The sequence below is a fragment of the Salvia splendens genome, chromosome 13 (genome assembly GCF_004379255.2).
Source record: "Salvia splendens isolate huo1 chromosome 13, SspV2, whole genome shotgun sequence".
Lineage (NCBI taxonomy): Eukaryota > Viridiplantae > Streptophyta > Magnoliopsida > Lamiales > Lamiaceae > Salvia > Salvia splendens.
Genome location: NC_056044.1, coordinates 8,244,796 through 8,316,884, shown reverse-complemented (window position 1 = coordinate 8,316,884; position 72,089 = coordinate 8,244,796). Strand labels below are relative to the sequence as shown.

The 72,089-nt window shown below is 38.2% G+C and overlaps 2 protein-coding genes and 1 long non-coding RNA gene across 3 annotated transcripts; all 3 read left to right on the top strand.

The window, feature by feature from the left end:
- Positions 1–24,593: 24,593 nt before the first annotated feature.
- On the top strand, positions 24,594–28,734 carry LOC121762965 (NADH dehydrogenase [ubiquinone] flavoprotein 2, mitochondrial-like). Its single transcript, XM_042158990.1, has 10 exons — positions 24,594–24,719; positions 24,805–24,837; positions 24,962–25,027; positions 25,544–25,660; positions 26,713–26,790; positions 26,887–26,992; positions 27,122–27,168; positions 28,027–28,104; positions 28,184–28,249; positions 28,332–28,734. The coding sequence occupies exons 1-10, from the start codon at positions 24,657–24,659 to the stop codon at positions 28,437–28,439; spliced, it is 762 nt and encodes a 253-aa protein (XP_042014924.1). The 5' UTR covers positions 24,594–24,656; the 3' UTR covers positions 28,440–28,734.
- A 2,526-nt stretch (positions 28,735–31,260) lies between these two features.
- On the top strand, positions 31,261–36,668 carry LOC121762511 (tryptophan synthase alpha chain-like). The gene is made up of 9 exons (XM_042158405.1): positions 31,261–31,583; positions 32,421–32,567; positions 32,668–32,733; positions 33,062–33,170; positions 33,520–33,596; positions 35,591–35,668; positions 35,983–36,060; positions 36,235–36,294; positions 36,419–36,668. The coding sequence occupies exons 1-9, from the start codon at positions 31,392–31,394 to the stop codon at positions 36,551–36,553; spliced, it is 942 nt and encodes a 313-aa protein (XP_042014339.1). The 5' UTR covers positions 31,261–31,391; the 3' UTR covers positions 36,554–36,668.
- A 31,992-nt stretch (positions 36,669–68,660) lies between these two features.
- On the top strand, positions 68,661–71,177 carry LOC121761632. The gene is made up of 2 exons (XR_006042057.1): positions 68,661–68,906; positions 69,622–71,177. It is a non-coding gene; the product is annotated as an uncharacterized LOC121761632 (long non-coding RNA).
- The last annotated feature ends 912 nt before the right edge of the window (positions 71,178–72,089 follow it).

The following is a 72,089-nucleotide window of genomic DNA, read 5'->3' as shown; positions in this document are numbered from 1 at the left end:
GCCGAGAGGGGTACCAGCAACGCAGGGGACGCGGGGGGGGGGGGCGTCTATCGCCCCAGTTTTGATTTTTCGACTGCTTCTTCGCACACATCGACCCCAGCGGAGGCGCAGTTCACGCAATATGAGACTTTCTCCTTAGAAGAGTTGGGGTTTGATCTTCTCGGTGCGGAGGAAACTCCCGTTCAAACGGGGGAGTAGGACGGGGTCGGGGCCCCCAAAGAAGAAGGGCAAGAGGGTCTGCGAGTCATCGCAGCCGGTTGAGGACGACTGCTCGGTACGGAGGAGGTGGACGGATGCGGAGAACGTCGCGCTGTCCAAGGCGTGGGTGAGTGTTTGCGATGATCCCCTCACTTCGAACAATCAGAGGATCGTCAACATGTGGGACAAAATAGCAGCAGCCTACAAGGCATTTTGCCCGAAGGGGAGGCCACGCAACGGGGAGGAGTGCCGGAAGGCGTGGGACCGAATCAGGGTTGGGGTCTCCCGATTTTCGGGCTTGTACGCCAAGGCCCTCCGCATGCAGAGCAGTGGCCAAACGGAGGATGCCTGCAAGAGGATAGCGGAGAAAGCCTTCCCCCAGCCTGGGTTGTTTAAAGAGTTCACCTACTGGAACTGCTATGAGGTGCTGAATGACTCCGAGAAGTTCCGGGCAGGTGTCGACGCTGGCTGGCCGAAGAAGCAACGACTGAACTATACCGGTGATTACAGCGGCAGCAGCGGTGGTTCCCACAACCTCCCCGAGGGTGCTCAGGAGCTCCCGTCCCCTCCATCGTTCGCTCGTCGAACTCGCCCGGTTGGTCAAAGGCGGGCGCAACGGGAGGAGATGGGGGGTGCCCGGGGGTCCCAGGAGGTCCAGTCGGCATCCCCCCTTGGCCAGTCGACAGAGAATCTCAAATTCTTCGCGCCTCAACAAACGCGTGCTCAGATGGTCAAGATCTTAGCCGATTGGAAGACGGCAGAGGACCCCGAGGAGAAGAGCTTTCTTCACGCATTGCTCGTGAGCATGCGTGACGATTTGAAGACCGGAGGGGCACGGGGGGTACCGGCGGCGACGGGGGCGACGGAGACGAGGAGTGTGGCGGAGGTCGGTTTTTTTTTAAATAATGTATTTTTTGTTAATTAATGTAGTTTTTTAATGTACTTTTTTTTAAATTAATATATTTTTTTAATGTACTTTTTTAATTTAAATAATATTATTGAATTTTCCCGTATCTGTGTCGTAAATTTAATTCCGTATTTTGTGTGATTGTCAATTATTTGTTTTATATAATTAGGAGTGATGTGGCTAGGCTATTGCTGGGCTATTTGCTTGTCCTGATGATGTGGCAGGAGGATTTTTAGTTCTGATGATGTGGCAGGAGGAGTTTGTGGCTGGGCTATGGCCGGACGAAAGCCATTGTGGATGCTCTTACATTATCCAAATCAATACCACATTCATTTCAACCCCCAAACTCCCCATTTATCCGATTGTCCCAGAAATTTTTTCACATTTTTATATTTCCGTCCATTCCACAAATATATTTAATTTTTACCATTTCTAATAGCGGATCTCATATTTCACTAATTCAATATCACTCAAATTTTATTATAAAATTAATAAGAGTATATAAAAGTAAGACTCACATTCAACTAACTTTTTTAACCCACTTTCTATTACATTTCTTAAAACTCGTGCTCGGTCAAAGTGTAGCAAAATTTAAGGGATGGGTACATGCTATTTTTATATGAAAAGTTAGTTGGTCATAATAGTATCCACAATCCTGTCTCAGGGCCAGGCCCAAGTCCCTTCCACATTATCATCTCTCATTTTCTTCATTAGGCTACAACTCTCACAATCTTGCAGGACTCATCCAGACCTTGTTCAGGCCACAAACATTCAATTGCATTATTAATAACTACAAACTGTTTTACTTATAAAATTAAAAATGTTGAACAATTTCCTCTTGGATTGAAGGCATCACCTCGGTCAACAATCTAACAATGTTGTTGCGAATGGCTATCATCAGGTCGAGGGGGCATTTTGACAAATGTTTGGGTGTTTTGGTTTGAAAGGATAGGAATGAACTAGAGTAAAAGTGAAAATGTCGTGGAATGATATAATATTTATAGAAAAAATTTCGAATTGAAAAAAATTTCGAGTTGGGGTTCCGGCCTGAGTGCCAGCAACGATGGGACGGACCGCAACTGGGCACGGCCTCAGCCCTCTCCACCGGGCCCAGGGTCGTCCCAGACTCGTCCTCCCCCACCTCTAATTCCTGCAGGCCCGAGCCGAACTCCAGGTGCGGTCCGGCTCCATTTTTGTCCACCGCGCTATGTCTGTTCTAACCAGCCAAATTATAATCCACTTAGTATAGTTTCGATATAAATAATTAAATTTAATAATTAGAGTTAGTATTTAGTCCAATTTAATAAAGAATCTTCTGAACATTCTTGTTCATATAGAAAAAAAAATGTTTTATCGTCACTAATAATATAACCAAATTAACACTATTCTTTTTTTTTATAGTTCGTACGATGATAATTATTGGTTATGCAATCATAGCTGCGTAAATGATATCATGAAAAATAAGTACTAAAAGTCATTTAGATCGCAACGGTAGAATACATATTGAAAAAGTATCACGGTGTACTGAAACAAATTGGATCCATTCAAAATCTGAAAATCGAAAGAGGTCGTGGCTAGATAAACGAGCTCTTGGAAGTAGTTTGATTTACCATAAGAGCATCCACAATGGCGCCTAGCGCACCGCCTAGCCGAGCGCCGGCGCTAGGCGGTCGCTAGACGAACCATTGCAGGAGCCGAAAACCGCCGAGCGGTTTTTCGGAAATGAATTTCGCCTAGCGCTAGGCGGTCAAAATCCGCTGGGCGATCCGCTCGGCGCCATTGCAGCGCCCGGATCGCCCAGCGCATAGCCCAGCGGTTTTTTTTTATTTATTTTCGAAACACTATATATACGCGATTTGCACTTCATTTTCATTCGCACCACTTGTATTAGCGAGTACTCTCTCTATCTTAATTTCTGTACAAGATCAACACCGAGAAATGAGTAACGCGGGTGGTAGTAGTGGAGGTAGTGGGGGGGACGCTGAGGAGTACGAACGTCGAATGGCGGAAGCGTTTGAGTTTGAGGCATATACCAACCGCGGGATAGACCAATGGATGCAAAGAGCCTTGCAGCCGGCAGTACCTCGACCTCGGCCAGTTGTCCATCGCCGACAAGCGATTGATCGTGATCACGTAGCTGCACATCAGCGCCTATACGAAGACTACTTCGCAGAGGAGCCGCGGTTCAACGGCAACCTTTTCAGGCGACGTTTTAGGATGAGCAGAGCCCTGTTTATGCGTATTGTTAACGCCTTGGAGCAGCATATATGTATTTCCGCTTCAGGCACGATGCGGCTGGCAGACCCGGCCACACACCTATTCAAAAGTGCACTGCGGCAATCCGACAGTTGGCCTACGGAGGCGCAGCAGACATGTGGGACGAGTACCTCCACATCGGTGAGACGACTTCCCTGGAATGAATGAAGTATTTCTGTGAGGGTGTGATTGAAATATTTAGTGATCAGTACCTTCGAAGCCCTACCCCCCAAGACTGTCAGGATCTGATGCAGATACACGGGGAGAAGCATGGGTTCCCGGGAATGTTAGGCAGCATAGATTGTATGCATTGGGAGTGGAAGAACTGTCCCACTTCCTGGAAAGGGTTCTACACGGCCGGCTATAAGGGAAAGAATCCCACGATGATCCTCGAGGCCATAGCTGATTACCGGCTGTGGATTTGGCATGCGTATTTTGGGATAGCCGGGTCGAACAACGACCTCAACGTCCTCAACTCGTCGCCCCTTTTCAACGAGCAGTGCCAGGGCGTCGGGCCGGCCATCAGTTTTGTCGCCAACGGCAACCGGCATGATATTGGCTACTACTTGGCCGATGGGATATACCCTAGGTGGCCCGTGTTTGTGAAGACGATCCGATGCACATCAGATGATAGGAAGACCTACTTTGCGGCACGGCGGGAGTCGGCGCGCAAGGACGTGTAGCGCGCATTTGGTGTGCTCCAGTCTCGATGGGCGGCGGTTAGGGGTCCAACGCGTTTGTGGCATGTCGACTGCATTGCTGATATAATGTACGCTTGTATTATCATGCACAACATGATTGTCGAAGATGAAGGTGTACAACTGACGGATTGGGCCAACGACGATAATGAAGCAGGTCCAAGCCACGGCGTGGCCGTCCCCAACGCACGGAGTGGGGTACCTCACGATGAAGCCGGCCTCCTCCAAGCACATGCCGACATGCGCCAAACGGAAGCTCATATTCGACTCCAAAAGGATTTAATTGAAGAGTTATGGGCGCGGAGGACTACTCGGAGTTAGTTTTTTTTATTTATGTAATTTTTTAAAATGTAATTTATTTAAAATTTAAATAAAATTGTTGCATTTTCCCGTATCGGTGGCGTAAATTTAATTCCGTATTTTGTGTGATTGTTCATTATTTGTTTTATATAATTTTGAGTGATGTGGCTGGGCTATGGCTGCGCTATTTGCTTGTTTTGATGATGTGGCAGGAGGATTTTTAGTGCTGATGATGTGGCACGAGGAGTTTGTGGCTAGACTATGGCTGGGCTATGGCTGGGCGAAAACCATTGTGGATGCTCTAACATAAAATCCGATTTACTTTTGTAGATAGATATTATGGGTTCGTACACTTAGTTGATTCTAAACACATTATAACGCACATGTGTATTATATACATACATATGTTAATGGGTAAATTAATAATCACTCAGTGGATGAAGAAAAGGCCATAATTTCCAAATATAATTTAATCATTGTAAACCCCAAATAATTCAATTAGGGCTAGGGAAAAATTACCGGCCTTATCGTATAAAAAAAATACCAAACGTACTGAATTTTTGGGATACTGTGATTTTTGGTACGGTAAGGTAATGGTATGAATTTTCATATACCGTGGTATACCACGTCATACCGTAAAATAAAAATATAACTATTTATAAAATATATTTTATATATTTATAAATGATCACATCTATTGTGAAATTTAAATATAATTATATATGAAATATTTTTTAAATTATAAAATATAAATAATAACCTAAAAACTCAAATATTCTATTTTCATTGATTTTGAAAGTCAGGTATACCGCGAAAGTACGGTATACCGAATATCGTACAATATACCGAAAGTAAGGTGCGATATCAGTATTGAAATTCGTCATACCGAAAATAAGGTATAACAAAGTTTGGTATACCAAAAATTTTGGTAACGTATAGGTATGATTTTTCTCATACCGAATTTTCAGTAAGGTATATGATTTGATGATTCCAGTAAGATATACCGTACATACCCACCCCACCTCTATCTCTAATTTATGTACATACTGACATCCACCATTTGCTATCAGTTATGAAATATGTCTCTAATCTATGTACAGTTATGAAATATGTCTCTAATCTATGTACCTTGTTCAGTTATTCTGGATTTTTTGTAGGTGTTAGTATTCTTTTATATCTGTTCCTAGCAAACATTTTTACAACGAAACCAGCTGAATATCTATGCATGCAATTAAAAACTAAACTTATAATTTTAGAGTGAACAATTTTTAACTCCCTTTGTCCCATGGAAGTTGAGTCATTTCTTTTTTGCATTCGTTTCGAAAAAAGGTAGATAAATAGTTAAAGTGAATACTAAAGTAAAAGCGAGAATAATGTAAAGGAGTGTCTTAACTACATTATTCTCGATTTTACTTTACTATATATCCACTTTAATTATTTATTATTTTTTTCAAAATGAGTGGAAAAAAGAAGTGACTCAACTTTCTTGGGAGAGAGGGAGTACCTTTTTTTTGTTTTCCGAGAGGATTTTGGTTATCCATTAATAAATATTAATACACTTTTATTATTTAAAAAAAAAACTGAAAACCTATTTTACTGTTGATATAAAATGTTTGTTGCCATTTCTTTTTCCAAATCTAAAATGTGATCCCTCTCTACTTAATGTTTCTAAATATTAGAATTGCTCTTGGTATCAATACTCTATTAGCAAAACCATTAACAATGTCTAAATTCAACAATCTCTATAAGAAATTATTTAATGTCCTTTAAGTTTAAATATGACAGAAGAGAGAAATTGAGAATTAGAAACCATGTATAATTGAATTGAATGAGCTGTACATGGAGGTCCACAATAAGGATGAGGTTTGAATCTGAGGGATATGTATGAATGAGTGGTGTAGGAGGAAACAAGCATCCCAAAATATATTTGAATTCTTGATCTAAGTAGTTCTAACAAAGTAGGCCCTGTTTTGTCAGTGGCACTAAATGATCTGTCTGAAGAAATATTTGTTGGTTTGAATAGGTGAAAAATGCCAACAATTTAGTTTGGTCCAATCATCTTAATTGTATAAACCAATGTTTTAAAAATCAAACCGGTAAGCGAATCGATAAAGCTATCGGTTTACGGTTCAAGTGGTCGGATCGGTTCAACCACTGGTCGAGCCGAAATACTATAGCGTTTATATATATATATATATATATATATATATATATATATATATATATATATAGGAAAATGATCAATACAAAACTTGATCTCAATACAAAATCCAGACCAAATTCTGACCATGAGATTTGACAATCCAATGGTCAATAATTAAACAAAAACACGGAGGGTCATTGTAAAGCAGTTTTAGGTCATATTATAAACTTTGGGTTTGAGGTCATGTTAAGATCATTTCATGTCATCCTTACTATAATGACGTAAAAATAAGCTTACAATGACCTAAAAATGACTTTTGTATGCTTGGTTCTGCATTTTTGTATTAAGAATGGTTTTGCATGGATCAAAACCCTATAGAAAATGATCAATACAAAACTTATCTCAATACAAAATCCAGACCAAATCCTGACCATGAGATTTGACAATCCAATGGTCAATAATTAAACAAAAACACGGAGGGTCATTGTAAAGCAGTTTTAGGTCATATTATAAACTTTGGGTTTGAGGTCATGTTAAGATCATTTCATGTCATCCTTACTATAATGACGTAAAAATGGGTTTTGATCCATGCAAAACCATTCTTAATACAAAAATGCAGAACCAAGCATACAAAAGTCATTTTTAGGTCATTGTAAGCTTATTTTTACGTCATTATAGTAAGGATGACATGAAATGATCTTAACATGACCTCAAACCCAAAGTTTATAATATGACCTAAAACTGCTTTACAATGACCCTCCGTGTTTTTGTTTAATTATTGCCCATTGGATTGTCAAATCTCATGGTCAGGATTTGGTCTGGATTTTGTATTGAGATCAAGTTTTGTATTGATCATTTTCCTATATGGAGGGATATATATGAGTTTATAATTAAATAGTACATATTTAGTACTAATACTATCGAAATTTAAAACATGTAATTGAACAAGCATTAAAGTAATATATAATTTCATTTCAAATAATACAGAGTTATACAAATATAGATAAATGCATATATACCGATTCGTAATAAGTAAGTTATGTATAAATATACATATTCACATGTTTATTATGTATCAATTTCATGTTATAAACGTTTCTTCCATTGTTTATTATTGTTATTTTATTTTTAATTTAAGCATTAGTAACTAAAACTTTATTAAGATTTATTAATTTTTTAGTTATGATCTAAATTTATGAAATATATGTATATAGCTTTAAAATATATAGTTGTTGGTATAATATGATACATATTAAAAAAAAACTACGTACATCTCATATTGAAAAACCAAAGACAGAAGATTGTAAAACATGATTGTAAAACAAACTTTTCATCCCACATTAAAAAATAAAACAAGAATCTTGGGGTGGGGAATACCTCTATAAAGAGAGTCGCAAATAAATTTTCAAATATACTAGTAGTTTTTATCAATTCATAAGCCCAATACACATGGGTTAATATGAAATGAAAATTATAATTTTTTTAAAATTGATTTTTAATTCATTTTAAAAAAATCAAAAAAAATTTAAAAGCGGTTCAACCGGTTCCTAATTTCCAGTCCAACCGGCTGGCTCACCCGGTCCAAAACGGCTCAACTAATTATATATTAAAATGAACATTCTATATTGAATTTAGAAAATAGTTTTGACAATTAAGTGAATTTTGACTGGATTAATAACTGTTAATTAAAATGAACGTTCTATATTTTTATTTATAAAATATTAAATTTTTATCTGCAATTTATATATTTAATTTTATTTACTGATAAAAAACTTATGAAATTTTATCATTCACTAACTTTTATTATATGTACAACTAATTATATATTCCATCCGTCCTAAAAAAATAAACAATTTTGTAAATAACACGCATTTTTAATATATTGATAAAGTAAGTAAGAAATAGAAAAAAGTAAGAGAGAGAGATAAAAGATAGTGGAATGAGTGCTAGTGGATAGTGGGATCCGCATTATATATGATGTGTATGATTTCTATTTGTTGAAAATTTTCATATTTAGACTTGGTGGGCAACTCAAAATGGTAAAACTAATATATTTTTCTAGGGACGGAGAGTATAAAGTTAATGTTTTTTGATATGTTATTGATTATCGTATATTTAATATATTTTGTATATTATTTATACGTATTTTCAATAGTACAATTGTTTGATGAGTGGTTCAATCCGTTTGACTAATCAAACCATGAACCATACCTTTGCTGATTTTTAAAATATTGATATAGACACTTTGACTTCTTCACCCCAAGGATGAAGTATAAGGTTGTAGTATTGTATACATATAGCGTAAAATGTTGTACTTCATATTTATAAGCGTAAAATGTTGTACTTCATATTTATAATAATGCGAGAGGAATTTTTTCAGAAAACGAATGTTTCATATTTATAATAATGCGAGAGGATTTTTTTTCAGAAAATGAATGTAACATTTTTTATAGGACAAATTTAAAAGGAAAGTGTGACATTAATTATGAGACGGAGAGTAAATTTTTACTAGGCCACTAAAAGACCGACAATCTCTCTTAAAATTACCTCAACGAATTATACAAACCATTTATTTAAAGCATATGACTGATTTACGATAACATTTATAGCATAAAATGTTGGATATAGTTAGAAACTTAAGAGAGTTAAGAGAGTTGGAGTTGAACGGTTGGGTCATGCGTGTTTGTGAATACGATATATGTGGCATGACACATGTCACATGGGGCCCAACGCCCAACATCCCTGGGCCAATCCACATGCACACTATCAAATTATTTCATCCGTTCCACAAGAATATGCACTCTTTTCTTTTTAGTTCGTCCCATAAGAATATATACTTTCTAATTTTGGAACTCTTTTCTCTCTGATAAGGTGAGACTCATTCTCCACTAACAATAATTTAATTACTTTTTCTCCCTACCTCTCTCCTACTTTACCAATTTTGCATTAAAATCAGTGATGAACCTAAAATGCATATTTTTTGGGACGGGGGAGTACTATTTAAGTTAAACATCCCACAAATTAAAATATGATACTAGTATATTTAACCTAGAGATATTGGTCCCTAAAACTATGAACTTTAGTCAAATTTTGATATTTCCCACGAACTTTAAAATTGATTTAAAAAATCTCAAATTTTACATTTTGTTTGTTATTTCCTGTGGCAGCCCAAATAAGATATCTTTGGCAAAAATCTTATTATATGTGGGCAACCGTGAAATGTTTATGATAAATTAGATTACTTTTAAAATTCGTGATAAGTTGGATAAAAAGCCACATAGAAAATCACGTTGATTTAGTAGTGCCAAGTAGGATAAGAAATGCACGGAAGTTGGTTGGATATGGTGATTGACATGCCAAGGGAAAGACTAAAGGCCATTTGTGGTCCTAAACGTATGACGATTTTACGATTTTAGTATAAAACAATATCTTTTGAATTATTGCTTCCCGAACAAATGAAAACGGTCCGGATTTAGTCCATTTTGGATGAAGCCGTCAAATTTTTAACGATCAACTACAATTAAGTGAATTTTGACTTAATTTTGATTGAATTTTTTACTAATGATTTAAATTCAATATATATATATATATATATATATATATATATATATATATATATATATATATGGTTTTGATCCATGCAAAACCATTCTTAATACAAAAATGCAGAACCAAGCATACAAAAGTCATTTTTAGGTCATTGTAAGCTTATTTTTACGTCATTATAGTAAAGATGACATGAAATGATCTTAACATGACCTCAAATCCAAAGTTTATAATATGACCTAAAACTGCTTTACAATGACCCTCCGTGTTTTTGTTTAATTATTGACCATTGGATTGTCAAATCTCATGGTCAGGATTTGGTCTGGATTTTGTATTGAGATCAAGTTTTGTATTGATCATTTTCCTATATATATATATATATAGGGATGTATTCATTTCATTTTCCTATATTTCCTCCTTTTTCCTTCTTAATATCAGCCATTAGATTAGAGAAATGGACGGTCAAGATCAACATTGGGTAATTAATCTCGTGTTGCATTATTTGTCCTATTTTGTGCATTATGAGGGTACAATAGTAATCTAATAATGGCTGGAAACCGCTACGAATAATGCACCACATGGTCACGAGTAATGCATATAATTGACTATATAATGCACAATATGTGAACTGCAATGCATACGAATAAGATGTACCATGTTATGATGTTTGACACACGTTTCTTGTTTCCCCTAAGGGTTTAATAAGCTTAGGGGCTAGGGTATATGTTAGAAATCAGTGGAGTATTGGGCAAGACTATGCGAAGATTGTGGAAGTAATGGAGAATGATTCTTTCCTGATTAAGTGCTAGGGTAAATCATTTCACAATTATACCATATGTACATAATCTTACTGCCTATTTAGGCGTGTATCTTCACATTATTGTATAGACTGAAATGAATAAAAAACGAGGAGCCTTTCTCAACATGGTACCAGAGCATAATAAACTAAGGCTCAGAATATAGATTCATCATCGCCCCGATACCTGTCCCGACCAGAAGGCGGACAACCAGCGAGTACCTGAAATGGCAGAAGAAGACGATGTCAAAACCAAACTCAAGGCAAGCAAGAATGTAACAGTAGCATTCAAGCTGAACGGGAGAAATTATCCCCTATGGGCTCGATTGATGCGAGTAGCCATCGGGAGTAGAAGGGCACTACGACACATCACCGGAGTGCCGGACCCCCCGAAACCAACCGATAAAGAATATCTGGAGTGGGAGGAGACCGATTTAGTGGTCTTCTCCTAGATCGTAGATAACATGGAGATTGAGATCGTCGGAGACTTTGCACATCATCAAAGTGCGAAGGCAATCTGGGATGCCCTAGCCGTGACTTACCAAAGTACGTCGGACTCTTATATGATATACGACCTGGAGGACAAGGCCAGCCGAATCATCCAAGGCGACATGGATCTGGAGACGTACTGGAGAACCCTACATGGAGTGTGGATCGAAATCGATCGGTGTCAGACGAAAACCATCACCTGCTGTGACAAGGGAGTCGGTGAGTATCGAAGCATCATAAATCAGAAGAGATTATACAAATTCTTGGCGGGGTTGAACCCCCAATTCGAAGGAACGAGAAGAGATATCCTCAAGGAGAGCCCAACACCTCCAGTAGATGTCGCGTATGGCTGGGTGAAAAGGGAAGCCATACGGCTCAAAATAATGCCGTCGGCGAACCCCGATTCAACCACCGCAACAAATGGAGTGGGGCTCGGGTTCGGAGCCCGTAACACGCGATTCCAGACCCAGCAACCCCAGCAGCCGCCGGTCCGTCCCGGACAACACCACGCCGCCACCAACAACCGCCGCGGAGCAACCAAACCCGACAAAACCAAGCTATGGTGCTCAAACTGCGGTATGAACAAACATACCCGGGAAACTTGCTTCAAATTGGTTGGTTTCCCGGATTGGTGGGAGGAGAATCAAAGGGGAAAGGCCAAATTGGCCATCGGAGTTGAAGAATCTGGTGGAACAGAGAATACCGTCCGTGGACGGGCTGGCTCGGAGGATGGAACTCCAGGCGGCGGCAGGCGTGGAGACGAGGTGGGGCAGGCATCGTTCGCAGGACGCGTCGGAGGACATGGGAACGGCGCAGCAGGGGAAGGAGGTAATGGGTTAGGGTTCACCAAACCCTACCCATCTTATTTTTTTCCTAATAGTACCCAGTTTTTTGATAAATCACATAAAGAACCCCACTCTTTGCAGACAGCCCCCTACCCTTTGTTTGAATCGAAAATTGACCTACCAAGTTATGATAATGCCTTGATCGGTCCTAATAGTTTTGAAATATTACACGATCTGCCCATTGCATGTACGGTCAAACATAAATGTGGTGATAAAGATAAACGGTGGATTTTTGATTGTGGGGCCACTGACACGATGACTCATGATAGGAAGGATTTTGTAAATTTTTGTGGTTCTATGAAAAGTCAGATACAGACTGCAGATGGGGAATTAACGTCGGTAGAAGGGAATGGAACAATTGAGATTTCACCAACGTTAAGATTGTCAAATTGTCTATATGTTCCCAAATTGTCTCACAAGTTGATGTCTATTAGCCACGTGACGAAGGAATTAAATTGTACACTGTTAATGCATCCTAATTTCTGTGTATTACAGGATATCAGGACGAGGAGGATAATTGGGCGTGGCACTGAGCGTCAAGGCCTCTACTATGTTGATGAGATGACTCACCAAGGCAGTGCCGCGATGCTGGCTCACGGATCTGCGACTCGAGATGCTTGGTTGTGGCACAGACGTCTAGGTCATCCATCTCTTGGTTATTTTAAGTTGCTTTTTCCTAATTTTTCCCATCTCAAGGATTTTGAGTGTGAATCTTGTGTTTTGGCGAAAAGCCACAGACAGTCTTTTAAGTCCTCTGAAACTCGTGTCAAGAGCCTGTTTTCTTTAGTGCATGCTGATGTTTGGGGCCCTGCGCCCATTATTGGTGATCATGGTTTTCGATATTTTCTAATATTTGTGGATGATTGTTCAAGAATGACATGGGTATATTTTTTAAAAAATAAATCCGAAGTTTATGATAAATTTGTCCTTTTTTACAAACTAATTCAAACTCAATTTCAGTCGACCATTAAAGTCCTTAGGTCTGACAATGGGAGGGAATTCGTCAATAAGGAAATGGCAAATTTTTTCATGGAAAACGGGTTAGTTCATCAAACCTCATGCCCATACACCCCTGAACAAAATGGAGTAGCCGAGAGGAAAAATAGGATAATTATGGAAATAACTCGTGCCTTATTTTTTGATTCCAATGTTCCAAAATTTCTTTGGCCTGAGGCAGTTGCCACGGCTGTTTATTTGGTGAACTGTCTCCCTACAAAAATTTTGAAAATAAAACTCCATTACAACTTTTATCTTCCCTAGCCGACGTGCCTGAACCTCTTACCTTACCCCTTAAAATTTTTGGATGTTCTGTGTATGTCCATGTTCCTAAGCACGAGAGAACGAAATTTTCCGCATGCGCCATAAAATGTGTTTTTTTGGGGTATGGGATCAACCAAAAGGGTTATAGGTGCTTTGACCCATCGTCTAGAAAGATAATAACAACTATGAACTGTAATTTTTTGGAGTGTGAGTATTACTACACCAGTCTTAGTGGTCAGGGGGAGAGTAGCACTAGTAATATGGAGAGGACAAGTGGACCCCTAAACTGGTTTGTGCCATCACCAAGTGGCTCTGTTGTGGAACCAAACGAGACAGTTAGCACTGCCGCCGAGCCTGTCCCATCGGCGGTAGAGCCTCCTCAATATCCGCGTCCCAACAACCCTCCTCCAGTGATATCCGAGGTAATCCCTGAAACTGGAGTTAATAGTGCACATATTCCTAATGACTCCACTGCAGAGCAAATTGAAGATACAGAGTCAACCAAAAATGCTGTGATCGATGGAGATACCGGACAGTATACACTTCCGTATCGAAGCACGAGGGGCATCCCACCCAAGCGATACAGTCCAGAACGCATCTCGAAGAAAAGTAGATATTCAGTGGCAAATCTGGCTAAAGCAAATCTGACAGAAATGGCAGGGGCCTTTATGACGGCTCTGTATAAGGAAGAAGAGATTCCCAGATCGGCAGAGGAAGCAATGCAGATTCCACATTGGAGAGAGGCAATGCTTGTAGAAATGAATGCACTAATGAAGAGCAAAACGTGGGAAGTATGCGCAAGACCAGAAGGGTCTAGATTAGTGGGATGTCGATGGGTGTTCACAATCAAGAGGAAACCAGACGGGTCTATTGAACGCTACAAGGCAAGGTTAGTAGCAAAAGGCTATACTCAAACCTACGGAGTTGATTATGCAGAGACCTTCTCACCAGTGGCCAAAATGAACACCATTCGTGTACTGTTCTCTATTGCTGCAACAAAAGACTGGCCGCTACATCAGTTTGATGTAACCAACGCCTTCCTCCATGGTGAATTAACTAAGCCAATCTATATGGAAGCTCCGCCAGGCTTTGAGGGAGAATTCAAGATAGGAGAAGTGTGTAAGCTTAAGAAGACCCTCTATGGGTTGAAGCAGTCACCAAGAGCTTGGTTTGGAAGATTTACTGAAGTAATGAAGAAATATGGATACAAACAGAGTAACTCAGATCATACTCTGTTCCTAAAGAAGAAAGAGGGAAAAATCACCTGCCTGATTATCTACGTGGATGATATGATCCTGACTGGAGATGATGAGGAAGAAATGAGACAGCTAAGGAAGAACTTGTTTGCCGAGTTTGAGATGAAAGATTTGGGGCTCTTGAAATATTTTCTGGGTATTGAGGTGATGCGATCCAAGAAGGGAATATTCATAAGCCAACGGAAGTATGTTTTGGATCTCCTAACCGAAATAGGAATGCTAGATTGTAAGCCTACAGAAACACCGATGATGCAGAACCATGGTCTCCGACTGACTGAAGGGGCAGAGCTTACGCACCAAACAAGATATCAACGTCTGGTGGGTAAACTTATCTACCTTTCTCACACGAGGCCGGATATTGCATATGCCGTGGGAATAGTGAGTCAATTTATGCACAAACCTCAAGTCGATCATTGGGAAGCGGCATTAAGGATTGTGCGCTACTTGAAGGGAACTCCAGGACATGGGATATTGTTTGAGAACCATGGGAACTTAGCAATACATGGATTCACCGATGCAGATTGGGCAGGGAATCCAAATGATCGAAGATCTACCGCAGGATACTTTACATTCGTGGGAGGTAATCTTGTGACATGGCGAAGCAAGAAGCAAAAGGTGGTGGCCTTGTCAAGTGCAGAAGCAGAGTTCCGTGGGATCAAGAGTGGGTTGACAGAAATCCTATGGATAAAGAAGCTAATGACAGAACTTGGCTTGATGCCAAACGAGCCGTGTAGGCTCTTTTGTGACAACAAAGCAGCAATCAGCATATCTGAGAATCCAGTACAACATGATCGGACAAAACACGTTGAGGTAGACCGTCATTTCATCAAGGAAAATATAGAGGCGAAAGTGATAGACCTTCCATTTGTCCGCTCAAGAGATCAACTAGCGGATATTCTTACAAAGGCAGTGGATGCAAGAAGCTTCAGTGAAGTATTGGGCAAGTTGAAAATAGGAGATCCCATTGTTCAACTTGAGGGGGAGTGTTAGAAATCAGTGGAGTATTGGGCAAGACTATGCGAAGATTGTGGAAGTAATGGAGAATGATTCTTTCCTGATTAAGTGCTAGGGTAAATCATTTCACAATTATACCATATGTACATAATCTTACTGCCTATTTAGGCGTGTATCTTCACATTATTGTATAGACTGAAATGAATAAAAAACGAGGAGCCTTTCTCAACAGTATAGTACGTAGACATTACTAAATGCACGTATGTAATCTTCAATCCGTTGATTAACCCATATACACAATACCTCTAATAATGCATAATATACTGAGATAATGACAATTAACAGCTACATAATGCACTCCCTAAACAAAATAATGCACATACGTATATTCCAATAACAACAATTTATTAGTAATGTCTACGTACTATACCCTAGCCCCTAAGCTTATTAAACCCTTAGGGGAAACAAGAAACGTGTGTCAAACATCATAACATGGTACATCTTATTCGTATGCATTGCAATTCACATATTGTGCATTATATAGTTAATAACATCCATTACTCGTGACAATTTGGTGAATTATTCGTATCGTTTTATAATTTGTTATTAATGCGTACGTACTATACCCTAGCCCCTAAGCTTATTAAACCCTTAGGGGAAACAAGAAACGTGTGTCAAACATTATAACACAGCACATCTTGTTCGTATGCATTGCAGTTCACAAATTGTGCATTATATAGTCAATTATATCCATTACTCGTTACCATGTGAAGATTACATACGTGTCTACGTACTATAGGGGAAACAAGAAACGTGTGTCCAAACATCATAACATGGTACATCTTATTTGTATGCATTGCAGTTCACATATTGTGCATTATATAGTCAATTATATGCATTACTCGTGACCATGTGGTGCATTATTCGCAGATACCAAAATGTGGCAGTTACTTTTCCGTCAAATGACAATAATAACCCTGTAATGCATACAACCACCTTCTATAATGCAACACGGAACCAGTTTTATAGAATCAATCTGATCCGTTGATGCCTTAGATCTAACGCGTAATATTAAGAAGGAAAAAGGATCTAAGATGTGAAAAGGAGAATAACGGTCCCCTATATATATATATATATATATATATATATATATATATATATATATATATATCAAAATACAGACTAAATACACCCTTAAGTCCAAAAATACAGACTAAATCTGGAGCGTTGGATCTGCCTATGGGCGGCCACGATTTAGGCTTGACAATCATAAACTTATGTCATAATAAGGTTTAGTAGAGTCATAAAAGGGTAAAAATGGAAACAAAAAAATATGCCCAGACGTTCGGTTTTTCTTCGCGGAAATCATGGAATCATCACTCCACACGCCATTAACCTGATTGTTCGGTTCCAACCTATTCACTTCGTCTCTCTCTCACCCCCCACAATATATCTAACGCCACCCAAAAACACTAATCACCAAAATCAAACATTACTTCTGTAATTTCTGAAGCGGCACAACATTTACGAGCTCCTACCACTCTTTGTTCAGTCGAAGAGGCGTCCGATAGTTCACCTACATCAGCCATCCACAATACGCCCTCCAGCCCAGACAATCTTTCCCGATCCACCAAGCACCGAACCGGAAAATCAAACAATCGACCACGGCAATGGTGAATACTCGAGCTTCTGGATCTACAACGACCGACGGAAAAGGTTAGATGTTTGTAGTATCCCATAGCCTATACCGCTTTCAAATACATCAAAACTAAAAGGGTTTTTTTTGTTCAACTAGTGTATGAAAGGAGGAACACTAAAAACAAGCCACCACAGATCCCCAAAGCTCAAACCAGTAAATTGTTTTCCCCTTCTAGTTTATTTAATGAGTTAATACCGTATCAATATTGGAAGCAGCGTATGTAATTGTGATATTTTTCATAAACAAAAGCCCATTCTGCAACAAAACCAACAACAGAGTCATGCGAGTGTATGCATGACATAAATCCATATTATTATGCTTAAATTGTTTTATTCTTGTGACGCTTCACTCTTAAAAAGTCAAAATAAAGAGATACAGAACAGAAAAATAATTGCTTGGCTACCAGGCTTTTTTAATGTGAATTTTTAAATGTAATGTTCAAAGCTACTGTGATTATGTTTCAGGGGTTGTATTACAAAATAAAACAACACCTCACTCCACCAAAGGGCAAGAGGCTGATGCAAAAACAACAAATCCTGGTAACTGTCTCTGATCCTCCAAACTGGAACTTAGTTGTGATGTTTGAGATGATATATGTAATTACATTTGGTTATGTTAAACACCTAGGGCTTAAGTTGGAACAACTCAGTATTAACTATCTCTGCTATTTAGATAGATGTGATTGTTTGTATGAAAAAAGGTGTGAGATGGGTGGCATCTCTGTGTGTATGTAAGCATCAGTGACTTTAATGTTTGTAAATAATATAAAAAAGTAGAACTAAGCTTAAATATGCCATCATATAAGAGTAGTCAAACCAATAACATTGAGACGGATAAAAAAAGACACGGCTGAACATATTTCAACAGCTCGAACAGGTGCATAAATGAATATACCGTGCATATCTTGCTGTGTTTGTTATGATGTGAGTATTAAACAACTGTTTTGTTGTGAACAATATGTCTCAAAAATGAGTTGATTATTATGGCTAAACTCAACATAGGACATTAATGAAAACAATTAACTATGTATGCAGTTTAAACTTCAATGTTTAATACACATATTATGACTTCTGACTAATATAATACTCCTGGAGCATGTCATTTTTACCTCTACCTGAAATTCTGAAAGTAAGAATTGTTTGTGGGAATAATTTGGTGTTGTCAGTGATGAATACTATGTGTTTATAAGAATGTCATTGTATTTAGTGTTTGCAGAATATTTCTGTACAAGTAGCACTAATCATGATTATACTTTCAGATACAAGGCCTACACCCAAAAACGTTGCAGTAGTGGATAAACATGCTGGAGACACGGCTGAACCTGTATCTCAATCTGGAAAATGTGAGAACAATAATAAACTTAAGATGTCTTGCATTATTTGAAATGATTTGTGTAAAAAAAATTTGATTTGTTATGATTCTTATGTCTCAATTTTATATTCAAACTTCGATGTCTATGTTTGTTATGATTAGTGAATACAATAGAACTAATTTGATCATGTTTTTGTAAATGTAACACAATGTGTAGCTGTAGGAAGGACTGGATTGTCCTTAAACAAAGCCAATGAACTGATTATTAGGAAAAGAGCCCGGGGCACATGAAAGCCTAAAAAGAATGAATCTGGAAACGACTGGAAATGTGAATGCAGATACATCCCATGTCCCAGACAATGATGCAGTTAAGAATACGCCTGATAGTTTCATGCTTATTATGACCTAACATGTTTATATGTTATTATGACATATACTAGCGCATATTTTGACATGAAAGTGTTCATTTTAATAATAATATTATTATTTATCATATGACATATTAAAAGCGTACCATGACCAAGATTGACACCATTTTATTATGACTTCGTTTGTCGCATAACATGACACAACACTGATTTTTTAACTATTTACAGTATACGCGTAAGACGAATAATTTTCATATTACGTAGTCAATGACCTACATAGTCAATTAATATGACCTACATAGTAAATTAATATGACCCACATAGTCAATTAATATGACCCAAACCAGCTAATACATGCATGTAATTGTAAGAGAAATCTTCAACCGTGCTAATACTTGCAGCCATGAGCATGATTGAATATAACTGTAAAACAATTTTCATATTACGTAGTTGGTTTTTTCAATTATAAAAAGAATACGATTCGACAACCATAATGAATTGAAGGGTGAAATCGCAAGAAGACGCGATGTGAAACAATTTGAAACGAAAAAAATATATGGTATGTTGCTGCATAGTCATAATCATTCTACTACGTTACTATGAAAAAAAATATCACTCAGTCTACCCTTAAGGACTAACCCATTACACAAAATAGGTATTCTTTGCATTCTGCGTTTCAAAAAGGTACTACACTGTGTGCTTTTGTTTCAAACGAAAATCAGTGGTGATTATAGATGCTTGTAAAGATGGAGAAGACAATGACTTGCGATTCACCTACGGGAGTATTCCAGAGGCATTGGTATGAATTCAACATTACAACTCACAGTACTACAAAATAATTACTGAAACTAACACTTTGCATGCATTACAGAGGACATTCTTTTGTAAGTATTTATCAAGAATTGGATGTCACAATCAATGCAAATCGATTATAAACATTCCTATTCAGAGGATGAAGATGAGTTGGAGAACAACAGACAATGCAGAAGACAGTGGCGTTTATTTACTTAGACACCTTGAAGTCTACATGGGTGAAAGGGAGGGACAATGGAATTGTGGACTAACGACAAAGAACAAAGGTGTGCTACAGTTTTTAAGAGCTAAATACAACCGTGTGTTGATGTTGGCAGGAATTAATCACAGCGCATTACTGAATAAAGATGCGGCATATAAACATTATGCGAAGGAAAACAAGAAAACCAAGATCAACGTAGAACACATGATAGCAAACTACGGATCAGTGCAAATGTATATTGCGTATGTTAAATAAGTTTTTCATTTTGTTCGTTTCTTTGTTGACACTGTTACCCTTGTTTTGGAATTGCGTTTTACACAGCTCACGGATATCAAACACAACGTTAGTCTGTTTCTCCTATAAGTTATGAATTTTTTTAGAGTAATTCCATCTTACTGTTTTCTTATTAAAAGTGTTTTTTCTAAATGTGGTGCTGTAAACAGTAAACCGTATATTGAGGCATAATAGAGTGCATAAGTAGGTCATAACATTTTTAGTATACAATGTGTCATAATAAGAATAACACCACAAATCATTACCTAACACTATTGGGACCCAAACGAAATACCTAAACAACAGTACGATTGAAAAAAAAATAATTAGGTGTGTAACAAATGCAGTACAACAACCATGCATTTTTTTAAGTGGAATAGATTTCAAGCAATCCACAAAAATTATGTAGAATAATAGACAACCATTTGGGTCATACTAATTAATGTTATATGTCAAAACAACAATATGTTAAAATAGGGTGAAACTATAACTACATTCAAGTCATAATACATGGATTGTATTTTATAACTCAAAAGATGAATGTATTCTAATATGTCATAACAAACAAAAAATAGGTCATGGTCATATAAATGTAACATTAAGCAAATATGGTATGCAAATTCGACGGAGTATTGAAGAAGAATAAATTATAGGCTAATAAACTCAACTAGAGAGCAGTTAGAGGAGAGAATACGATGCACGATTATAGGAATTAGTATAACTAACTATATAAAGTAATTTACTTAATTATCCTTTGTCGATTAGAAATAATTAAAATAGTAATATCTCAAAATTAAATCTGGCCATTATTTAATCTAATCTTAAGATTAGATTGTCTAATCCAATGGACATAATTTGGTCTGCAATTCTTGGTTTAAGGCCATTTTTGTTTTGATCAAATACCTATATATATATATAGGGGAGTGATCAAGATATAACTAATCTTAAGTGTATAACTAGAGAACAAATCTCAGCCACACATCTTAATGGAACAAATATTATTTATTTTAATAATATAAAATAGGGCAAGGGTATTTTTGGAAATTACCTTATGAAATTTAAATCAAATTACGCAGCAAGTTCATCAACAAGCCGGAGAGAAAGTGATCTGAAATCTCATCTATGAAGCTCCTCCTCTCTGTAGATATGGTGATTCACGGCGGCGAAGTCTATCTGGTGTTTTACGGCGAAGATCTTGACGGTGGAAGAAGATCCCGATTCACAGTGGAGATCGGAGATCGGTACTTTGAAGGATTAATAGGATAAGAAATTTTCTTTTGAAGCTGAATTAGATACGTTGGCTTCAAATTCCAATGCAGCCATTTCGTGTCAATCATTCAACTCCCTCCTATTCACGATTTTTGTAATTAATTGGGAATTTGCTTAATTATTTCTTAAACTTGATAATCTCACCAGAGAGTTTAAATAGGAGTACAAAAATTCGGTTGAGGCCGTGGGAATAGATTAACTGAGATTGCTTTTGATGTGGTTAAATCGAATAACTTTGTGGGAATTGTACGTATATATTGATAGTGAATTAGATAAATTACTACTACTACTACTACTACTAATTTTACAATGCACAGTTACTCGTATTTTATCTTTGCTAAGATCCACTTCACATTTTAACTACTCCGCATTTCCTTATTTTAGAAATAAAATGTGTGCTTGTTAATCACATGCCAACACAGTTCCACTTCACTTTTTAATTTCACTCTTGTTTACAAAACACATCACTCTTATTGTGATTTTACTTCACTCTTGTTTACAAAACACGTCACTCTTAGCATGATTTTACTTCACTCTTATTTACAAAACACGTCACTCTTATTGTGATTTTACTTCACTCTTGTTTACAAAACATGTCACTCTTAGCATGGGTTTACTTCAATCTTGTTTACAAAACACATCACTCTTATTGTGATTTTACTTCACTTTTGTTTACAAAACACATCACTCTTATTGTGATTTTACTTCACTCTTGTTTACAAAAAAGTCATTCTTATCATAATTTTACTTCACTCTTGTTTACAAAACACGTCACTCTTATTGTGATTTTACTTCACTCTTGTTTACAAAACACATCACTCTTATTGTGATTTTACTTCACTCTTGTTTACAAAACACATCACTCTTACTCAGATTTTACGTCACTCTTGTTCACAAAACACATCACTCTTACTCAGATTTTACTTCACTCTTGTTCACAAAACACATCACTCTTACTTAGATTTTACTTCACTCTTGTTCACAAAACACATCACTCTTACTCAGATTTTACTTCACTCTTGTTCACAAAACACATCACTCTTACTCAGATTTTACTTCACTCTTGTTCACAAAACACATCACTCTTACTCAGATTTTACTTCACTCTTGTTCACAAAACACATCACTCTTACTCAGATTTTACTTCACTCTTGTTTAAGAAATAGGCACTTCATTGAACAACAAAACATCACAAAGATTAAGAAATCAATGTGAAAATCAACAGTTTCGCACCCAAATATCCAATGTTGTTTATTCTAGATAGAGCAATTTCCTATCACGAAACGCTAAAAATCGAAATCAATCTCAGAGTCAAAATCAAAGTGCTTCCTTCTTCTCAAAATCATCTGATTTCTCTTCCTCCTCTATCTGCTTCATCACCGCCTCCTCCGCATCGAGCAGCGGCGCATAGTAATCGGAATGCGCCTCCATACACTTCCTCAACGCCGAAGTCGCCTGAACGCATTTCTCCACGATATCCTCTTTGTTCTTCTCCCCTTCCTCCACGCACTTCTCCCAATCCGTGAAAGTCTCTCTCCAACCGCGGCGGCGCCGTCTATTAGATACACAGCCCCGTCGGCTGAGACATCTCCGACGGCAACGACCACCGTCAGCTGCTTTCTCTGTCTGATTTTCTGAATTTCACAGCGCAAAGAGATTGATGAGCCGAAGAATGCGTTTCCGCCATTCAAGGATGATTTTTTGATCGAGTTTGAGGGGACGAAGAGAGCCTGGAATTGAGCGACCGACGCCATTTCAATTTTGTATGTGAAGTGACAATTATACCCCCGCCTTGTTATTGTGGAGTAACTTTATGATTGAGGAAACTAATTTCTCCTTAAATTAGAAAATTACCTGTATTAATACTAACCCTTGATTTTCTTGATCTTGTGGTTATGATTTGTTCTCTAGTTATTTGGTTAAGGGGTGTTTGCCATAGATCACTACCATATATATATATATATATATATATATATATATATATATATATATATAGGATTGTGATCAAGATAGAACCATTCTTAAACGTAGAACCATTCTTAAACGTAGAACAAATGCCAAACGGAGGTCGTTAGATCTTTTAATCCAATGATGTTGATTTGCACAACAACTTCCCATTACAACCAAAACTATTATTAATGGGTGAATGCAGATAAGTGAAAAAATAAAGCATGCATGGACTCTTCTTCGTTTCATTCATTCTTCCATCAACATGTGAGTTTTTTCACATGTTGAGTCCGGAATGTCGTGAAAACATAGTCTAATATGTATGATTTTTAATCTTGACCGTCATTTTTTCCTCATCCAATGAATAAAATATGTAGAGTTCTAGGTTCTACACTTAAGAATGGTTCTATCTTTAACGCAACCCTATATATATATATATATATATATATATATATATAGGACTGTGATCAATACCAAACCACTCTTAAACCTTAAACGCCGAACAACATCATTATATGATAACATGGAGTTCATTATAATGAACTAATAACAAACTTATAATGAACTTCAGATTTCTAAACTATGCATGATGATGTCATTGTTTTTAAATCTCAGAATTCCCTATAATGAACTACCAATAAAGTTGTAATGAACTCCACGTTATTATATAATGATGTGTTTGGCGTTTAATGTTTTAAACTAGTTTGGTATATAATACAACCCTATCTATATATATATATATTTAAATATATATATATGGATGTATTCATTTTCTTTTTGTATTTTTTATTCTTATACATAGGGTCGGTTCAATTGCTATGATTATTTATGACCAAAGGCCATAACTAATCTTACTTTTGTTCGGTTGATTTTCCAAAAGCTCGACCCGTGATCTATAAAATTCACTTCGTATATTTTTGTTTCCATCAAATTAAATAAAAGCAGTTGAAAATGCAATCAACACATACATACTAACCAAGTGGGCTTGAGATGAGTCTGAATATATTTAAAAAAATTCTAGCCCAGCCTCACCCCAGCCCAGCCCAGCTGGCCCACTTTGGAACAAATCTCCATTTCCCAAACTCAAATCTATTTCACCGCAGAATCCTTCCGATTCAACGGAAAAATGCTGCGCCGTCTCGCCGCCCAGCGCATTCTTGAGCTCCGTCAAGCATTCCGTCATCCACAGGTTTTTGCTTTCTTCATTCCCGAGATTTTTTAACGCTTGTCTTTTCTATTTCTTATTTTCCGATCTTAAATTGTGTTTTCTGCAGGCATCGCGATCCTTCTCCACTGCGCTTAACTATGTGAGTTAGTTTCTATGCTTAAGTTTGCTGAGATTTTTTATTGCAATTTGTTAGCATTTGTTGCGGTTTATTTTCTTAATTAATATGCTAGCGACCTGATTTATCATTTTTTTGTGGATTTCAGCATCTTGATAGTCCGGATAATAATCCAGATCTTCCATGGGAGTTCTATGGAAAGAACAAGGAAAAGGTAAGTTGAATTGACTGTTTCAGATTATTGCTGGTTTTCTTCTTCATATTTGGATTGACGAATGGGTTGCCATAGCCGATGATCTATTGTTTGCTATATTTGATAGCAGCAGCTAGCTTAAGGGAGAAATGTGATTTGCTTTGATCAATTGCAGTTGTCAATGCAGATTATCCATATGCTTCTATGGCATTAGCATTTAGTTGTTTGGTCATGGAGTTTGTTTTAGTCTGTGTGCGTATGACTCTCAAGGGTCCAAGTCTAAATTGTAATGTATTGTCGGCAGCTATTCTAGGTTAATTTTTTAGTTTAGGTTCTGTACATAAACCAACCTAAACTCTTTGGTTGCAATGTGAAAAATGGCTACCAGGAACATATTTAATTGATAATCACTGTGGCTATTATAGGAAACTTATGTGAATAGTGACTGCAGTGAAGTTATGCTCTGTTCTATTTTAATCATAATCAGTAGTATATGTCTTTATTCCCTTGATCAAATAAAGGTTTCTTTTTATGCAGGTTAAGGAGATATTGTCTCACTATCCTTCAAACTACAAGCAATCTGCTGTCATTCCTTTGCTTGATCTTGCACAACAGCAACATGGAGGTTGGCTCTCAGTTTCAGCAATGAATCATGTATGTTAATCAGATATATAGTGTCTTCTTCCAAATATCTATTTCATATTATCTAGGTCCATCTCGTATGTTTTCTTACAAAATTAATCACTTGGAAGCTGAAATAGTATCGCTGCTATGGTGCAATACAATACTTAGTACCAATGGCACCAACGTTCCTTCAGTTCTACTTTTAAACATCCTTAATTGAGATTAGGATAAACATGCTTAATTGTGATGTTGATACTTGATACCAAAAGTGTTGGATGTCATTTGCCTCTTTCCCACCCGGAAACACTATTTGAGCAGTCCGGGTAGAGATTTGCAAATTGGAATGTATGGGCATCCTCATCGGAGATCATCGAAGATTTTCCAAGCAAAGTACCAAACATAGAACATTCATGTGGTTTATTTATTCGAAATAATGTAAGAAGGCATATTCCTCCAACAACTGTAATAACCTTATAGATATTTATAGGGTGAATCATCATTGCAAAAATAATTAAAATTGTTCAAACTATGGAATTCTACTGCTTTGGCATACTGCTTTTAGTAGACCTCCACCATACATTTTTGTTGGATATAATAGCTGTGTTTGGATGTCATTCTCTTATAAATTAAGCATTTATTATTAATAGTTTTGGGGGGAAGGGCTTGTTTGATAGAACTGAATCTGTAGAAGACTGCCAATAGCAGCTGTTCGAGGATTAAAAATTTTTAAGTCTCAAGTCTCCTTAACTTCCCAACTTACATAATTAAGGATCACACATCACTTGCTTGCTTCAGCTTATATATTGCTTTCCCCCGTCTTAATTATTCTGATTACGATGGCTATCTGTAAGTCAAGCTGATTAGTAACCACTCTGCAAGTTCCATGTCCAATTGCAAAAATTATCTTATTGTAAGTCTTCCCCATGTATTTATCTTGACAGTGACACTGATGTCTGAATCTCTGATGGTCTGTATCATGCTGTTTCCAAACTTGTTATTTCAGTATGTTTTTCTGATACGTGATTGATATGAATATATGACTAACCAATATTTCATTTAAATTTTCTGTGTCATCATTAAAGGTTGCTAAGATCATTGATGTTCCTCCAATTCGTGTATATGAGGTTGCAACCTTCTATTCGATGTTCAACCGAACAAAGGTAATTTATAATGCTCCAAATTGGTTATGACACACAAGATGTGCTAGCTATGTAGGTGAATTTCTCATAATCCAAGCTACTTGTTGGTGACTGAAGGTTGGAAAATACCACCTATTGGTATGTGGTACTACACCTTGCATGATCCGCGGTTCTAGAGAAATTGAATCAGCACTATTGAGTCACCTAGGAGTTAAGCGCAATGGTAAAGTCATGTAATCTAATTTTCGTCTCTTTTTACTTTTCTGATCTTCTGTAACATACTAACATTAAAACATGGAGTCCTCTGAGCCTGTTGTGATTTTTATTATAATCCGCCATATACATTCTGCAGAAGTAACTAAGGACGGACTTTTTTCTGTTGGAGAAATGGAATGCATGGTATGTTACCATATGAGAATCTCTCTATTATAGACATTGTCTTTCTTGTTGTGCTCATTAAGTTGCTAATTTATAGTGTTTCTTCACTAATCACCATTTGTGTTAACTCCTGAGATATCTCTGCGCATTGAATACAATGCATCTTGCAACACTGAAGAAGAATAATTTTCATTATATTCTGATGTTTTAAACTATATAACTCCAACAGCAAGTTCATGTTTAGATGCGAACCACCTAGTCGTTATAATTGGCAGTTTAAATTTGGAAGTATCAAATTCTATGATTTTAGATCATACCAACCTCTTAAGAAAGTAGTGGTGGAGCATCACTAAATGCAAAAGTCTATATCTACGACCCCTGTTGTTTAGCATCTTCTCTTTTATGGGGTGAGATTTTTATGTGTGTCGTGATGCTGCAGAGTGCTACTATTCCTCATATTACATTTCGGATTGTGATTGAATGTTGTCTTTGATATTGTTGCATCATCTTTTCAATTTAAAGTTGAAAAACATGAAATTTGAAACCAAAGAAGGTGTAGGAATCTTATTTGGAGATAACAATTTGTATAACAAATCTGGGATAATACTTACAGTTTTATTCTGGCCCTGTGATTCTGCTGGAGTAATTATTCCTACCATCATAAGTTAAATACACAACTATAGGATAAATTAGATAAGTAGATATAAAATGATCTAATCTGCCAACGAAAGCTAAGTGAAAATAGTGGCCTGGAATTTAAGGTTCTTATCAAATTCTGACCCTATGAAAATGCTCATGTCTAGGACAACCTATATGCTATGTAATGATTTTTATAGACTAATGCATGATGTGATGATTGATATCTTGTTGGTGTATTAGGGATCTTGTGTAAATGCTCCAATGATCACTGTTGCTGACTACTCCAGTGGATCCGAGGGATATACCTATAATTATTACGTGAGTGCTGCTGTTTTCATTCAGATGCTGTACAACTGAATGCCTCAGAAATAACCTTAGTTCCTTTTGATTGCTACAGGAAGACATTACTCCGAAGAGAGTTGTCGAGATTGTGGAGGCCCTCAGAAGAGGGGAAAAGCCTCCAGTAAGACATGTGATTGAGTCATCAAGATTGTCAGTCAAGTCATTGCTATGTTTAGTTACATATATATGTTTTTTTATTTCAGCATGGCACACAAAATGCCAACCGCATAAACTCTGGACCGGAAGGTGGGAACACTACATTGTTAGGTGAGCCTAAGCCTCCTCCATGCCGGGACCTTGATGCCTGCTGAACAAGGTGATTTAGACATTATTCTTGCAAATAATGATGAAGAGGTATTGACAAATTCGGAGCATCTGTACGATGTAAGCTGTCGAGTTTACTCAAAATGAATGTCGGAATTATGTTTCTTCTTTTTTTGGCTCCCCCATCCAACCATTATGTGGGTTGATTATGGAGCTGAGTTTGTTGAGGTTTGATGTTAGTGCTTCAGCCAAAGCCTTGAAATACTGTAAACTAAGGAATTGTTGAAATAATCTTACTTGGGCTGTGATCACAGTTTATCTGCAGCTTCCCATGTTCGTTTATATTCATTCCACCGAGAAGGAAAAGTGTGTTTTGTAGGTTGATAAATTATATATTATCATGAATTTCAATTGGAGTGCTAATTTCCCACAAAGAATGACTTCTGGCTTGTTCAAAATGAGGTTGGAGCTGAGTTCATAATTTAAAAGCAAGTTGACAATTATATTTAAAATGAGTTAGATAGCATGACTTGCATCGGAGTCCATCTGCAGTTCTAGCTCGAATCACACCGCGAAAAAGACATCATAGCAACCTGAATCGTGCAAAGAGGAAGTTCGATTCCACCTCCCTTTTAATTAAGCGACCTTAATTACTGATTGTTGTGATTCCAATATTACTATGAACGGATTAAGATACTTTAATAATAATAATTGATTACGAAAATAATATCATAACATTATCCAATATCCTTTTCGTATTTTTAAATGAGTAGTGATAGATTAACAAAAAATGTATATATAAAATGTTGGGAGTATATTTGTCATTTTCTTTCATTTGCAATAAATAAGGAACTTACCTATTTTAATTGTACTATAATTTGACATTATAACCTCTCATGTTAATTAAAGGCATGGACTATAATACTTTCAACTATATATATAAAAAAATATTATACTTCAATTTTTTTCTAATAAAAATATTTTATTTTCTGAAATTTAAACAAATATTTTACATTATGCTTTTATAGTCTTAACAAAAAAAATATGAAAAACGAATTAAAAAAAGATACTTAACATTTTTTATTTATAACAAAATTCTTACCTATAAACTTATTTTTTCATAAAATCATTTAAATTATCATTTTATTCGAAAACCAATTTGTATATTTTTTTATATTTTGTATCTCGTACGTACATTGTATTTTATTTCATTTTCTTCAAATTTTAATATTTGTGATTTAATATTTAAAGCTTATGATTTCACATATACTCCCCTTGTCCCACAATAAAAGTCACACTTTGTCATTTTGGTCCGTCCCACAATAAGAGTCACAATTTAAAGTATAAATTAAAAGTATAAATTAAAAATTAAAAATCAGTAGTTTTTAAAATTTACTATATGGCATAATACGAGAGAAATTTTAAATAAAAGTAAAAAGAGTATTTTGCCCAATTTTTACTTTGTAGAAAAAGAAACAATTTATTTTTCTTCATATCATTGTGATAGTTAAATAAAATGAAAAAAAAGTTATTCCGTTAATATATTATGAATGATTGTTCTATCTAAAATTTTATTGTGAATCCTTTTAGTAACGGTGAATATTTCCAAGAAGAAAATCAATTACATGTTTTAAACAATATAAATAAGTAAGGAAAATTATAATAGTATAATTTCCTCCTATAATTGTTAATAGGGTCAAATTAGTCATAAAAGTATGTAATTAATGATGATACCAATTAAAAATAATTTGATATTATCCTATTCAAATTTGAAGGGATTTTGCATATATAATTTTGTTAATTTATCTTTTTTCTTTTTTAATATACCTTCTGCATTACATTTTAAATGGCTTGATTTTCCTAAGATCACAATAAATATCCTTTTCGTATTTTTAATATAAATTGGATTAAATTTTGCAGACACATGTCAGTTTATGGACGGTTCGATCAACAAAATCAAATGGTGGTAAATGGATGTACGTTAATATTTAAAATGAGTTATTTTGAAGCACTCTTTTATATACTACAGTATTTCAGTATTATATTTGGTCTGATTGATCACTTTACCAATTCATTTATTAGTCTAATTTTAAAATATTGGTTGATACATTTCATGTATTCTTGCTCTAAGTGACTATTTATCCTACCTGTTATAAATTTAACAAAATGGTTTAAAATATTATAAACATTTTACGGTTACTTATGTAGAATAAGTTTTAATAAAGTTTATGATATTTTAAATAAATTTTAAATTTAGTGAATATAGAATTAGGCCAAAATTTGTAAATATAGAGACCAATATCTCGAAAACAAACGAATTACAAATTTGATACATTATATATCTAATTACAAAATTGAGCCATTTTTTTTCTGTTTATTTTAAGTTCGTGAAAACCATGTAGCATTATCTTTCGATTTCATGCACTCTCCCGTATCAAAATTTGATTTTTCTTTCATTCCACAATAATATGTCCATTTATATGTGAATGTCTGTCATCCTAAGAAATAAAACCATATGCTTATTACTCATTTGTCCCCCATTAATTATCCTAACTTTTTCTAACACATTCCTTCCTTTATACTCCCTCCATTTCTTCATAGTTGAGGCAAAACTTTTCGGCACGAAGTTTAAGAAATGAATGTTGAATGTGTTAAATAAATAGATAAAAAAGTAAGAGAGGAAAAAAAGTAGAGTGAATAAAGTAGAGAGAATAAAGTAAGAGAGAGTAAAAAGTTACTATATAGAGAAATGACTCAACTTTACGGAAACTTCCCAAAATGAAAAAATACTCAACTATGAAGAAACGGACGAATATTTTTTAAAATAAAAATATATGGAAGAGGAAGAGGAAGAGGAAGAGGAAGAGGAAGAGGAAGAGAGGGAGTACTTATACTATCTCAATTTTTTACTATTATCGTATCTGTCTTAATGAAAGCACAAACCTATCTCTTTTAGTGCCAACAAATTGGCAGTTGAAATACTATATAGCAGAGAATCAATGGCCGCTGCCGCTCTTAACTCCTCGCGTTTACTCCAACTCAAAACCACCAACAATTCAGCTCAATGCCGCTCCTTCCTTAGCTCTTCCACTCATAGGTCCTTCAAATTGAAGCCGATCATGGCCGCCCTCACTGCCGCACCCGCTGTTGGAATCTCTGAAACCTTCTCCATATTGAAAAAACAAGGAAAAGTCAGAACTCACTTCTTCTTTAATTTCATATCTGCATTTCCCCTTGATTGAGATACTTTTTGAATATTTTTCTTATTCCCTATGTTAAAAAATTGGAAGATTTCTGACTTTTTGTGGTTGGGATAGAATTTGGGGGGTTTTGCTCTCTGGGGTTTTTTCAAGTGTTTTGCGGTCTGTTTCATGCAATTCAGTCGTTTGATTATGGCTGAGTTTGATAAAATCCGATATGCTGATATTAGAGTCTGTGATTTAATCTCGAAGTCATCTTTTCCATTAATCTGGAGCAAAAATGGTCATGGCATAATTTCACTGAATGCTATTATTATAGTCTTTTCCATTTATCTGGAGCTAAAATGCTGATAGCCTCAATCTGTCATTGAATACTAATGATTAGTCTTTTCCATTTTTCTGGAGCAGAAAATGCCCAAACCTGTATGTCTGTTGCGTTTTGGATTTTCTTTGATAAAGTTCTATCAACTATCAAAATCCGAATACTGCAATCGTCTAGAGAAGGGATTAAGAAAAATAGCATTTAGTAGAACGGAATACGAGGATGAGTAAAGATTATCACTACAAGTCACTTGAATTAGATACCTGATTGGTTTTCGAAAACCTGAGAGTATGATTTTGGATTGACATTTAGCTAAATATTTCTTAGCTACATACTTTGGTGCTCAAATTCTGTCATAAAAGTATCACCTTTGGATAATGATGGAAATCTGATGGAACTGTTGATTGATATTCTATTAATACTGAATTCACAGTCATGCCGTGGTATATTGATTCATGCATGATTTTCTCAACTGATATGTTCTAACCGTGTTTTTGGTGTAAAAGGTGGCATTCATTCCGTATATCACAGCTGGTGACCCTAACCTTTCAACAACTGCGGAAGCGCTAAAGGTCCTTGATTCATGTGGCTCGGACATTATTGAACTCGGTGTACCTTATTCAGACCCCTTAGCCGATGGTCCTGTTATCCAGGTGTAAACATGTGGTTACGTATAATCTTGGCATACAAGCGGTGTCTCACCTAGCAGTTTATTGCTTACGAATGATAACTGATATATTTTTTCTTTCATAGGCTGCTGCAACACGAGCATTAGCCAGAGGAACCAACTTTGATAAGATCATTGAAATGTTGAAGGAAGTAAGTTCCACTACTTTTATATAGCATCACATCAAAGAGAGAGTATAAGTGATGTTTATTTGAAACAGTAACTAACTATGTGAGGATTCTTAGTTCTTCCATTTTCTTTCTTAATGCATCTTAAACTTGAAAGATATTGTAGTGCATAAAGAATAGTTCCTGTGGTCCTTGGCATACATATTGGTTTAGAGTTTTAGAGAAAAGATTTGTTAAGCTTATCTTTACTGTATTTTATGTTGTCTCTTGTCTGTAGCTTAACTATCATTTTAAAACAATTTTGGTGTGATGTGACCATTTCATAGCATAACAGTTTTCTGTTCTTTTAAAGGTGGTGCCTCAATTATCTTGTCCAGTTGCATTATTCTCATATTACAACCCAATACTCAAACGTGGTGTGGAGCGATTCATGAGCACTTTGCAGGATACTGGAATACATGGTAAAATTATATTGCAGCTTTACACTCTTCAGCATTCAATGAAACTTAACTGATTTTGATAGCAATTCCATCTATAAGTTTTAGTCTTTCATGGATCTTGCAACCTTGTATGTATAAACTGAAGCACTTCTTAGATAGTACATGATTTTTATATTTAACTACTTTAAAAGTTTCAACTGCAAATCAGTGCCTTAGTTGTGTTATCTTTCATTTAATTTCCAATAAGTACTATGGTTTTAGATCCCCTTTGGATTTTTTATACCAATAGCTTTTGCTTCCTTTGTAAATGTACTCTACTATTTTGCAACACATTTTTATCTAATTTGATCTGCACTATCATTCATTTCAGGACTTGTTGTTCCAGATGTGCCTCTAGAGGAGACTGATATATTGAGAAAGGAAGCTTGCAGTAAAAATATTGAGTTGGTTAGCTTTCCCAACAATAATTAATTTCCAGGCTATATTTTTACTGTCCAGTTTGCACTATTTAACGGAATATGATAGCTGCAAAAATGTCGACTTCTTACTTCTTGTTGTTAACTGATATCACTTGGAAATTTTTAGAGAAGAGAAGCGAGTGGAAGTTTGTTGAAGACTTTGTAAACGAAATGGGAAAGATGATTGAAATAAAATATAACTCTTTCAAAATAAGGCCCTCTTTCCTTCACGGAAAGCCTTGGCAAAGCTTTTCAATACGATAATTCAACTATGATCCTTTTCTAACCTCAAAGGACAATAATATAATACTCTCCTAAATGGAATTGTAAAAGATCTGATAATAATTGTTAAAATTCTTAATATCTTGTCCCACATCGACTTGGGAACGATCCTAGCTCACCTATAAAAGTATGGATAACCCTCCCCCTTATAAGGCCTTTTAAGGGGTGAGTGGCATATTTCTAATATGGTATCAGAGCGGGCCCAAGTCGATGATGGATTTTATCTCTTTATCTCTTCTCTTGCCTACCCACGTGATGGAAGTCCGATGTGTCATTCCGGCCCACACGCGATGATGTATTTTATCTCTTTATCTCTTCTCTTGCCTACCCACGTGATGGAAGTCCGATGTGTGTCATTCCGGCCCACACGTGAGGGGGCGTGTTAAAATTCTTAATATCTTGTCCCACATCGACTTGAAAACGATCCTAGCTCATCTATAAAAGTATGGATAACCCTCCCCCTTATAAGGCCTTTTAAGAGGTGAGTGGCCTATTTCTAATAATAATATTACTAATAATGACTGCATTAGAGCATCCGCAATAGCAGACTAAGAGTAGGACTAACGGTTAGGGCGTGGGGATGTCCACCGTAGTAGCGGACTAAAGGTAGGACTAACCGAAGTAGGACGAGCACGGACTAACCGATTTTTTTATTATTTTTAATTTTAATTTTATTTTTTTAATTTGTACTCAATATTTACAACTCATTGCACTTCATTTTTTTAATATTTGATAAACACCAACAATTAAAATGAATTAATCGTATTTTTCAATTTGTTTTATTGGCTAGGGCGTCAGCTAGTCCTAGTGCTAGTCTATTATTGTGTTGTGGTTTGTCCTAGTGATGTGGCAGTTTGTGGTTAGTCCTAGTAACGTGGCAGAAGGTGTTTTTGGTTAGTCCTAGTGCTAGGCTATTGGTTAGTCTGCCTTATTGTGGATGCTCAGCATTTAGCACACTCCTCCACTACCTAAATAACCGTCGCCCACTCTTCCCATTATCTTGTTACTACTGCCCCACTACCCCCAGCATTGAAAACCATTTAATCTCCACTTTCTAGTGCATCAATCGCACCGCTGTTGAAACAGCCTTGCCCTCAAGGCTGGGTCTGAAACTTAAACATTTTACATGGATCAGTGGAGGCTCTTACTCAAGTTTATGGATATGAGTCAGAGAGCTGAACCATAGATGCCCAAGAATATGAAGGAACCGATGTTGCACCTTGAGCCAAGAAAAGAAAATAACCCTCAACTGTCGGCAACCCTTATAGATCTTGGTAGTCATGTCTATCCCTTTGGAATTCAGAAAAATAGTGGTAACCAGGGTATGGGCAGGATTCGGACAAGAAACTAATAAAAAAATTAGTAGGGGTAGTGTCTCAGAAACTAATAAAAAATTGATTATTTTTGTTGATACCTGGCAATGTCACCTTTGACTTTGATTTAACAGTTTTATCTCTCTATTGATAATTCCCATGGTAATGCTATAATAGAATTTGGGTTTTTGGAGGGGGAGTTGTGTAGTTTGTAGCTTATTTTTCTGCAATATTTGATGGATAGAGATATGAAGGCAAATCTTGTTGCAGAGTAAGATGATAAGTTATCTGCTTATTATTTGAGCTGCTTTCATTTTTGCATTTATGCACTTAGTGTGACATAATATTTTTGTGTGCACCACTTAACCCTCTCTTGTTTGCAATCCAGGTGCTGCTGACTACACCAACCACTCCAACAGAGAGAATGAAATCCATCGTTGAAGCATCAGAAGGTTTTGTCTACCTTGTAAGATTGACATTCCTTTTTGAGTAGTTACTGGTTGGATCATTTATTTGTATCTTGATGAAAAAAAGAAAAAAAGGATTTCACTGGCTGCTTGTTGAAAAAAATTCTGGAATTTTATGCGAACCACGTATACATTAGTGTCGGTAGAAAATGTTGATCTCCTTGAACTCAACTTCTCATTTTTTGTCGATTGTGATGTTAATTTATCTGAAGTTACTGCTCCGAACTGGGAAAATGAGACTTTATCTTAAGTTGCAACTTGCAACCTAACTCATTAAATCGAATTACCCTACACCTCCTTTGTCTATTAATAGGTTAGCTCGGTAGGAGTTACTGGAGCACGGACATCTGTCAGTGGAAAGGTTCAATCTCTTCTAGTGGACATCAAGGAGGTAAAGATTCCTATTATATAACGAGCGTCGCCTGAAACTGGAAGTTTATTTCGTAAACATTGCTGTCTCTTTCTTCAATCTCACCTCTCAATCTCTCACATGACCCTCGTAAAACACTAGACAATTCATGATAAAGGTTGATGCATATAACACTAACCCTTTGTCCACCCACAGGCAACGAGCAAGCCAGTTGCAGTTGGTTTTGGCATATCGAAACCAGAACATGTTAAGCAGGTACATATTCAACATGATATTGCTTAGCATCTGATGCATGTATTTTTGTTGTTGATAGGAAACACATTTAGGCATCCAAGCTCTCGTATAGATAATAACATATTTTTGGCACGACTCATCTTAGGTTGCGGATTGGGGAGCAGATGGTGTGATCGTTGGCAGTGCCATGGTAAGAATACTCGGTGATGCAAAATCACCTGAAGACGGGATAAAAGAACTAGAGGCGTTCACAAAAAGCTTAAAATCAGCCCTCCCATGATGAAATTCCCTAAAAACTCATCATCTAGAATCGCAGCAAAACTGAACTAGCCACAAATTTTGTTTGTTATGAACAATAATATTCAGTTTCCATCTTAAAACAGTGGTTGTTGCTATTGTTGCTTCTTTTCTTATATTCTCAGATGTTTATGTTGTTTTGTTCTCACTCGCCCTGAATTCAGTCTTTCAAAATTCAGTTAATAATAAAAAACTGGCTATTTGTAGGACCATCCAATTAATTTAATTAGGGCTAATTCTTAAAATTTGCTTGTCCAAGTAAATGGAGCCCAACACTACAAAAACACAGAATTTTACCGGCCTGAAAAATAGTCGGTCGCTAAGTTCCATTGATACATTTAGGGCATCCGCAATGGACGCCCGATGGCGCGCATCGTCCGCGCCATCCATCGTCCGCACCCATTGCGGGTGCGCGCCATAGGGCGCGGACGATAGTCGCGCCCTATACTTCGGTCGCGGAGGATAGTGCGGACGATGGCCATTGTCCGCGCCATCGTCCGCCCCATTGTGGAGGTCGCGGACGATCAACCGCGGACGATGGCACGCGGTTTCGTTTTTTTATAAATACCGTTCATTTATAACATTTTATTTAACTTGATTTCATTTTCGAAACTTACAATTACATAATTACTACGAAATGGATTCAAGCCCCAATAGTCCTACGTTTAGCGCAGGGGCGCATTGGCCGGGTACAGAACCCGGCGATTATCGTTCGTTCGACACCAACGCCCATTACGATCCCGATTTCAGTACGAAATCGTATGGGTTGTCTGACCTGGAGCCGTCTCCGCACCGCCCAACCGCAGCGGCCGATCCCGACCCCGCCGCGACCGCTTTCGCCCCAGCCAGAAAGAAGCGGAACCGACAACGGGCGCAGAAGTTGCCGCCTCCCGGTGATTGCGATTCGTACGCCCCCGGCCGTACGAACTACAACGACGACGAAACTCTCACCTTGGCCCGGTGTTGGGTTGATATATCGGAAGATCCGATATTCGCGAACAACCAGCGACAGATCGCGTACTGGGAACGCATCGCGGACCACTACAATTCGGTGAAGCCGCCGACCGCGTACAAGCGCAAGCGTGAGCAACTCCGCAAGCACTGGGATCAAGTCAAGAAGCAAGTGAACTTGTACGCGGCGGAGTTCGAGAAGTTCACGCGGTCACAGGGGAGCGGCGAGAGCGCGAGCGACGTGCGCGCTAAAGCGCTGTTGTCGTACCGGTCGATGTACGGCGACTTCAAGCACGAGGCCATCTGGGCGCTCTTGAGGGACAAGCAGAAGTTCCAAGGTGGAATTCTGCACAGTGGTGCGCCGAAGAGGACGAAGACCACTGAAGCTGGTGATTACACGAGCAGCGGCAGCGGCAACCACCCGGTTGACCTCAACCGGACGTACGTGGATGAAGGGAGTTCCGGCACACCGGTGTCCTTCCGGCGTCCTCCCGGCGTCAAGGCTGCGAAGGCCAAGGGGAAGGCGACCGTGACCTCATCGTCGACCGCTGCAACCCAAGCTCCGGTCCCGGTAGAGCTCCCGACCCAGACGGCCACCGCGTTTGAGTCGTTAGCAACAGCGTCGATGGCAAGGACGATGTTGCAGACGCACAGGGCCTTCAAGAAGTGTACCGACCCCGACGAAGCCGAATATCTCCGGGCGTTACTCGATGAGCTGCGTCGGAAGTTGGGAATTGGTCCGACTTAGTTTTTTTTTATTAGTTCAATGATGTAACTTTTTTTTATTAAAACTTCACCGTTTGTTATTTAGACCGTTTTTTATTTACTCGTTACTTGTTATTTGAAAACAGTTAAATTAATTAAACAAAACAATAAAATGATGATGTGGCGCGCCATAGGGCGCACCTTAGGGCGCCCCACTGCAGGTGGAGAGGTAGGAGGATAAAACTGCTGACGTGGCGCGCCATAGGGCGCGCCTTAGGGTGCCCCATTGCTAATGCTCTTACGGGTGTATCTTTGGCGAATTTTGGCGCCATGTATCCATCCGCCGATTAAGTTAATTTGATGATAAAATAATAAAAATTAATTATGAAAAATGAATTTTGCAGCGAATATGTATGTGCCTGTTGATAAATCTGTTTGTGATCTAAATTTAACAAAACAAAGAACACTAAATTTATTGATGAATATGTGTGTGCTGATAATGTTAATTACAGAAATGAAATAAAATATTAATGATGAATATGTGTATGCAGATAATATTAATTATGAAAACTTAAATTAATGATGATTTTTACCAGCGAATATGTGTTTGCCGATAATATTTGCTTGCGTTAGCAGCTGATAATAAAATAATAGAATATTGATGCCTAATATCATAATTTTTTTTACAAACTTTTTAAACTTTGGCATTTAATATCACGAATTTAAACACTTGTTGAATTTTTCCCAATAGTGTTGAAATCCGGATACATTTCATTTGTTAATACATCACATAAGATATGGTAGCCGCTGAAAAATGATAGTGATATTTTTATAAAGTCCCTAGATGTTAAAAATGGTTATCCACCTCATTTTAATCATTTTAATATAGTTGGATTTTGTCGCTGATGGAAAAAAATTCATCAACTATTTTCGTAATATTTTATGTCAAGTTTAATGTTTGTGGATTTTTTTTAAAAAAAGTTTCATAGTGTTAAGTGCCAATATTCCTTAAATAATACTCCTCTCGTCCCATAAAAATATGTACTCTTTCCTTTGTTCCGTCTCACAAGAATATGCAATTTTCAATTTTGAAAACTCTTTTCTCTCTAATGAGGTATGACCCATTCCCTATTAATGATACTTTAATTACTTTTTCTCTTTAATTTTCTCTTACTTTATTGATTTGTATTAAAACTCGGGTTGAACCTAAAGTGCATATTCTTTGAGGGACTGAGAGAATAATGAGTATGTTGTTGTCTTTTGGGGTACAATTGTTGGTGCGATCTCATATCTCATAACAATCAAACATCATTGTATGATTCGTATAAACATCATTGTTACAAAATGGCGAATGTTGCAAAAAATTTAATAAAATTCACAATAATAAATTAGTAGAGTTAAATGATACCTCCATCCCTAGTTAAAAGAGACATTTTGTCGGCACAAAATTTAAGAAAGTGGAATGTTTATAATTCAAGTAAAGAGAATAAAATAAGAAAAAATCTCAAAAAGAAAAATGATTCATTTATCCTAAGATGTCCCAAAAAGGAAGATGATCCACTCAAGAAAATCAATGTCTTCATTATTGAAAAAGTTTCCCGTGGGTACATATCTCAATTGAGTATGGTAGAGAAAGTTGTAGTTATTTTACAAAAATTGTGCACTCTAGTGGCTTCTAAGGTTCTACCAGGCCGTGTAGAATAGGCATCAAATGTCATCTGGTTGGGTCCAATTCTGGGGCTACAGAGAACAGAACCTACCACCCGGCCGGGTAGAATTGGCCCATAGAGCCACCAGTCGGATGAAATCACGTACCTAGTTTTTATCCCCATCCTTTCCCGCTTATGATATGTTTCACATAATTCAAACCTTATACTCCCTCCGTCCCACTTTACGAGTCCCGGTTTACCATTTTTGTGTGTCCCATTTTAGGAGTTCCGGTTGAAATATTCCATAAATGGTGATATACGCCCCACAATCCAATAACCTTTTTTCACTCACATTTTTATTATAAAACTATTATATAAAAGTATGACTCACATTCCACTATCTTTTTTCACAAACTTTTCCTTACATTTCTTAAAACCCGTGCCGAACTCAAATGGGACTTCTAAAGTGGGACGGAGGGAGTAATATCTCAATCTTCTCGTACACCTATAAAAAGTGTTGAAATTGCAGCGGAAGATCTATTCTAGATGATTGTTTAATTTATATATACACATGCATAGAAAGCTACCATGCTGGAACCATAAACATGATGAACACATGCATATAATTGATACTCCCTCCGTCCCATAAAAATATGGGCAATTGATATGACACGAAAATTAAGGCAAAATTGGTAAAATGAGAGAGAGGAGGAGAATTGTCACGACCGCCCTTTAGGGTTAATAATACGGGCGATCGTGATTAAAAGAATTTAATAAATAGACGAAGAGAACTAGGGTTTTAATAAAGAGTTTGACCAATAATTAATATTTAACAACAAAGGGCCAAGAGGTCGACGTTATCCAAATAATTAGGTTCAACGCTAAAAGAATGGTGAGTAAAGACAATGTCTCAGCGGAAGCGTTCAAGAGAAAGAGTGACGTCATGTGTGGAGACACAACGACACTCGTAGTTCACAACTAACCAACCATGCTTCAATTTTAAATTGCTCAACACCACCAACTGCTCGTCGCCGCTCAACCTGCACATAGGGAAAACACATGCAGGGCTGAGTACTTAATATACTCAGTGGGCTTATGCCGAAAACATTTGATGAAAGTTATGTCATCCATACCATAGTGAACTCGAGTTTTACATTTAGAAAAGAAATATCATCGAGTATCACAAACAATTTCATAGACTGGCCAGTCAAAACAATCTCCTCACTTTCTCATCAATCATTCAATCACATCCTCTTTCCATCATTTAATCACATCCTCTTTCCATGGTGCGACGAAAGTGTGGCCACACTATTCGCCCACGAGACCGGCCGACTAGCAAGGACGGCTCACGATCTCACCTGTGTACACTAGCCTGATAGGGTTTGCGGCCCTACTCAGACCCGAATTCGTTTAACATAGCCCTATAGCCTAATGGAGCGAACTCACAAACTAGACATTAGGCAACAATCTCAACATAGCCCTATAGCCTAATGGAGCGAACTCACAAACTAGGCATCAGGCAACAATCTCATCATCAAAACAAACATGGCATGACATAACAATTTAAACCACCCTTATCCCACCATAATCATACTTTTGAAAACGTAAAAGAGTTTAGTAAAAGAAAGCCCACCTCGAGTGCTTAATTTGAAATTACGTTCTTTCCTTTGCGATCACGATTCCCTTGCGATGATTCACCTTTAACAATTTATATAATAGATAAATCAACACATTGTTTTAAACAAATAACTAAAAATGCATGCATCCTAAGCAAGTCTTTTATCTCGATTTATCTCGGTTTTCGATTGTTCGACGGCCGCTTACGCTCCCAATTTCCACCGTTGGCTCATCGTATTTTCTTAATGATATCGAAATAAAATCCCCAAAATTATAAAAGGTGTAATTAATTATCGCAACAACTTTCCCTCGAACTATATTTATTTCGGACTTAGGATATAATTATTCACTCGTTGAAATATTCCGAAATTAATTAAATAAGTCCCCACATTTAATTTAATTATCAATTCAAGGATTTATTTAAAAGTTCGCCCCAATTAATTATCGGCCCAAAACTTAATTATTTCATCACCTTGTATCTCCAATTACCAAAATAAACCCAACAATTAAAAAGGAGCCCATCAATTTAATTAATCCACCCACTTCTAATTAATGAGGCCCAATTTTATTCAATGAAGGCCCAAGTCATTTAAAAGAAACAAAAGCCCAAAACTTCACCTTCCTTCTCCACGCCTCTTTCTTTCTCTCTCCCTATCTCTTTTCTTCTCTCACTCTCGACCAAAACGGAAGGAACCCCCCCCAATCCGTTCGTCGCCTGCTCCGATTCACTCCACGCCGTCGGCCGCTGCTCACCGGGAAGACAAGTTGTGGCCGCCACAGTGTCGTCGGAGCGGGGGAAATCCCGTCGATCTGTCGGACAGCCGTTGCTCCGTCGCCGCCAAATCCGTCTGCCGTCGCTGCCGGGAGATGCCGCCGCTGCTGCCGGGAGGCGTCGCCGCTGCTGCCGGGAGGTGCCGCCGGGTCAGGCTGCTGCTGCCGCCGCTCCGTCGATGGTCGTGCAGCCCCGAAACCACCCCGAAACAGTCCCGATTCCCTCCGAACAGCCCCAAAACATCCCGGAACCAACCCGTTCAGCCCCGCAAGACCCCGAAAGATAAGTTCTTATTCCAAAAAACATTTCTTTCGTTCTTAATTTTCAATTACACAATGAGGGTGTTTGATTGTTGATGGAAGTTTGTTCGTATAATTTGCGAGAGTTTAAGATGGCAGTCATGGGTGAATGCAGAAAGTAAGCGTGTGTTTGATGTGTATGGAGTTCAAATTTAAAAGGAATTTTTTTTACCTTCTTCCTGCAGTTGAATTGGAATGAAAATTGTGTTGGGTGAACAAAGAGGTTCCTCCGGATGTGGTTTCTGTCAACAGAGATTACAGATGTTGATTTCGAACAACATTGAGGAGTCTACAAAACGAATTGATGAAATTGATTACCTTGAATTAAAATTTGAAGAGGTTCTTGCTGCAGAGGACTTGTAGAATAGGCAGAATGAATAGATTTGGTGATTAAATTAGAGGGATGGGTGGTTTGGATGTGGGAGAGATTTTAGGGGGGAGAGAGTGGGTTTAGTCGTGGGATTAGAGGGAGGATTCGAATTTCTCTTTTTTTTTTCTTGTTTTTGATTTAATTGAATTTATTTGGTATTTTATTTGCAGATTACGGAAGAGGAATATCTTTTCACGGAGGAGGAAAATCTGCGCAGAATCTTTAATTATAATTGAAACCAAGGATATTTTATTTTAATTAGTTTAGTTTAATTCACAGCCCATTGTATTTTATTTTAAATCGCGCAGTCCGCAATTTATTTATCACGGACTGGACTTTTATATTAATTATTTAATTTATCGGATCCAACACGGAATTGAGTCCTATAAATATTCCTCACGGAAAGGAATTATTTATATTCGCAATATATTTTATTTCCCAACTTCTAGTCCAACAACAATTAATTCACCAATTAAATTACCGACAATTAATTCACGGACTTCACAAAATTAATAGCATTAAAACCAGTACTTTAGGGTTCGAAAAGTGGGGCGTTACATCCTACCACCCTTAACAGAAATTTCGTCCCGAAATTTGCTACCCCCAAGAAAAACATTCTGGGTACAATTCCATCATTTTATCCTCATTCTCCCACGTGGCTTCTTCATGCCCATGATTTTCCCATAGCACTTTCACACAAACAACATTTTTATTTCTCACAACTTGGATCTTTCGGTCCAAGATGGATTGGGGTCTCTCTTCATAGCTCAAGTCTGGATTTAACGCGACTTCCTCAAAACGGATCACGTGCTTTGGGTCGAACATGTATTTTCGTAACTGCGACACATGGAAAACGTTGTGCACATTTCCAAGGTTTGGTGGTAGCGCCAATCGATATGCAACAGGGCCCACTCCTTCAAAAATTTCATAAGGCCCAATAAATCGCGGCTTCAATTTGCCCTTGACACCAAATCGTGTTATCCCTTTTGACGGAGATACCTTCAAGAAAACTTTATCGCCAGCTTGAAATCGTAAGTCGGTTCGTCGGACATCCGCGTATGATTTCTGTCTGTCTTGAGCTTCTTTTATCCTCTCACGAATTTAGCGAACGATTCCCACCATCTCTTCAACTACATCGGGTCCGAGTACTCTTCTCTCACCAACTTCATCCCAGTAGAGCGGTGATCTACTCTTTCTTCCATACAATGCCTCGTACGGTGCCATGTTTATCGTTGCCTGAAAACTGTTGTTGTAGGCAAACTCGATCAGTGGTAGTGCTGCCTCCCAACTTCCCCCTCGGTCGAGTACCACGGCTCTCAACATATCCTCGAGAGTTTGGATCGTTCTTTCGGATTGTCCATCGGTTTGCGGGTAAAACGCTGTACTGAAATTCAATTTGGTTCCAAGCTCTTTCTGTAGACTCATCCAAAATCTTGAGGTGAATTTTGGGTCACGGTCGGACGTGATAGTCACTGGGACTCCATGCAATCGAACTATCTCCCTTATGTAGATTTGAGCCATTTTGTTGGACCCATAGCTTACAAGAATCGGAATGAAGTGCGCGCTCTTAGTGAGACGGTCTATGACTACCCAAATGGCGGTGTTCCCTCTCAGCGTCCTTGGCAATCCCGTCACAAAATCCATTGCGATGTGCTCCCATTTCCACTCAGGAATTTCTAGTGGTTGTAGCTTCCCATAAGGTCGTTGATGTAGAATCTTCACTTGCTGGCAGACTAGGCATCTTTCGACAAATGATGCTATGTCCCTCTTCATACCACTCCACCAAAAGGATTTCTTCAAATCTTGATACATTTTCGTACTTCCTGGGTGGGCGGTGTAAGGAGTTTCATGCGCTTCACTCATAACCTCATTTTTGAGCTCATCGCTATCCGGCATGCATAATCTTCCTTCAAAAGTAAGGGCATTGTCGCCTTCTTCACTAAAATTCCCAGATTCACCAGTTCGTACTTCTACACGAATCTCTTCCAACTTTGCATCCATCCGTTGTGCTTCAATAATTCTCGACCTCAGATCCGGTTCAACGGCTAAGGTGGCGATTCGTGCTTCCACTGTTTCAGGTGCTCTTACCACTTCCAAACACATCTTGCTGAATTCGCGTATCAGACTTTCCTCTTTGGTGAGAAAAGTGGCCAGTTGGGAATGATCTTTCCGGCTCAAAGCATCTGCCACTACATCTGTTTTCCAGGGTGGTAGTTGATGCCACGATCGTTATCCTTCACCACTTCGAGCCACCTTCGTTGCCGCATGTTCAAATCTTTCTGCTCGAAGAAATACTTCAGGCTTTTGTGATCCGTAAAGATCTCACTTCGAACTCCGTAGAGATTATGTCTCCAAATCTTTAAGGCGTGTACTACCGCTGCTAACTCCAAGTCGTGGGTTGGATAGTTCAACTCGTATGGCCTCAATTGTCGTGATGCATAAGCAATCACTTTGTTGTTCTGCATCAACACATTCAAGTCCCACCTTCGAAGCGCATGTGTATACCACGTAGTTCACTCCAGGTTCTGGCACAGCTAGAATCGGTGCACTAGTTAGCTTTTCCTTCAATAGTCGAAAACTTGCCCCACAGTCTGGGGTCCAATTGACTTTTACCCCGTTCTTTAGTTGTTGAGTCATTAGCCTTGCTATCTTAAAAATCCCTCGATGAATCTCCTATAATATTCCGCCAGTCCTAGGAAACTCCGAATTTCGTTAGGTGTGGTTGGTGTTTTCCATTTCTGTACAACTTCCACCTTTACGGGGTCTACTCGAATTCCATCTGTGCTCACTATGTGCCCAAGGAAATTCACTTCTTTGAGCCAAAACTCATACGTATTGAACTTGGCGAAGAGTTTCTCGGCCTCCAACGTATCTAAGGCAGTCCTCAAATGTTCTTCATGTTCCTCTTTGTTCTTTGAGTAGATAAGGACATCGTTTATGAAGAGTAAGACGAACTTGTCCAAGTATGGATGACACACACGATTCATAAGGTCCATATATACAGCCGGGACATTTGTTAATCCGAAATGCATCACTATAAACTCATAATGACCATATCTAGTTCGGAAAACCGTCTTGGATACATCTTGTCGGACTCCATTTGATGGTATTCAGATGTCAATTCCGTTTTCACAAAGACACAAACTCCTCGAAGCTGATCAAACGCATCATCTATTCCCGTTAGTGGAAACATGTTCTAAAGTGTCATCTCGTTCTTCCCTCAAAAATTTATGCACACACTCAGCGTTCCGCCATTCTTCAAAAATAGCATTGGTGCACCCCGAGGTGGTACACTGAATTTGATGAAACCCAGGTTTTACAGTTCTTGCAGTTGCATCTTTAGTTCTTCCAACTCCTTAGTCATCATTTTGTATGTTGTCCTAGATATTTATGGTTTATCATGGCTCCAGTCAATTGTAACATACGACTGTCTATCTATCAGGAAAGGTAATCCAACATGACTTTTCTTAACGGTCCTAATCTCCTGTGTATAATAAAGCCAAACTTATTTCGCCATTTTCACTTTCGGTCTACTTCATCAAGATGTGAACATATCACTGAAAACTTCTTCCAACATTCCCTCCATTTTCTTCCTATGCGAAAAATTCTTATAATAATGTTCCTAATTCTCTACTTTGGTTGAGGAGGTGGTGGGGATACCACGCGTTCTTTCTTTCGATTCCTTTCCTACTCGACATATCTTGACTCGAATGTTTCTCTCCTTGTTGATGGTGTCACCTAGTTAACATACTCTTATTTTCTCGGCAATTGTCGTATTTTTAAATACTCCATTCCTCGTTGCTCACTTAGTTTTATTCATCATCCTCGTATCGATCGATCAACTATTTTCACCTTAGATCTCTATACCGTACAAGACGATCAGGCCCATGTGCCTAAAATTTTTCTTAACATTTTTTTTTCTCTCATTATCTATGTACATAACACGACATTCTATTTCTAGCTCGTTACAAGCAGTTCGTAAATGCGAAATATTCCTCGTCCCATTCTATTGGTCATGTCTACACTTCTGGTTGGTATATCATTTCAGTGCGTGCCGATCTATAAAACTTATTTCCCATGCATATCTAAAAAAAATCGAGCTTTTGCCTTTCCCAACAATGTTGCATCAAGAACTCCGAATATGTATCAAGAACTCAAAATTTAATCAAACAGTCTTAACTTGGATATGGACTGATTTCAAATTATAACAACACTGCTAAAACTTCTTTAAATTGGAAGAGTTTACAAAATCACTCAAGGAAACAAGAATTACAATTTCAGCTCTTTTCCTTTAAATCTCCACACTAACTTACAACAATTGGTTTGGATTATCCCAACAAAGTTTGAAAGAACATAAGATAGGTCATGAAAATAGGATGAGACTGAAATAGATCTCAATTCCCGTAGTAGGCTACCAAAAAGGTAATTCAGTTGTCCGATCAAATTTGAAAGGTCCATACGGCAATGGATAATGTCCCAAACATGTCATGGCCAGAAATGATCAGTTGCATGAGGATTTAGAAAGGTAGGCAGTTTCCATGAAGCAACAGTAATCATGGTTCAACGAAGATTAAAATATGGAATAACGATATCACATCAATGGATTCACAGGTTTGCAACCAACGTGAAGTGAACATTTTAGGAAAGTCAGCTTTATCAAACACGTTAAGGAAAAATAGAACATGATAGCCTTAACTTGGTGTTGCAGAAAGAAAAATCATTGCGCATGAAACAATATGTGTAGTGAAACTGAGCTAAAAAGGATTTCACTTCTGCACGAAAGAATTTGCCGCATGCATAGTTACGAAATAAAAAGGTGTACAAAAGTTCCATGAAGAATATTCCACCCTTTGAAGATACATATATGGGAGATATAATCATACTGAAGGTCATAACTGCAAACAACTTTAAGAGTGAAGTTCAATGACAGAAGCTCATAAGGTCAAAATATTGTCCTTACGAAAGATGAATCAAAGAAGACTACTAATCAAGATGTCAAAGTTACAAAGGCAAGCCCAAATTTTCAAGAACTAGAAATAAGTCATGACTCGATATAGGAAAAAAAACAATGGGCATTACTCGCAAAGCATGAGTCAACCAAGGTGTTTAAATAGACAAGGGTTCAGGTTATTCAATATATATCAAAAAGAGTTTAGAATCCAAGTAAGTACTGTTGATTTAAAATCATTCATTCTAGCTACGAAGGTCGCACTCCGTAGTCCATTTTCGCGAGCCTGCACATGGTAACATCGTTCTAAGAAACCTTGGACTCCAAGTTGAGATTCATCGTGTCGTTACAACTAATATCAGTAGTCGAAAGCCATATCTTCATAATATTCTTTGCACGTGATAACATTCATTCTCTTGAAACGTTGTAGGCATACACGCGCTCTCAACATGCTTTAACAGTCATTTTCGTCGCATCGCCACTTTTGACATATGATTGGATTTATCTTATTAGATCGCAGGTATGCTCTCTACCTCCGTTGTAGGGTTACCTCATTTCGCGTCTTTTCTTGCCTCGAACATTTTCTCGTTTGGAACATCTCTTCAATTTGCACTTCTTCTTTTCTTAAACTACTTATCATATACTACGTATTTTCGCATTCTCCTTGTTCTTGTCATTCAGGGAAAAACAATACTGAATTTGTAATCATTCAATAAAGTTCGAGTTCACACCACATATTCCCATTTGTCCTATCACTCGGAAAAGTGATATTGCAGTTGTCAACAACTAAATTCGATGTCGTTCAATTTAACATACTTCTTAGGCACTCTATGTTCGCATACAAAGTTCATAGCGTCAGATTTCACTCCCACCAACAATTTCATAATATACTTCATACTTCAACGCCAATAGACCATCAATTAATACATGTTTCACACAATAAGCTTGCTCCAACAATTTGCGTCATTCCAAGAAATAGAAAAAAAAAACCATGGTCCACCGACCTCCATCCCCACTCTTGATCTACTTTCCTCGTATCTTGACAAAATAGGGGTTCGCCCCAACTTTCAGATTCTCGTTCATTTTTCATTGCTCAGAAAAGCAATAGGTAAGTTTTCAACTTAGAACTATAGTTCGCACAGTCATCTAGGCCTACATCTTAGGCACTCTAAGTTCACAACTCATTTCATCATCGCATTAAAAGTCGTGCATCCTCCAGATAAACAAGTATTATCACACACAATATTTTCACATCTCAAAGCAAAACACTTTCACACTTTACATTAACATTCAAAATTTTTGAAATAAATTTTTCTTCAACCTCTCACACTTTTCTCAAACTTCCACATCTCACTTTCAACTTTAGAGTAAAAGTTTTGACTCATCATACTTGATCATCCACTTTCATCTTTCATGTAAAACAAACAATCCATCGTTCCTCTTCACAACTTGTTTTTTTTTTTTTTTTCAAGCATCAGCAAATATTCTTCTCAACTTGAAATCGATCCCTCATGGAATGATTCTACTTCCTCGTTCTTATTAAAATTTTCTTCTCTCTTTCTCAAAATTTTTCTCATCTTCCTTTCTCCAAAGCTTTCTCATAAAAGTTTTTCTCACTAAAATATATTACCTCTTTCTTCGCGGTTGGGCGTGACGAGTTGTGGTGTTGAGCCTTCGACATTCGACACTTTAGTCTATCAATACAAGGGTAGATTTTAACTCAAAAGACTCTTGGGTCCAGAGCGGAACGAAACTGAGGCTCTGATACCAAACTGTCACGACCGCCCTTTAGGGTTAATAAATACGGGCGATCGTGAATAAAAGAATTAATAAATAGACGAAGAGAACTAGGGTTTTAATAAAGAGTTTGACCAATAATTAATATTTAACAACAAAGGGCCAAGAGGTCGACGTTATCCAAATAATTAGGTTCAACGCTAAAAGAATGGTGAGTAAAGACAATGTCTCAGCGGAAGCGTTCAAGAGAAAGAGTGACGTCATGTGTGGAGACATAACGACACTCGTAGTTCACAACTAACCAACCATGCTTCAATTTTAAATTGCTCAACACCACCAACTGCTCGTCGCCGCTCAACCTGCACATAGGGAAAACACATGCAGGGCTGAGTACTTAATATACTCAGTGGGCTTATGCCGAAAACATTTGATGAAAGTTATGTCATCCATACCATAGTGAACTCGAGTTTTACATTTAGAAAAGAAATATCATCGAGTATCACAAACAATTTCATAGACTGGCCAGTCAAAACAATCTCCTCACTTTCTCATCAATCATTCAATCACATCCTCTTTCCATCATTTAATCACATCCTCTTTCCATGGTGCGACGAAAGTGTGGCCACACTATTCGCCCACGAGACCGGCCGACTAGCAAGGACGGCTCACGATCTCACCTGTGTACACTAGCCTGATAGGGTTTGCGGCCCTACTCAGACCCGAATTCGTTTAACATAGCCCTATAGCCTAATGGAGCGAACTCACAAACTAGGCATCAGGCAACAATCTCAACATAGCCCTATAGCCTAATGGAGCGAACTCACAAACTAGGCATCAGGCAACAATCTCATCATCAAAACAAACATGGCATGACATAACAATTTAAACCACCCTTATCCCACCATAATCATACTTTTGAAAACGTAAAAGAGTTTAGTAAAAGAAAGCCCACCTCGAGTGCTTAATTTGAAATTACGTTCTTTCCTTTGCGATCACGATTCCCTTGCGATGATTCACCTTTAACAATTTATATAATAGATAAATCAACACATTGTTTTAAACAAATAACTAAAAATGCATGCATCCTAAGCAAGTCTTTTATCTCGATTTATCTCGGTTTTCGATTGTTCGACGGCCGCTTACGCTCCCAATTTCCACCGTTGGCTCCTCGTATTTTCTTAATGATATCGAAATAAAATCCCCAAAATTATAAAAGGTGTAATTAATTATCGCAACAACTTTCCCTCGAACTATATTTATTTCGGACTTAGGATATAATTATTCACTCGTTGAAATATTCCGAAATTAATTCAATAAGTCCCCACATTTAATTTAATTATCAATTCAAGGATTTATTTAAAAGTTCGCCCCAATTAATTATCGGCCCAAAACTTAATTATTTCATCACCTTGTATCTCCAATTACCAAAATAAACCCAACAATTAAAAAGGAGCTCATCAATTTAATTAATCCACCCACTTCTAATTAATGAGGCCCAATTTTATTCAATGAAGGCCCAAGTCATTTAAAAGAAACAAAAGCCCAAAACTTCACCTTCCTTCTCCACGCCTCTTTCTTTCTCTCACCCTATCTCTCTTCTTCTCTCACTCTCGACCAAAACGGAAGGAACCCCCCCAATCCGTTCGTCGCCTGCTCCGATTCACTCCACGCCGTCGGCCGCTGCTCACCGGGAAGACAAGTTGTGGCCGCCACAGTGTCGTCGGAGCGGGGGAAATCCCGTCGATCTGTCGGACAGCCGTTGCTCCGTCGCCGCCAAATCCGTCTGCCGTCGCTGCTGCTGCCGTCGCTGCCGGGAGATGCCGCCGCTGCTGCCGGGAGGTGCCGCCGGGTCAGGCTGCTGCTGCCGCCGCTCCGTCGGTGGTCGTGCAGCCCCGAAACCACCCCGAAACAGTCCCGATTCCCTCCGAACAGCCCCAAAACATCCCGGAACCAACCCGTTCAGCCCCGCAAGACCCCGAAAGATAAGTTCTTATTCCAAAAAACATTTCTTTCGTTCTTAATTTTCAATTACACAATGAGGGTGTTTGATTGTTGATGGAAGTTTGTTCGTATAATTTGCGAGAGTTTAAGATGGCAGTCATGGGTGAATGCAGAAAGTAAGCGTGTGTTTGATGTGTATGGAGTTCAAATTTAAAAGGAATTTTTTTTACCTTCTTCCTGCAGTTGAATTGGAATGAAAATTGTGTTGGGTGAACAAAGAGGTTCCTCCGGATGTGGTTTCTGTCAACAGAGATTACAGATGTTGATTTCGAACAACATTGAGGAGTCTACAAAACGAATTGATGAAATTGATTACCTTGAATTAAAATTTGAAGAGGTTCTTGCTGCAGAGGACTTGTAGAATAGGCAGAATGAATAGATTTGGTGATTAAATTAGAGGGATGGGTGGTTTGGATGTGGGAGAGATTTTAGGGGGGAGAGAGTGGGTTTAGTCGTGGGATTAGAGGGAGGATTCGAATTTCTCTTTTTTTTTCTTGTTTTTGATTTAATTGAATTTATTTGGTATTTTATTTGCAGATTACGGAAGAGGAATATCTTTTCACGGAGGAGGAAAATCTGCGCAGAATCTTTAATTATAATTGAAACCAAGGATATTTTATTTTAATTAGTTTAGTTTAATTCACAGCCCATTGTATTTTATTTTAAATCGCGCAGTCCGCAATTTATTTATCACGGACTGGACTTTTATATTAATTATTTAATTTATCGGATCCAACACGGAATTGAGTCCTATAAATATTCCTCACGGAAAGGAATTATTTATATTCGCAATATATTTTATTTCCCAACTTCTAGTCCAACAACAATTAATTCACCAATTAAATTACCGACAATTAATTCACGGACTTCACAAAATTAATAGCATTAAAACCAGTACTTTAGGGTTCGAAAAGTGGGGCGTTACAAGAATAGTAGTTAAAATAGTGTTAATGGATAGCGGGACCTGTTAGGATTGGTATACTGAAAAACATATTTCGATCATGTTGCACGGATAGAATTGCTTGTATACAATAAACTCTACAATCCACTTTTAACCCAAGACAAGAAGAAGTAATTTTATCGCATTGATGTCTGCGTATGCATTTATAAGATGTTTCTCAAACATTTAAGAGTGAATTACATTTTTAGGTTCTATACTTCAGCATCGAACATTTGTGGACAGTATACTTGCAAAATATCATTTGTAGTCCCTATACTATACCAATTGCTCGTTTCAGGTACCTTTTCACTTTTTGACCAAATTTTTGGACAAAAACACCTCCAAAAGTTTAAAGGGATTTTTTTGTACATTCACTCTCCAAATTTAGGTACTTATTTTGGTATTTATGTCAATTTAAATACTTTATCTGTGATTTGTATTTTATTCGAATTTTTTTGTTATTTTTTGTTTGGATTGATTATAGTATAAAAAATATGCATAGTTTTATTCTTATGTTTAAACTTAATGAAAAACGATTTACTATAAACACATATTCTATTTCCTCAAACTAAGATGAATCAATTAAAATGATGATTTAAAAAAAAAGGGTTCACATTTTAAAACTTTTTAGAAATCTTTAAATATTATGCTTTTAAGCATAAATAATTTAATAATTTAATATTTTAAAAGTTAGAGTGATAGCAATTAAAAATAATATTATATTGTTATTATTTTATTTTTATCAGGCTGCTTCTTCCTGAACCTCTCGGAAATCATTTTTAATCTCTGTAAGTTTGTACTCTCACAGATTCAGCCATTCTCATTCATTCAACAATGATCATTTATTTTTCTGCAGCAGAATTTTTGTAAGGGATAAACATAATTTGTAAAAATTTAGAAAATTTTTGAAGAAGAAAAACTAGAGTTTTTTTTTGGGTAGGGGCTTAAGCCACACCCTTCTTTTTTTCCTAGTTCCGCCCTTGTGCACACTATAACCAATCCAAACAAAAATTATTCGAATAAAATACAAATCATAGTTAAAGTACCCAAACTAACATAAATATCAAAATAAGTACCTACTTTTGGAGAGTGAGTGTACAAAAATGCCCTTTAGGCCTTTTGGGGTGTTTTTGTCCGAAAATGTTGTAAAAAGGTGAAAAAGCACCTACAAAAAGCAATGCGGACCACAAATAATATTTTGCAAGTATAGGGACCGCAAATGTTCGTCGCTGAAAGTATACTGCCTAAAAATGTAATTCACTCAACATTTAAATGTATAAAAAGCAAATAAGTCTAATTCTTCTACATAGTAGACTGGTCGTGAACGACGTTCACAGAAGGTGACACAGTCGGTCCTTTGTAGAAGAGAAACATAATTTCACAACCTAGATAAGTTTTGACTATATATCGTGAAAGGTTACAGTGTCAGTCCGCATGTTCCCTTACCTTAGGAAATAAACGACACTGATGTGGTATAGCACTGAAGGATCTAACAGTTGAGATAAGTCTTTCTTGCTATTTACTAAAAGACGAGGTCTCGGTGATTGTTATTTCTTAATCATTGTTGACATAACATTACTTGGCATACGTTATTGATTATGGACTACTTTGATTTATCAAAAGGTGCAGATTTTTTGTAATCCAAGAATCCTGATATCTTGGGTAGTTGCGATCAATGTCTAGAGGTACTAGTATTGTTATTGCAATGAATCGTGTGCTGGGTGAGTCCAGTTTGATAATATCCTCAAGTGGTGTCGAAATAGGTTTTATTATTCATAAACCCGGCCGATTGGAATTTATTCCAGAATATTAAATAAAGATTTTGAAATACATAACTCTTGGAAAAAGATATTAATTAACTAAAGTCAAATAGCAGACTTAAATTAATTAATGGATATTTATATCTTAAAGACGAGAAATAATAAATTAAAGAGGTAAAGCCAAGATTACTCATAATTTGGGATTGGACGGGCAGTCAATATTATTATACCATAGTGGATGATAATAATATTATGTTTGGATTTGAATTAAACCGAGACTCAATTTAATTAGTAAAAGTCCAACAGGTTTGGACCAAATCCAACCTCCATGGATCCCTAATTTAACCCATAATATTATATAAAAGGAGATTAGAAAGAAGATTAATGATAATTTTAATCATAATTTCCGTGCTCCCCTCTGGGAGTGGACGGAAAAATCAGTTTTTGACAGAACTGATATTCTGCCTTCTTTCTAATTCATCCCTTTTCGATTCAGACAAACTTTGTCCACCCAAAGGTTATTATCTGAATTCAGGATACAGATTAGAAGATTCGTGGTCGAGTACGAAGATCTTCATGTGGAGAAGGCGCAAGCAATCGTCGATTCTTTGGAGAATCAGATCGGTAATTCTAAACCGTAGGAAATTCATGTTTTAGGTTTTAATTCCTTTTACATGAATTATTTGCGTTCAATTTTGTGTTTAACATGTGGTTAATTAATCCCATAATCGGTCAAATGGATCTGTGGATCTGATTTATTTGTTTATGCATGTCTTCAGCTGTGCAAGAGGCACCAAACCCCAATATGACCCACATTATTAGTAGTGCTAATTGGTGGTATGTTGTAAATAAGTTGATGTATAGGAGTAATAAACTGAGATAATTTTCCAGAAATGGAATGCACATATTTTTATGGGACGTACGAAAATGGAAAATGCACATATTTTTATGAGACGGAGGAGTACATAAAATTATGCAATTAATCATATAATTACACAATAAATCAATTCATGTATTTAATCACATAAAGCATATCGTTGTACGTAAAATTCAGGAACCAAATTCAATCACCACTTTAATTCTGTCATCTGAATTTGATTTCAACTACAAATCTTCTTATCTGTTCCCAAAACTCAGAATCGACCTTTGTATGGGCAAAACTCGTCAACTCCTCTGGAGCCGGACAAGAATTGAAGACAAAGAAACCCTAGGGAAAAACCATAGACTTTTCAAAAAACTCAGGGGGGGGGGAGAGAGATAATTTTCGAAAATTGAGAGAAAGAGTGAGCGTGATTATGCGCCTCTATCTTCTGGGTTTGTCATTAAGTCGTGTGTTGGGCTAGATCAAAGATCTATGGAGGATTGGAATTGGGCCCAGTTTAGCACTTTAGGTACCAATTAAATCAATTCTTTAATTTAATTTAAGCCCAAATTTAAATATTATTATCATCCACTATAGATAAAATACTGACTGCTCGTCTAAACCAAAATTACAAGTAATTTGGGACATCCACTTTTATTATATCATTTCCCGTGTTGAAGATAGAAATATCTATTAATTAATATCGAGTCTGATATCTGACTTATATTCCCTCCGTTCAGCGGTAGTAAAGTCATTTCTTTGGTACGAAGATTAAGAAATAGATATTAAATATTCAATCCGTCCCATTAAATATGGAACATTTGAGAATCAGCATGAAATTTTATGTAATATTGTTTTATGAGTTAATGAAGAGAGAGTAAAATAAAAGAGACGAAAAAGTAGTGTTAGAGTTGTTTCCATTTTAGCAAACATTTCATTTTTAATAGGACAATTCAAAAAGGAAAATGTTTCATTTTTAATGAGACAGAGAGAGTATATAAATTGAAGAGATAATAAAGTAGAAAGAGAGAAAAGTAAAATAAGTGAGAGAAAATGTGTTATTTTTATAAAAAAGGTTAATGACTTTACTATGGTAGAACACACCAAAATGGACAAATTACTCTACACGTGAGATGATTGAAGATGGACACTATCTCATTCAACAAAAGATTCGTCCACCTTGGTATTTATATTTTCTTTTGGGATGTCTTCAAAAAATAATCTCATTTCTGAAAATGGAAAGTTCTCTCTCACATTTTACCTACTTTTTCTCTTCTCTATTAAATTTTATTGCTTCATATTTTATCTGCTTTTTCTCCCCCTCTTCCTTACTTTATCCACTTTTTCTCTTTTTCTCTTTTATTTTACCAACTTCTCACTAAAACTTGTGTCGTTCACAAATGAGACTATTTTTTGTGGCGGAGGGAGTAGTTATATATGATGGTTAGTCGTCAAGGAAGAATACCATTATTGTTTTACTTACATTGTCAGTTCTTTCATTGCCGGCATTACTTTTATTGATTGCCCCCGTATGTATCTCTATATTCATTAATACTACCTCCGACCTATAATATGAGTCACATTTGATATGGGCATGTGTTTTAAGAAATATAAAGAATAGTGGGTTGAAAAAGTTAGTGTAATATGTGGTCCATTTTTTATATATTGGTTTTATAATAAAATGTGAGTGGAGTGAGTTAGTGGAATGTGAGATCTACTTACCATTTATGGAAAAAGTGAAATGTGACTCTTATTATGGCACGAACCAAAATAGCAAAATGTGACTCTTATTGTGGGACGGACGTAGTAATCCTCTAATTATTTTATCTTAGTATCCGTCTCTATCGCAACCGGCTGTAAGGGCATCCACAACGCGTCTCGTTGCTGTCTCTATCTCATCTCGGAGAGACGTGACCGCAACGAGAGAGCGTTGCGGGCTCCGTCTCGTCCCAGCCCGTCCCGTGTCTCGTCGTGGAGAGACAGTCCGCGAACTGTCTCGCCACGCGCGTTGGCCACGTGGCGAGCTGTGGTTCGTCCGTGACGCCCACTCGCCGGCCCGCGAGTGGGCGTCATTTATTTCCGTTGAAAATGTATTTTTTTGTTTTTTTTAAAATTCAGAAAAAATTCGAAAAATAAAAAAAATTCCAAAATTATACTAGCCATTTATAGCCATTTTTTACAAATTTAATTTTTTTTGTATTTTTTTAAGCCCCCAATCACTTTTAAAAATATCAAATCATTCCCACAAATTAATCCACAAAAAAAACTCTTTATTCTCACTCAAACACACTACATTCTTCATCTCAAAACATTATTCTTCTCCCAAATTTAATCCATTCATGGATCCATTTGAGCAAATGTGTCGAATAATGGAAGAATCGCTAGAAGAAGATCGACGTAGGGAGGAGGAGGAGGCCGCGCCGCCTCAAAGGCGATCCCGAACTTACATCCATCGTAACCGGTAGGAATCGGCCGCAAGGTTGGTACGCGATTACTTCTGTGAGAACCCGGTATGGGGAGAGACCTACTTCCGTCGTCGTTTTCGCATGCAGAAACGACTATTTCTGCATATCGCAAATACATTGGCAGCTCGAGAAGAGTTCTTTCAAGAAGGGTTCAACGCCGTTGGCCGTCCCAGTCACAAGACGCTCCAGAAATGTAGTGCAGTAATCCGTCAGCTTGCTACTGGACAAACGACGGATGTGTTCGACGAATACCTGCACATTGGGGAAAGCACCGGGAGAATGTGTTTGCGAACTTCTGCAAAGGCGTCCGGGCAGCCTTCACCAACAAATTTCTCCGGAAGCCAAGCACCGCAGATTGTCAGTTTCTGCTCCGACTTCACGAAGAAGTGCACGGATTCCCCGGGATGCTTGGCAGCGTCGATTGCATGCATTGACAATGGAAGAATTGCCCTGTGGCGTGGAGGGGGTCATAAACGAGCGGCCACAAAGGCACCCACCCCACCGTTATACTCGAGGCCGTTACCGACTACTGGCTATGGATTTGACATGCGTATTTCGGGGTCCCCGGATCAAACAACGACGTCAACGTGCTTAACCAATCCGACCTCTTCAGCGAAGTTTTGAATGGTAATGCGCCGGCCATCAACTTCATCGCTAACAACCGGCAGTATAAAATGAGGTACTATCTTGCCGACGGCATCTATCCGAAGTGGCCAACCTTCGTGAAGACGTTCAACAGGCCGATGAACGAAAAACAGGCTCTTTTTGCGCAGAAGCAAGAGGCTGATCGCAAGGATGTGGAGAGAGCGTTCGGGGTTCTCCAAGCTCGCTTCAACATTATCAAAGCCCCGGCTTGTACGTGGTTTATGGAGAATATGGTCGACATCATGTATACGTGCATAATCTTGCACAACATGATTGTCGCCGACTGATAAGGCTAATTTCATGCATCGGTCTAGGGGTTCATTTCATGAAATTGCTGGGTCTAACGCATTGAATTAAGTCAGGTATGTGAAGTTTTTCGCCAGATCCAGGAAAAGAAGAGGACGCTTGCATGGTCCTAGGAAACTGGCGAAAGGGTGAACAATTGGAAGAAAATTGCTAGACGGAGGAAGCCTCGGAGTTGAAGGGTAGAATAGGGATTTCTACGAAAACTCTAGAAGGCTATGTCCGCATCTATAAAAGGGAGAAGCATGCAGGCTGGAGGGACCTTCTCGGTGGAGGCCTCACTAACAGCTCCTTGCTCGATTCACCTTTCCACACACTTGACTCTGAATTCGGGAGAGATTCCAGTTGGCACTTGGCTGGTGGTTCACGTTTAGCTTTCCGACAATGGTTCGAGGGTTGTAACACCGTCCTAGTTCAAGGGCGAAGAAACAATTTACATTTCCGTTGCTATTTACACTGATTCCGCCGAGCTTCGCTGTTCGAAGCTCGGTTTTCTTTTGACAACCAATATTTTCGGTTTATTCCAGATTTTACTTTCGCTTATGTCTATTGTGTTCATTTCTGGTTTGCTGGTTGAGTTCGATTGATTTCGAGTTAGGATTGTCGGAGTTAGTTATTTTTGCAGTTGGTTCTGATTTATTGCCGATACTTGGTGTTTGGATCTGAAGAATGGTTCTGCTTTTTGGATGAATCGGAGGTTGGGTTTTGCTGGAGTTTGTGATTTGTTTGCAGATTGTTCATGATTGATTGAGATTGGAGTAGATCTGTGAAAATCGGAGTTATGGCGTTGGTTTTGCTGTTTGTTGGGTTCGGATGGCTTGGATCCGGAGTGGATTAAGCATCCGACGTAATCTGAGAAGGAGTACTTGATTTCCATGCCTAGTTTACGTATTTACATTTCATTTCGCCTAGTTTACGTAGATCTGTCGTATCTTCGAGTTATTGTAAGTTTCCGTCGACCAAATCTGTTTATTATGTTTGAATCTGGGCATTTCCTCTGTTTTCTCCATTTGCGAATCTGAATTAGTTAGAAAAGTGCATGAAGATTGTTAGCTGCAGCTTTACCGTACGTTGTCAGGCTTGGATTTCATGGTCCCTACTGTTTATTTCCTTTGTTTAGTGGTTATCGGTAGTTATGTACTCGGTCTAGGAATTGTTTAACTTTTTCTGCCTGTTACTTGGTTTAAGAGTCCTTTGTTCTTCGGTCTAATATTTACGTTTTGTGCCTAGGTCTAGTAGTAATTAAAATCTCAACCCCTTTTGCGTGGCAGCAGCCATTTTGTCCAAATTCTCTCAATACTAGCCTACGAATCCATCTCTGTGGGATCGACTCCACTTCCCTATACTAATCCATAGTATTCGGGTTGAGGAAATTTAATTGTTGAAGGAGAGTCGTGAGTGCCCAACGACCGGAGCGCCATTCGATCCCTCGAGTTACTGGACCCTGTGATTCAGTTAATTCGGAGAAGCGTGGTGTCTCGACCTAGCAATTGCTTAGATCGCATTTTGCAAGCGCATAACTCATAACTACCAAGACACTCACACACCTCTTACCCTTCAAATGGCGCCGTTGCCGGGGATGGATGGCGTGCTTAGTGCTAGTGTTCAGAGTCTGTGGTGTAAATAGTTTTGATTTGTTTTCTTTCTCTTTTTGTTTTGCAGTTTATGAGCAGAGGCTCAAGGTCTACCTACTGGAGCAACTCATCTGGGTGGACACACGGCCAGTTTGGTTGGCGGGTTAAGGATACAGTCTCTACTGTAACCACCAGATCAGGGTTCACCACGGGAGGCCCGTTTCCGAGTGGATTTACTAGCGACGAATCTTGGACGTCGTCAGGACGCGAAGATCCAGAATCACCACCCGAATCAGAAACAGAGTCAGAAACAGGGGAAGCAGAGAAATTAGTCATGGCGCAGGTGGTAGACCCAGATCCAGAAATCGGCTCTCTCACTGCCTATTTAGATGGAGAACCAGCTCAAGCTATAGTAATGAATCCACGCCAGAGGACTATCGAGATCAAGACAAACGTACTCGGCATCTTGCCGACGTTCTCTGGGCGTAGAAATGAGTGTCCGTATGAGTTCTTAAATGAATTCAGTAAGTTATGTGGTATTCAGAAGAGGCCGAATGATGCAACAGAGGAGGATTATCGCTTACGAGCGATTCCGTTTACCTTGAAGGGGGAAGCTAATACGTGGCTATTGAGGTTGCCTCCGGATTCTATCCGCACGTGGAGGGACTTCAAGTTGGAATTCTTAGATTATTTCTTCCCATCCAACAAGACGAATGCACTTAAGAAAGAAATACTAGAGTGTAAGCAAGATTACGATGAATCGTTGAGTCAGTACTGGTCGAGATTTAAGGGGTTGTTGGATGCATGCCCGAATCACCGGATGATAGAGGCAGAGACCTACTCTCTGTTTTACGAAGGAGCCACTCCCGAGTCAAAGGACTTAATGAACTCCTCGAGTTGGGGAAATTTCACAAGAAAAAGGGGAAGTGAGGCAAGAGAGATCCTAGGGAAGTTGATTGACGCTAAGAAGGCGTACGATAACCCTAGGAATGCAGTGAAAAGAGGATCGGTGCATGCTGGGAGAGAACAAGAAGATAACAAAGTCGAAGCGAGGATTGATAGGCTCGAGAAGGCTCTTTTGAACGCGATTGAAAAGACGATTCCCCTGGCTTCACAAGGGAAGGAGAAATCTCCTGGTCCAGGAGATAATCAAATGCAACAATATTACGGGACCCAGGAAGGAGATTATCAGGCCCAGGTCAATGCAATGGGAAGTTGGAATCCCGATGGGAGCTGGAATCCAGGGAGACAGAGAGATGCGCCTTGGAGAAACCATCCGAATTTCAGATGGACTGACAACGAACAGAATCAGCCGGCACCACAACAAAGTCAGCAGTTTGCACCTCAGCCCGAAAGACAAGGTAACTGGTCAGGAAGGAATCAAGAGGGGCAGGGCAACTGGATTAATCGGAACCAAGGAGACCACTCGAGCTGGGGAAACAGGAATCAGAATTATCAAGGGAACCCTTATGTACCACCGCACCAAAGGAATTTCCAAAACAATTACCAGGGCCAAGGAAATCAATACAATAACTCTTCAGGCGGTCAAGGAAACGCTCGTCAGAATCAAGCAAGTGGACCGACTCTGAGTATAGGGACGGGACCCAGTCAACCACCAAAGTTAACAAAGAATATCGATGATATGGTGCAAGACCTCGTCAGTTCTCAGCAACATATGCAAAACAACCTGCAATCGAACAATGACGTAGTGCACAAGCTGCAAGATGCTCAACAGGAGCAGAAAGCAGCCATGGATATGTTGGCTAAGCAATTGTCCCAAATAGCCACTTCTTTGAGTGACATGCGGGGAAACGAAGGAAAAATTCCGGCCTCAGTAAGGCCACCTGATAGAGCTAATATAAGTCAGATTACCTTGAGGTCCGGGAAAGGATATGAGGGACCGGTGGTGAGAACAAAGGAGGGGGCAGATCCTAAGGAAGGCAAGAAGAAAGAGGATATAACTCCCAGACCCAGACACTTGGAGGGAGGAAGTACCTTGGTCAAGGATGACCTTGAGGAGAAAGATTTGGAGAAACAATTGCCTAGACCGACCGAACCATTCTTCCTCGATCCAGAGCCGGAGTTGGAAGATGAGGCAGTGGGAAAAGAAACTGGAGAGTTATCAGCTGAAAGTTCTACCGGAGCAGGGAAGCGACTGAAACCCTTTCCGAGTCGGGGGGAAGCCAAGAAACAGAAGGAAGAACCGGTAGACTTCATGGACATTTTTGGGAAGTTGGAAATCAATCTGCCATTTTTACAGGCCCTGAAGATGCCAGTCTTTAGCAAGTTCATCAAGGAATTTATAGCTGGGAAGGCTAGGCCCAGTGGGAAAATTCTGATAGGCGAGAATGTCTCCGCAGTAATTCAGAAAAGGAAGATGCCTTCAAAATGCAATGACCCAGGTATGTTCACCTTACCCATCTCTATTGGTAATGTGAAAATCGAGCATGCTATGTGTGATTTAGGTGCGTCGATAAACGTGTTACCACTTTCCATATACAAGAAGTTAGTTGGGGTAGGCATGGTAGATACGAAAGTTGTGATTCAATTGGCGGATAGGTCATGCATCTGTCCTGAAGGGGTGCTTGAGAATGTGATAGTCAGGGTACATGACTTCTTGTACCCTGCTGATTTCCATGTGATTAAGATGAGTGATAATGAGTCTGCTGAGTCGGGCGGAGTACTTTTAGGGAGACCCTTCCTACGAACCGCTAAGACTATCATTGATGTTTTTGATGGAACAATTTGCCTTGATTACAATGGGGAGAAATATACATTCAGCATTGATGAGGCAATGAAGAAACCTCTCGACGTTGAAAATTTGCATGCTATAGATGTTATTAACCCTTTGGTCCAGGAATATCTTGAGACGGAATTAATGCAGGAACAGATTGAGAACTCCGAGATGAGTCTTGACATTGATAGAGAGGTAGCCAGTTGGTGTCAAGCAATGAACACAAGTGAGTTATCTGATGAGGAGTTAGCTGAAGCAATTCTGGAATTCTGTGCAAATCCGGAGCTAGCCAGGTCAAGGAATACACCTTATGTGGCGAGTGTGGAAGGTTCTGCTGGGTCAAGGAAGAGAATGATTACGGAAGTAACAGAGAAAAATCCCTTGCCCCAGGAAAAAAATGTTCCCAAGAAAGAGCTGAAAACACTTCCACCAGGCCTAAAGTATGCCTATCTAGAGGAAAACGAAACTTTCCCTGTTATTATCAACAGCAGCTTGACCGAGGGACAAGAAGAGGAACTGCTGAAGGTAATCCGAAGAAACAAGAAGGCTATTGGGTGGACACTCTCTGACCTGGTAGGAATTAGTCTAGATTTGTGCATGCATCACATCCGCTTGGAGGAAGGAGTAAAAGCCTGCAGAGACCCTCAACGCAAATTGAATCCTAACATGAGGGAGGAAGTGCTGAAGGAAGTATTGAAACTACTCTCCCTAGGAATCATTTATTCCATACCAGACAGTGAATGGGTGAGTCCAGTCCATATGGTACCCAAGAAGTCAGGAATACAGGTGGTCAAGAACGACAAGAATGAATTGGTGCCCACCAGACTAGTCACTGGGTGGAGGATGTGCATCGATTATAGGAAGTTAAATGAAGCGACCAAGAAAGATCATTTCCCTCTACCCTTCATTGACCAGATGCTGGAGAGGCTAGCGGGCAAGCAATACTTCTGTTTCCTAGACGGGTATAGTGGGTATTTTCAAATCTATGTGAATCCCGAGGACCAGGAGAAGACAACTTTCACGTGTCCTTTCGGCACGTATGCTTACAGGAGGATGCCGTTTGGCCTGTGCAATGCGCCAGGCACTTTTCAGCGGTGTATGATGAGTATCTTCTCGGATCTTTTGGAGGACTGCATCGAGATTTTTATGGACGACTTCACTGTGTACGGGAATTCATTTAACTCATGTTTGGCTAGTCTGGATAAAGTATTGAGAAGATGCCAGGAAAAACATTTGGTTTTGAACTTCGAGAAATGCCACTTTATGGTCCCTAAGGGAATTGTCCTAGGGCACGTAGTCTCGGAAAAAGGTATACAGGTAGACCAGGCAAAGATTGAGGTGATATCAAAACTGCCTTACCCGACGAACCAGAAGGAGGTAAGAGGATTCCTAGGGCACGCAGGATTTTATAGAAGATTCATTAAGGATTTTGCGAAGATTGCTCAGCCACTCACTCATTTGCTGCACAATGATGTTGAGTTTGTTTTCAATGAGGAGTGCATAAAGGCTTTTCAACTACTGAAAGATAGACTAGTATCGGCTCCCATTATCCGAGCGCCCGATTGGAGTTTGCCATTTGAAATAATGTGCGACGCGAGTGACTATGCAGTAGGGGCGGTGCTAGGTCAAAGAGTTCACTGATCACGCTGCGATAAAGTACTTGCTGGCGAAGAAAGAATCCAAGCCGAGATTAATCCGTTGGGTGTTGCTTTTGCAAGAATTCGATTGGGAAGTTAGAGATAAAAAGGGAACTGAAAATAAAGTAGCCGATCATCTGAGCAGGATATTTCAAGGGGAGACCGAGGAAGCAATACCGGACGCATTCCCTGAGGAACATTTGTACTACGTGAAAAAATTTCCTCGACCTACCAGCTGGGAGGAGGTTATGGAGTTAACAGGTCCAAGGGATGATGAAAAAGGGAAAAGCCATCAAAACGCTGAGCCATGGTTCGCAGATCTGGCAAATTACTTAGTCACTGGAGAAGTGCCCAGTTCGCAAGTAATCTCCCGGGCCCAGAAGATGAAATTGAAGAGCGAGGCCAAGTACTATTTCTGGGATGACCCGTATTTGTGGCGAATGGGAGCCGACCAAGTAATCCGCAGGTGTATCCCGGAGTGGGAACAGAGGGATGTGCTGAATCATTGCCATGCCCTAGCTTGTGGAGGTCACTTTGGACCTAGGAAGACAGCAAGGAAGGTGTTAGATAGTGGTTTTTACTGGCCTACGTTGCATAAGGATGCGTTCGAGTTTTGTCAGAATTGTGAGAGGTGTCAACAGACCGGGGGAATATCCAGGAGGGATGAGATGCCGCAAGTCCCAGTGATTGTGTGTGAGATCTTCGAAGTTTGGGGGATGGACTTCATGGGTCCATTTCCGTCTTCATACGGGAACACCTACATACTTGTGGCAGTGGATTATGTGTCAAAATGGATAGAGGCAAAAGCAACCACCTCGTGTGAAGCTAAGGAGGTAGCAAGGTTTCTTAGAGCTAACATTTTCAACATGTACGGAGTGCCCAGAGCTATAATATCTGACAATGGGACACACTTCCGCAACCGGACTATTGAAGCTCTGATGAGAAAATATGGCGTCCATCACAGACTGTCTACACCTTATCATCCTCAATCCAACGGCCAGGCGGAAATATCCAACAGAGAAATAAAGGCTATACTGGAAAAGACGGTTAATCCATCCAGGAAAGACTGGAGTAAGAGGCTTGGAGACGCACTATGGGCTTACCGGACGGCATACAAGACGCCTATTGGGATGTCACCATATAGGCTTGTGTTCGGCAAAATGTGTCACTTGCCCGTGGGAGTAGAACACCGAGCATATTGGGCGGTCAAGGAGATAAACATGAGACCCGAATCCTGCGAGGAAGAGACCAAATTATATATATATATTGTATTAATTTAATATATTATATTATATACAATATATATATTCTTTTAATATATTCTACTATATAATATATATTATATGTATTATTAATTTTATATTATAGAGAAATATTCTATTAGTATATATAAAATAAAATAAAATACACATATATAAATATATATTTATATTATATTTATTTTTTTTCAGGTTTTTCATTTTTTTTTTCGGGTTTTTCGGTTTTGTTCAGGTTTTTCGGTTTTTTAAGTTTGGTTTTCGGTTTTTTCGGTTTCGGGTTCGGTTCGGTTTGGATTTTGAACTAAATTCGGTTTTTCGGTTTTGGTTCAGTTTTGACAAAAAACCGAACCGAAATCCGAATGCACACCCTAGTATCAATAGATTATGGATATAGAGGGTAATCACATTTTTTTTCTCCTTTTGCTCTATTTTGAGATATTTTGATCTTTTTCAGTTTTGAACTTTGAGTCTATTCTAATTAGTTTACAATACCAACATTTCTTTGTCTCTTCTTTCATTGCACTTTTCACTAATTTTCTTATTCTCTTTCATACTCCATTTCTGGTCTCAACGAAGTACGAAAATCTTTTCATATAAGGATCACTTTATTGTAGTTTTCTTGATTAGAGTTCTCCAGTGAGATTTTAGAGCACCCGCAACCGTGCTCTTGCCAACGAGCACGGTTGTGGGCCCGACGCCACTATTCCTGCCTGCTATTAGGTAAGAGCACAACATCCACAGCTGTGCTGTTCCGCAAGGACGAACACAATTCATTTTAAATAAAAATATTTCCATAACATTAAAATTCATTAAAAAAACCAAAATAATATTACAAATTATAAATAAAATAAAAAAAACATAATTAAAATCCAAAAAAATATAACTTACATAATTATAATCCTAAAAATTAAAAATTACATAAATAAAATACTAAAAATTAAAAATTACATATTTAAATTCGTAAAATTAAAAAATTCTACTACGTGTTGCTGAATTTCGCCCACATGTGTTTGATTAGGTCTTCTTGTAGCTCAACGTGGGTTCGGGTATCGCGCATTGTGTGCCTTATTTCGATCCTCTCACCCACCGTCGTATGCACACCTCAGCGTGGGGGAGACCTCGCGCTTGAGCTTCCGGCTTCATCCTCGTCGTAGAAGCTAGCCGCCCTCGGTCCTTCGTCGGCTATAATCATGTTGTGTAAGATAATACACGTGTACATGATGTCGGCGATATTGTTCAAGTACCACAGCCGAGCCGGGGCCTTCACAATGTTGAATCGGGCTTGAAGGACCCCAAAGGCTCTTTCGACGTCTTTCCGCGCGGACTCTTGACGCTGCGTAAAAAGAACCCGTCTTGGGTCTTGCGGGTTGCTGAGCGTCTTCACGAAAGTCGACCACCTTGGGTAGATACCCTCAGCGAGATAGTAACCCATGTGGTATACAATTTCGTTGACGGTGAAGTCGATCGCTGGTGCTACACCATTCAACACATCATTGAAGAGGGATGAAGAATAGAGCACGTTCAGGTCGTTGTTGGATCCGGCAACACCGAAATATGCATGTCAAATCCATAGGTGGTAGTCGGCGACCGCTTCCAGGATAAGTGTTGGGCCGCTGCCTTTGTGGCCGCTTAAGTGTTGCCCCCTCCAAGCAGTCGGGCAATTCTTCCACCTCCAATGCATGCAGTCAATGCTGCCAAGCATTCCGGGAAAGCCATGGACTAATTCGTGAAGACGAAGCAACCGTTGGCAATCATCGGTGGTGGGTGCCCGAATGAATTCATTACCGAAAGTTGTACGGACGCCCTCGCAAAAATTTTTAAGACAAAGGATTCCAGTGGACTCACCGACATGCAAATACTCGTCGAAGAGGTCGGCCGTTTTAACAGTAGCGAGTTGTCGGATGGCACACGTACACTTCTGCAATTGCGTGATACTTTGCTGGCCGGCTGCATCTTGTACTATTTGGAAGAATTCAACACGGGCGGACAATGTGTTGACAATACGCATAAACAAGCGCATTGACATGCGAAAACGGCGCCTAAAGTAATCTTCCGGAAACCGAGGTGGGTCGGTAAAATAGTCGGCAACGAGCCTTTCGTGGGCTCCCTCCCGGTCACGATGGATGTAGCGGCGAGTTGATCTAGTTGGTTGAGGAGGAGGGGCAGGGGTATTCGCTGCGACATATGCATCATAAGCGGCACGATGTTGTTCGTAGTATTCTTGTTCTTCGCGCTCCGCTTCCGCAATAAGATGGGTGAAATCCATTTGAGGTTTTGAGTGAGAGATGAAGGTGTAGATAAGTTGTATGAAAAATATGAAGGAGAGATGAATGAGAGATGATTTGATGTGGAAAATGGAAGATGAATGTGTGTATTTATAGATGATTTTGGGGAAAAAAATAAAAAAATACAGAAAAACGGGCAAAAAAATGGCCATTTTTTGGGGATTGGGATTTTTTTAATTTTTAATCGGTTTTTATAATTAAAAACTGATTTTTTAAAAAAAATAAAAATATTCAAATGCAACGACATAGCCGTTGCCCAATCGCAGCACGACATGTCACCTGTTCACTGGCAAGGACGTGCTCGATGCATCGATCAGCGCTGTAATATCCCAACCTTAGAAGAATTACAAATTAGAGATTAGGATTTATAGTTTAGTTAGTGGTTTTATATGTATATGTTTTTGTTAGGAATAAAAGAGATAAATATAGGAATTTGGAAATTAAGAAAAAGAATGAGATAAAGAAAAAGAAGAAAGAAAAAGAATAGAGGGATGTTGATGAGTAAGTAATAAAAAAAATGTGTCTTGTGGAAAAAGATTAGGAAGGAAAAATAAGGAAAAGAAAATAGAAAAATAATATCTATCCTCATCTTTCTCCTCTCTCATTGACGCCCTCTCTCTCCACGATACTCTCTCCCTCTCTGTAAATTTTGACAGCCTCTACATCCTCCGTTCAACCACCAAGCCTCCACCGTGACAGCTCCGGTCACTCCACCACGGAACATGTAGCACACACCATCAACCCCTAGTCCCAATTTTCATTAGATGTTCTCAATTTCAGAATTGTTTGTTAAACTCACTTCCAAAATTGTTGAATTTTAGAGGTTAGCTTCCTCCATAACCTCTTCAATCATGTTTCTGAGTATAGTAGTGATGTTAATTTGATGTGATTCTTTTTGTTTGGTTGAAAATTAGGGTTCTTTGAATTGAGGATTTCAATTGTTGGAGATGGATCATAATTGGACTAAAACCATATAATTTTGTTGTTGAACATGAAGTGTTTGGAGAAATTACCTAATGACATACAAATAGAAAATAGCTTGTATGTAGGCTGTTCTGGTGCTGCTGTACTGATCAGTTTCGGCCATCCTAACATGCTAGAATTTATGTTCTAAATATTTTTATGCATACTAACAGGTCTTGGGAAGATGTCTGCAAAATTTCAGAGCATTTCATCAACGTTTGCTATTTTAAAAAATTCATGTTAAACAGTCGCCAGAATCTGTCACAAACTGGCAGGCTGTAGTAAAACGTTCATAACTCCCTAATCCCTTGGAATTTTGAGGAAAACCTTTTTTGTAATTAAAATAGATACCTAGAGGTTTATTTCGGTGTAGGGCTCGACCCCTATTTATCTCCGAGCTAAGTCAGTTTATTATATGAAGATGATGTAATGCAGTCAATTTTTTTAAAGGTTTAAAAGTTGGGAATAGAGGTTTTTATGCTAAAAGGGAGATAGATAGATGTGATATTTTGGCTTCCATATTTGTGCTTTAAGTGTTTATTTATAAATTGTATATGTGATTGTTTAAAAATTAGGTGAACCGAGTGCAAGCACAAGCGATAAGGGAAAAGGGCACCTCCATGGTTGACTAAGCAAGTAATAGCGTTTTTTTTTATGTGTACAGGTACTGCCTAAACTAAATAATGCACATATGGAATATTCACTGAGTTGATTAACCCATATACAAAATACCTCTCATAATGCATAATATACTCCAAATAATGAATAATACTAACGACAACAAGCACTTCTGATTTCAAATAATGTGTACTTTGAAATTCACAGAAATAAGCCTTCCTAATGAATACTATAATGTAAATAATGATAAAAACTTAACCTATAATGCCCAAGACAAATAAAAAAAATGCACATATTTATATTGCATTCAATAATGGATCATTTTACACTTTGAATCTTCACTGAGTCTATTAACCAATATAAAAAATATCTCTAATAATGCCTAATAAAAACCAAATAATGACAATAACCTACTACATAATGACAATACCTTCAAAGTTAAAGGAATTAAATTCTAGAACACGCGTACACTACCTGTACACGTCAAAAAAACGCTATTACTTGCTTAGTCAACCATGGAGGTGCCATTTTCCCTTATCACTTGTGCTTGCACTTGGTTCACCTAATTTTTAAACAATCACATATACAATTTATAAATAAACACTTAAAGCAAAAATATGGAATCCAAAATATCACATATATCTATCTCCCTTTTAGTATAAAAACCTCTATTCTCAACTTTTAAAGCTTTAAAAAAAAATTGACTGCATTACATCATCTTCATATAATAAACTGACTTAGCTCGGATATAACTAGGGGTCAATCCCTACACTAAAATAAACCTCTAGGTATCGATTTTAATTACAAAAAAGGTTTTCCTTAAAATTCCAAGGGATTAGGGAGTTATGAATGTTTTACTACAGCATGCCAGTTTTGACAAATTCTGGCGACTGTTTAACATGAATTTTTAAAAATAGCAAACGTTAATCAAATGCTCTGAAAGTTTGCAGACATCATTCCAAGATCTGATAGTATGCATAACAATTTTTAGAACATAAATTATAGCATGTTAAGGTGGCCAAAACTGATCAGTACAGCAGCACCAGAACAACCTACATACAAGCTATTTTCTATTTGTGTGTCATTGGGTAATTTCTCCAAACACTTCATGTTCAACAACAAAATTATATGGTTTTAGTCCAATTATGATCCATCTCCAACAATTGAAATCCCCAATTCAAAGAACTCTAATATTCGACCAAACAAAAAGAATCACATCAAATTAACATCACTACTATACTCAGAAACATGATTGAAGAGGTTATGGAGGAATCTAAACTATAATTTCAACTATTTTCCAAAGATAAGTGGAGGTGGGTTTGCAACCTAAGCTCCAAAATCGAGAGGAAGAAGGGGGAATTGAAAGCTTGGATTGATGGAGTGTATTACATGTTTCACGGTGGAGCGGTCGGAGGAGTCGCGGTGGCTGTAATATCCCAACCTTAGAAGTATTAGAAATTAGAGATTAGGATTTATATTTTAGTTAGTGGTTTTATATGTATATATTTTTGTTGGGAATAGAAGAGATAAATATAGGAATTTTAGAAATTAAGAAAAAGAATGAGATAAAGAAAAAGAAAAAAGAAAAAGAATAGGAGGTTGTTGAGTAAGCCAGGGAAAAAAACGTGTCTTGTGGAAAAAATTAGGAAGGATAAATAAGGAAAAGAAAATAGAAAAAATAATATCCATCTTCATCTTTCTCCTCTCTCTTTTTCGTTCTCTCTCTCCACGCTACGAGTTCTCCATCTCTGTGTAAATTTTCAATAGCCCTCTACTCCCTCCGATCAGCTACCGCGAATCCTCCGGCCGCTCCACCGTGAAACATGTAATACGCTCCATCAATCCAAGCTTTCAATTCCCCCTTTTTCCTCTCAATTTTGCAGCTTAGGTTGCAAACCCACCTCCACTTATCTTTGAAAATTGTTGAATTTAGAGGTTAGAGTCCTCCATAACCTCCTCAATCATGTTTCTGAGTATAGTAGTGATGTTTTTTATGCGATTCTTTTGTTTGGTCGAAAATTAGGGTTCTTTGAATTGGGGATTTCAATTGTTGGAGATGGATCATAATTGGACTAAAACCATATAATTTTGTTGTTGAACATGAAGTGTTTGGAGAAATTACCCAATGACACACAAATAGAAAATAGCTTGTATGTAGGCTGTTCTGGTGCTGCTGTACTGATCAGTTTAGGCCACCTTAACATGCTATAATTTATGTTCTAAAATTTTTATGCATACTATCAGGTTTTGGGAAGATGTCTGCAAAATTTCAGAGCATTTTATCAACGTTTGCTACTTTTAAAAATTCATGTTAAACAGTCGCCAGAATATGTCACAAACTGGCAGGCTGTAGTAAAACGTTCATAACTCCCTAATCCCTTGGAATTTCGAGGAAAACCTTTTTTGTAATTAAAATAGATACCTA

What these genes read in the sequence shown, in the direction of transcription:
- LOC121762965 (XM_042158990.1), top strand. Translation starts at nt 24,657, where the DNA reads ATGCTGCGCCGTCTCGCCGCCCAGCGCATTCTTGAGCTCCGTCAAGCA. An exon ending in CGATGTTCAACCGAACAAAG is followed by an intron (nt 26,791 to 26,886) that starts GTAATTTATAAT and finishes TGGTGACTGAAG; the next exon opens with GTTGGAAAATACCACCTATT. An exon ending in GAAGAGGGGAAAAGCCTCCA is followed by an intron (nt 28,250 to 28,331) that starts GTAAGACATGTG and finishes TTTTTATTTCAG; the next exon opens with CATGGCACACAAAATGCCAA.
- LOC121762511 (XM_042158405.1), top strand. Translation starts at nt 31,392, where the DNA reads ATGGCCGCTGCCGCTCTTAACTCCTCGCGTTTACTCCAACTCAAAACC. An exon ending in GCAGGATACTGGAATACATG is followed by an intron (nt 33,171 to 33,519) that starts GTAAAATTATAT and finishes CATTCATTTCAG; the next exon opens with GACTTGTTGTTCCAGATGTG. An exon ending in AACCAGAACATGTTAAGCAG is followed by an intron (nt 36,295 to 36,418) that starts GTACATATTCAA and finishes GACTCATCTTAG; the next exon opens with GTTGCGGATTGGGGAGCAGA.